Genomic DNA, 72,089 nt, shown 5'->3' on the forward strand with positions numbered 1-72,089 from the left:
CCTCGGCAACTCCAAGGACCGACAGAGTACCGACCAACCCACGACAGACCACGCCCAGGGTGGACCCGGTCGACAGGCCGGAGATACAGAACCTGCACTACCGGACGGCCAGCGGGAAACGCCGCAAGTACAACCCGCGGCGGCATCTTGAACTGGACGACCTGGTGGGTGCGGGTGATGAATCCGGGGAGGGGTCCGATTACGATCTACCAGGACCCCCCATCGACCGGGTTAGGCAGACCACCGCCAAAATGCCATCCTGGGGCAGCCTGCCTCGTCGAACAGGGGCAGGCTTCGGACATCTGACGGAGATTCCGACGGACCCCACAGTTGACCCACCATTCCGTGCCTGCTTCAACTGATGGCAACTGGACCACAATTTTGGGAACTGCCCAAAGCCTAAAGATGGGCAGTTCTGCGGAAACTGTGGTCGCAGGGGTGTGGATGTGTTCAACTGCCCGAGGTGTGCCAAGGCTTATGAGCGGAGGCACACACCTTCGGGTAGGAACAATCCGGTGGACCCACCAGCTACCCCACCGAGGCATCCACACCCGCCTAGCGGCCGGAGGGGATGGGCGGACGAGGGCATAATACCATCCACCTCGTCCGGGTCCGGATGGGATAGACGACCACCGGACCACTATACGGAACAACATGCTAGCCGAGACCCCAACCGAAACACCGACCACGCTGACAATCGACCACTGACCGATCGACCCCGAGACCTGGAAGAATCGCCACCCTCCTACCAGGAAGCCACTCGAGGTCGATCACCGACCAGACGACCGACCTCCAGCACCGGGGCGATACCCCGCACCAGACTCCCTACCTCATCGGCCAGGCCATCGGCGGAGGAACGAGCGAGAGAACTGGTGCGGAGGCCCAGGAACCGGGCGTCAGAAGATGAGGCCGACGCTGACCTGCGCCTGAGGGAGCTACAACAGCTCCAACGCGCCCTCCAGGAACTGGAAGAGAGGGAGTGGCGCGATCGCTCCCGCAGGCGCGGGTATCACTGACTTGAAAAAAAAAAAAAAAAAAAAAAATGGAGACCTGACCAAAATAAATGCCAGGGTTATACCCTGGCTTAACATATCCGACCGGCCATTTATTTAAAGACCTGACCTTTCTGACCAACCAATAGCTCGTAAAAATCCAGTGACATCAACGAAAGGATGCAGCCAAGCAGACCAATTCGACCAGGCGTCCAATGATAGCAGACCATGGTACCAGGGGGGGAAACCCTAACAGGTAAGATCCAGACATACGGGGTAAGCTGAGAACGTGGCGGCGAGAACAAGGGAAACGGCAAACGGACGGTACACCTGGTAGTGTACCGGCTTAGGGGGGGGTTCTGTAATGCGGTGCATTACAAGGCCTTTTCAGAGAGCGTTGCGCTATTTGCAACACCTCAGAAAAGGCCATTCCTGTCCCTTGCCGCCCCGTAGCCAGCTGAAAATACGTAATTAAAACGCGCCTAATGCGAAAATCATATTTTCCCTTACATGCCAACCACGACTAAGTAAACAATGAAAACAGGCGAGCTGTCGCGATCCGACGGATGAAAAAAAAAAGAGAGCGCACGAGAGAGAGAACACATGCACACACTCCTGACCACGTGTTGCCGGCGGGCAAGAAAAACAAGAAAACTTGACAGAAAAGTGCAGCGGAGATGCACGTAACGACACGTACCGACCCGTTACACTCCCAGACACTGACACTGACACCCGGAGCACGCTGACATTCATGGGGCGAACAGAAAATCGCCGATGAAGCGGCAGCCGGCAATCAGCTGAGTCAGGCTGCTGCGCACCATCGACGACACCCTGAACGCCACACACACACTTGATATGAACTACTGCCGACACTCACACACAACACTCCGAAACCGCACACGACCGAAAAACGGAGCGCTCCAGGAGGCGCTACGATTACCGGCACCGAGACACGAGGTGCACGCGTTAAAGAGTAGGCGGCCATTTTGGAGCGCTAAGCTAGGTAGAACGGCAGCGCGGTAGACTAAGCGGGAGTGCGAGCGAGATAGACTAATTAAGGGGAAGAGAGAGCGAGATAGATAGATTACTAAAGGCGCGCCTATAGTTGACTCAAAATTACGATATTTATTTGTACGCGTATGCGAATTAATTGTAAATAAATGTAAAGCGATTTAAAACTTGTTTTAAATTTAGAACTGACTTAAATTAAATGTATTAATTATAATTGAACCGTATCGTACGGATTAAATAATGTATGTAATTTCGCACGCTCTTATATATACTTGAAAGCGATAAGCCGCGCATTTATTGAAATTAATAGCTAGCCGATGAAATTTGAAACTCTGACGAAATTTGTTGATGACGTCACGACCAATAGGCAAATCGTTAGGATATTTGATTTCCGTCCTCATCAAAATTCCGACAAGAGTAGGGATGAATCTCTCTCTTAGATTAAATGCTGACCGACCTAGTGGGGGGTGAGAGAGGGTAAAAATTGATGCGTAATAGATAAGACGAGGGGCGCTGTTACCTTCTTAATTTATATATTGACCAATAACGACACACTCGGAGGGCGCTACCGATATCCGAATTTACATATCGGCCAATAATAGTGTTTCTTCTCGGAAAGAGGAGAGAATGAGAGATCTTTGACCGCGGAGAACCGTTTCTCTTCCATTTTGCCACTGGATCTCGCCAAGGACAGTTCCGAGCGTAGATAGCAAATCGAGCATATTTCTTTGTGAAGGATTTATCGCCGCATTATTCCCAAGTAAGTAGTTGAAGTGTGACTGACCTTCGCGAATAGTTAGGGCACTAGGATACGGGTAGGCCGTAATTCGCCGAGGCGCGTGGATCCGTTGCGGTCGTGATTGCGAGTTCTGACCGAAGCGCGTTGACCTTCCGCCATTTCAGTGCGCGGTGTATGGCTTTACGAATAAATAAAGTTAACTTGATATTGCGTCCCGATAATTTCACCTAAGTTCCAATTTTCCTCTGCAAATTATATTCAGCCGCGGACGGAATCTTATAAGTAAAATTTGAATTAATTTTCTATTTACGGTAACGAAACGTACGATTCGACGAAACACGACCTGAAACAAAGGAGTGAGAACTAAGCGGCCGGATATCCTCTGTGGTTCTGCTGGAAGCAGGATATTGGATAAAGGATTGATTTGAACGAGAATGTCAGGACAAACATCGTCGGAGCTTTAAGTGATTTTTTTTTAAGTTTCGAACAGTTTTGAAATTTTGAAATTTCATCGCCCGCTCTGCGCAGTCGCACGGCGGGCAATTCTACCGACGAATTCGCCGTTGACTCGATTTTCCAACGATCACTGTAGGTAAGGGCGGTGATCTGACACCCTGCTACCAAAGTTAGGAAAATCACGTCCAACGAAAATTGGTGTTAGCGATTTTAGCTGGTGAGGCCTACGCCCCCCGAAATCCCCTTTCACAGTTTAATTATTTATAATCGTATTAATTTTAAGTATATGTAATTTTTATGCCATAATTTTGAAATAAACTGAAAATATAAGCACACAATAAATAAAATCATTAAGAAGAAATCTTTCCATTTTGGCGTATTTAAAAATATAAATTTTATTCGGAATAAATAATAATCAAAAATAAATTTATTCTTCAACTTCCGCGTATTATACGTAAAATATCATCAAACATCGATCGATATTCAAATTGTGAAATGAAAACTATCATTTACTTGTTATCACTAGAAAATCGATGTTGCAGAAGAATATTTATAACTTTATTCTACATTGACAAAATCACATAGACGAATTTGCGTCGATCATGCAAACTCCAAACACTTATAATAGAAACGTTACTATGCACCAGTCGTCAGAAATAATGTCTTGTTTGCATGAGAGCTGAGAGAAAAATGAAGAAGTATAAGAAACCATACTGGCTATTCCAAAATATTTATTTATCCCCACGCTCACCCTCGTTCGTCTCCTGGTTGCCAAATTTTGTTTTAAGGCCTGTAACCTTGTATAAAATGCATCGGTGCTACTGACGAACTAGAGCTCAGAAACTGCGAGTCATTAGGGAGTCTTAATCCCTCGAACGTGCTCGGGCCTGGATTTTTTTTATGGGCCCTTTGTCACAGCAGTTGTGAAGCGACGTGTCGGCACTAATTTCAATAATCTTAGGCATAATATTTTAAGATTTAGACAATTTCGAGGTGAGAGTAGTTGGCTATAAGCATATTGACTTTTGTACATAACGTACATATACATACACGGCTAAATCACATAAAAATCGCCATTTACTTTGCAAGACAGTTTCTCGCAAATGGGGCACAATGATATTGTGCCGTTCGGTGGACATTAGCTCATAAGGCAACATATTAAAAATTCAAGGAAATTATAGGTGATGTATTGCGGTCCTTCGGCTGGTAGACATTACGAATGAAAACACCTTGAAAATTTGCAATTTTTAGTATTTAAATATATTTTTTTATATTGTCATCAGTCATTGCTCGATTAGATAAAGCTACTTCAAGCTTTTTCTTTTTTTTTAAATCTTTTCCACTTTCATATGGTTTCAGATTATTATTACCTTTACCATGCGGTTTCGAAACAAGTCCTTTACCAATAGCTTCCATAGTTTTATGTGTCTATGACTTATAGAAATCTCTTTCAATTCATTTTGAGCTGTCTTAGCACTATTAATGACTTTTGAGTCAGCTTCTCCAGCTAGAGCTCCAGTGACGCGCAAAGCGACAAATAACGGAATTAAAAAAGGTAGAGCTACACCCACTTTATTTGGAATTGATACAATACAAAGCATATATACGAGGGTGGTCCGATAAGTACTTAGCCTCACCGCCCGATGGCGCCACTCTCGCAAAAGAAATATTCTATCACGTAGTACAACCTTCTCAATGGTTACTGCCAAGATTTCAGCGGGATCGGAGTTGTAGTTTATTTTTGAGAGCGTGTGAAAGCAAGTATGTCCGTTGATTTTTGAAAAATGGAAAAAGAGTAGTATCGCTCGGTGATTCGATTCTTGTTTTTGGAAGGGAAATCGCGCAGCGAAATCAAAAAGCGCTTGGATGCTGTGTACGGTGACTCTTCTCCTTCGATGGCGACCGTCAAAAATTGGTTTAACGAGTTTCAACGTGATCGCACGTCGATTTTTGAAGAGCCACGTCTAGGTGCACCGAAAACGGCTACCACGGAGCCGTGACAACGGATAACGTGACAAAAATTCACGATCTCGTATTGGCAGATCAACGATTGAAGGTGCACGAGATAGCTCAGATCGTAGACATCTCAAAAGACCGCGTGTGTCATGTCCTGCATGAAATTTTGAACATGAGAAAGCTGTCGGCGCGATGGATGCCGCGTTTGCTCACTCCAGACAACAAGCGCAACCGTGAAACAACTTCAGAGCAATGTCTGACGCTGTTTAAGCGCAATCCGAAGGAGTTTCTGCGTCGTTTCGTGACAGTCGACGAAACATGGAACCACTGGTATACACCAGAGACCAAGGAATAGTCGAAACAGTGGACTTTACCCGGCGAAAGTGCTCCGAAGAAGGCGAAGACTGCCCCATCGGCCGGAAAGGTGATGGCCACTGTTTTCTGGGATTCATAAGATGTGATCTACATCGACTACCTGGAGAGGGGCAAAATGGTCACAGGGCTGTACTATGCCGAATTATTGGACCGATTCAATGTCGAATTGCAGAAAAAACGGCCCCATTAGGCGAAGAATAAAGTGCTATTCCACCATGACAACGCACCGGCTCACACCTCCGCTACGCCATGGACAAATTGGTCGAATTAGGCTACGAACTGCTGCCCCATCCACCGTATTCTCCAGATTTAGCCCGAATGTATCGAACTAAAAGGAGACTATGTTGAAAAATATAACGCCACTTTTCCAAAATTTTCGTTTTTCTTTTGTAGGCTAAGTACTTATCGGACCGCCCTCGTATATATATTTTTTTGCCACCAGCTGCCTTCACAACTTTTTTAGCAGTTTTTATAGCCAAATAACAAACAACAAAGAGTGATCTGTTACTAGACACCACATTTCTCGAGGCAGCATTAATAATTTTTAATTTTCACATTTTTCTTTCCTCATGGTTGATAATTTCTCAGTACTGGCCTCGTTTCTTTCCTCGTTTTGCAATTTTAACACCTATACCAAGCTTACTTTTAACTGTCATTACGTTGGCTATAGCAAACAGCAATGTAGCTTTTTCCCCAAAACTACTATTTTTCTCTCGCACTCTATTATTAGCCTGTTAGCCAAAATTTTTTCGGCTTCATTTCTCGCAGTAATGTTCTTGTGAATATGAAACATATTTACAATGATCATATTAACTCAGATATGACTTTTGAGAAGTTTAAAGCAATTTGTTCAAAATGATGGATAGACGATAATCATGGGTTTTATCGATAGAGATAGATCAATCAATCATGGACGGTATAGAAAGGGATTTGATTCTTTCGCTATAAATATAGCGGAGTGAACGAATGAAGATTACTTAACTTTAGAAATTACAAGTGTTAACATGGCTGATTTTAAAAGAGAAAAGAAGGTGCTTGAGCAATTACCTGAGGCTCGTGATGCCATGAGACGTAAGTATCAACTAATAAAACGTGACAAAGGTAATTTAGAACAGACATTGAATAAAACTTTTAAACCTATGATTGAACCATTGACGAAGCTTGTAGAAATAGCTACTGATGAAACAAACGCTACTGCTGAACCGGCAACGAAAAAGGAGAAGAAAATCAGGGTCGACAAAGTTTTGAAGTCAAGAGCAATGGCTGACACTTCCGATAAATCTAGATATTCCAATAGTAATACTAATGAATTAAATTCTACATTGAAGTCGTTTGATTGTGAGTCCGCTATTTCTACTGATGATGAAGATGACGAATTTGATAATGTATAATCATCAGTCGATACAACTGCTATAAATTTAAACCAAACTACCTCAAATGTATCTATAGAACAGCAGCGTCAGCTATTGAATGATTCAATTGTAGGAAACTATGTTCGACATTTGCATGAACCTCAACAGAAAAGTAATTTAGACACGACATTTAGTTTCGGCCTACAAGAAAATACATATATCATAGAAAATTCTTCAATACTCCGGAAACGGTAACGTAATTCTGAATGATAAAACATACAACAAGACATATGGTTTAATGGAAATTCTCTTTTGTAAAGAATCCAATTCTAAATTAATCAGCTCATGAGATATTGAAAATTATATAAAAAATCGTAAGAGATATGAAGCAAATGGTAATAAGCATGTAAACAGATTCAAAAAGTACATTCCTCTAAATTTATCTTTGAGTAGGAGTACTAAGATGCAAAAATTGACTATTAATGGAAGATGTCTTTTAGCTAACTATAAAATAGCAAGAAAAAAAATATTATTTCGCTATGTGTGATGATCCAAACGAGCTCGTTGATCGAATATAATTGCTTATTGCCGAACAAACCGCTGGTAATTCTGTCATCTTAATGAAATTCATTCAAACATTGAAGAATTGCGTGAAGCTGTCTATATATATATTAAGAGAATCCTGAATATTTGTCAGTATTAAAATGAGTATCGATGTGTTTGATCATAAACTGAATAAAAAGGACGGTCATCGAGGTCCTGCTGGCGTAGTGATAAAATCTCAGAAGATAGTCAGTACGATGCAGACAACAAGACGATTTATAATATTGCTTATTCTTATAAAGTAAACGACGCAGTAAACTTAAACTTTGTTAACCCATTAACGACCAAAATGCTCAATTTTTTTGTCGAATTTCAACGCGTTTTTTTCGGTAGTCATAGGTCTAAGAAATTTTGGCAAACACGTATTTGGATGGAAAATTTAAGGCTCTTTCAGAATCTTTTTTCAAAATTGCGATTGATTGCGTTATAAAAAAGTTATAGCCAATTAAACAATAAAAACCTGAAAAATTTTGCGAAAAATAAAGTTTGCGATTTTTTTTAGCAATGTTAACGCTAAAAAATCATCAAACAAATATGATCAAAGGTGATCACGACTATTAAAGTATCTTCAGGAATTTTGATGCAATTTTTGAACCACTTCTTCCAACAAAATGGAGGCAAAATAAAAAAAATCCATAAAAAACATTTCTCATTTTTTATCTCGGAAACCATTCAGTTTAGATGAAAAGTTCATTGAACAAAAAAGTCTTAGAATTAAACGAGAAATACGCCTGAATTTTTTCAGAATTTTCCGAGGTGATTTTTGAATTTTCGGAGAATACGGAAAATCCATTTTTCCAAAATCATCTCCAAAAATTCTGAAAAAATTCATGCGTGTTCCTTGATAAATTCTAAGACTTTTTGTTCCATAAACTTTTTCTCCAAACTCAATAGTTTTCGAGATAAAAAACGTTCTACTCTTAGCATGACCCAGAGATAACGACGAGGACGTAGTAGAATTAGGTCTCCTTTGGGGTGCTTGATTTGAGTGAGTCCTCTTGCCTCTCACTTTTCGAGGTACTAGATTTAAGTGAGTCCCTTTGCCTCTCACTGCAATACGAATTTTTCAGTGTTCTTTTTGAAACATTCAACACAAATCGATAAATCACATTTTTCACAGATAATTCTCGTTCTTACGGGACAATAAGAACAAAGTTTGAGTTTTGTTTGTTTGGACATATTGTGTTTCTCTTTTTTGCATTGTCTCTGCGGCATGTAATTTTTAGTTATTAAAATTGCAAAATCTTTTGCTCCAATCAATCGAAACTCAACATAATACATTATCCAAACATCGAATTTCACGCTATGTACGAATCCGGGGACAAAAAGAGGGGTTTCCATTACAAAAAACACTTCAACCTTGAAATGACCTTCAAGGTGAGGTTAAAGGTCAAAGATTTTTGGTGCATTGGATGGCCTACTCTGTTCTGAACAAATTTTGTAGAGGTCATTTTTCGATATCTTAAAAATTAAAAAAACGTGTTAAGGCAGTTTATTAAACATTTGACCTTAAATCGACCTTCTCAAGGCCATGAAAAAAAAATTTTAAATATCTTTGTGGACGAAAAATTTCCCGCTCTTTTCGAATCCGATGTCAAAAATAGGGTTTGGGTTCCCATTTAAAAAAAACAATTCGACCTTCAAATGACCTTGAAAACGATGTTCAAGGTCAAAACTAATTATACAGATAGATGGCCCCCTTTGTCGTAAACAACTTTCATCTGAAACATTTTTCACAAAAATACGAATTTTCGATTTAAAAATGGCTGTATGGATGGTCTGGAACACCCGGTATATATATATATATATGTTATAGACGCTAATAGCCCTCGGAAAAGGTATTTCAACTTTTTTTCCTTCTTGCTTACTATATCTCTTTGAAAAGAATAATGGAGTTACCCCTGCAGCAGTAGAAATAATCGAAACTGGTTTTGAATCCATCACAGTGATGTAATTTATACCACTGTTCTTATCGTGCTTCACGGCATACTCACCTCTTTGAGTTTTTTTATTTAGAACATTTTTATCTTTGACTATCTTCTCTAATAGTACCTGTACATTTTAGCCCAAGCTTCTTCAAATGCACAGCGAGATCTAAGCTTGTGAAATAATTATCAAAATAAAGATGAAACATAGATATTTTGCCCGGAGGTATAACACGAAAAAATTTTTCTAGTAAATTCATGACACCGCGAGAACCTAATGCACACTAACTAAATTTACTTCCCGTTGTAGAATTTTTTCCGCAGTATAAGTCAATACCTAATACAAAACCATCGGAAGTACAAAGACCCCAGAATTTGAGACCAAATCGTATGGGTTTTTCTCGAATGAATTGTTTTAGAACCGTCCTCCCATAAGACTTAGCCATCATTTCATCGATGGAAAGAGCAGTTCTCCACACACCGAACTTCATAATATTAATTTCAAATAGGTTTAATAGTGACGGACATGCCAAGCATAGTCAGTTGGATTTTTATCTTTCGTTTGTGAATATTTTAATTTTGATTTGATCTCTTCAAACTTATTACGTGACATAGCAGAAGAAACAACGTTACAAGATAAAAAGGGATCACGTGACCAGTAATCCCTCTGAGATTTCCTTTTGTTGAATGAAGTCAAAATGATTATTCCCACGAATGAATTTATTTATTTTTGTCTTTTAACTTTAAATCAAAATTATTTTCTTTGTAAGCATCTATAATATATTGCTTCATTTCAGTTGAGAAAAATATTTCAAACAGTTCTACTGGCTCCATTTCTTGTATTTTATTTTTTACCGAGTCTTTCAATAAAATTTTGTCTTTCAAATTATCATTATACTTTTTTTCTCCTTCCATCCACTGGAGTTCATGCGGTCTTTCTAATTTAGTTTGAGTTTCAGTATATGTTTTAGAAGCTTCTGTGTATATTAGAAATATTATACTATATATATTAGAAATTACATCATCCAAACCAGTATCGAAATCTGATCCATCAGAACCAGAATTATCAGGATTTGGCAGGGTAACTATATCATCGTAAGTGTTCTTTGAAGTATCAATTTCGTACATTTCATGGGAGCGAGTGGAGCGTCTTTTACGTTTTTGCGACCTGTTATATAAAATAATAAAAATACCTAATGAAAATAATTACTACAGTTTTCAATGCTTCTTGTCAAACCTAGACAAGAAAAAAATAATCTAAAAAATAATCTTTTCGATTCTATTTAATGTATGGTCTCAAAATAACAAGAGACTAGTAAGTAATAAAAATGAGCTCACATACAATTTTCTGAATTGCTTTTTTGATATGTGTAGTATATTAGTATACGCTATAGAAACTGCACTTGTATACACATAAAAAGGCAAAACATTATTATATTATTGTTGAATGGCTGTGCTTCTTCTGTATCAAAAATATTAACGCTGCTAGGATTATATCCTAACTCACTTTTGATCTCGAAAATTATTGAGTTTAGAGGAAAAGTTTATAGAACAAAAAGTCTTAGAATTCATCAAGGAACATGCCTGAATTTTTTCAGAATTTTTGGAAATGATTTTCGAAAAATGGAGTTTCCGTATTCTCGAAAATTCAAAAATCGCCTCGGAAAATTCTGAAAAAATTCTGGCATATTTCTCGTTTAATCCTAAGACTTTTTTGTTCAATGAACTTTTTATCTAAAATTAATAGTTTTCGAGTAAAAAATGAGAAATGTTTTTTATGGATTTTTTTTATTTTGCCACTATTTTGTTGGAAGAAGTGGTTAAAAAATTCCACCAAAATTCCTGGAGATACTTTGATAGTCGTGATCACCTCTGATTATTTTTTTTATGATTTTTTAGCGGTAACATTGCTAAAAAAAATCGCAAACTTGATTTTTCGTAAAATTTTTCAGGTTTTTATTGTATCTTTCTATAACTTTTTTATAACGCAATCAATCGCAATTTTGAAAAAAGATTCTGAAAGAGCGTTAAATTTTCCATCCAAATACGTGTTTGCAAAAATTTCTTAGGCCTATGACTACCGAAAAAAACGCGTTGAAAATCGACAAAAAAATTGAGCATTTTGGTCGTTAATGGATTAATCAGTTGATTGAAACTGAAATAAATAGTTTCAAGAGTATGACAACTCAATTGCAGAAAAATTTTAGTGACTGAAAGCAACAGAATGATGAGTTTTTGCAATACATAAAAAGAGATTAACAGTATTTTAAGCAACAGTATCATCAGGAGCGTTGATGTATTTGGACGAGAATTAAAGGGCTCTTATAGCTATAAATCCACTGAAAATGATCAATACGATATTGATAACAAAAGTATTTATAAATTTGCTGATCCTCAGAAGAATAACATTGCAGTTATTATTTTTACAAAGGCTGTGTAAAACTAGCGAAGCTAAGATTACTGCGGTCATGAATGTAACAGGTAATCTTCAAAAATCTATAAATAAAATACATCAAGAAGCGAATGGAAAAATAGAAGACGATAAAGAAATTTTCCAATTTCTTCCTTTGCTTAATCTTCTTCAACATCCGTAATAAATATGGAACATAAAAGAGTAGTTCATGAGCTGCATAAACTAACACGTCGAACTATCTACGTGGAAAAGTCGAGATACGTGCAATAGATGAGATATGGCAAGCTGACCTTATCGAGATGCAACGTTATTCGAGAGAAAAAAAGGGCTTTCGTGTATTAACAGGAACAAGCGTCGGCGCTGCTATCAAACTTACCGACTTATGTCGCATCTAACGATCGCTCGATGAATTTTAAAACGGATTCTTAAAGATAAAATGTCAAGGAATACAAAAAAAAAAGAATTTTTAAAATAAAATAAAACTTTTTGAGATATGAGCAATCGTTTAAAAAAATGTTAATAACTTTTGGAAAAATTAATATTAAAGTATTGTTGGCATAATATCATTAAAGTACACCCTTTTATGCGTAATATAAAAAAAATTCGTTTCGATATTTTAATGGTTGCGGAGATATAAATTTTTGAAAATTTTTAGTCAAAAATTTTCAATTGTTTATACCTCTTAATATAATTATATATATATATATATATATATATATATATATATTTATTTATTTATTTATTTATTTATTTACAACATATGTTACATTTGGATGTTCTATATCTTACATTACTATTTGTGTCTCGTATCCAGTTTGTGTAGCTGATGATGTATGTGTTTTGTGTGTGTTTGTATGTATGTGTGTGTATGTATGTAGGTGTGTCTGCAACTCTTGTGTCTCCGTCTTCTGCGCCTGTTTGTTCCTGTTTTCTTCCTATTTTTCTGTTGATTACTCTTCTCTTCCTCTCTCTCTCCAAGATCTGCTTTTTCCACTCTTCTGTTTTTCTCTTTCTTGAATATTTTCTTTTCAACTTTTTACTTTGTTACTTTCTTTTGCTTTTTTTTTACCTTTCCCTTTCCTTTGCTTTTGCTCTCATTCTGCTATCATTTCATCTATCTTTCTCCTTGTTAGAGCTTTGACACCTTTTTCTTATTTCCTATTGCTCCCTCTGGCTTTCCTTTCCTCAACCTCACTTATTTTTCCTTAGTATCTTCTAATTTAACTTTTTCTTTCTCTTCTTCGATTCTTCTTCTTTTCCATTTTGGTCCATCCTCCAATACCTCCTTCCTCTCGCTTGTGTAGTTGATAGTACTTGTGTTTTGTGTGTGTGTGTGCATGTGTATGTTTATGTTTGCGTGTGTGTGCGTGTTTTGTGTGTATGTGTGTGTATGTGTGTGTATGTATGTGCCTGCGAGTCTTGCTTCTCTGTCTTCTGTTTCCGTCTCTTCTTAGGGTCTTGCAGTTTCGTCTTCTTGTTTTTCTTTTTCTTTCTTCTCTTCGTTTCTTCTTCTTTTCCATTTTATCTCCATCATCCACGCTATCTTTTCTTTGCTTCCTATTATTATTTCTTCCTATCCATCCCCTTCCTTTCTGCTTTTTTCATATTTTTCTACTATGTGCTTCCAATTTTCTTCCTCTTTCATGCACATTCTGCATCTCTTATTTTCTTTTTTTTTCCAATACCTGCTTCTTCTCGTTTCATTATCTAACTTAAACCTTTCCCTTATTTGTAGACCTTTTATTCTTCCCTCTCCTTGAATTTCCTTTAACCTATACCTTTTCATTTCTTCTTTCAGTTCTTTCCACTCGTTTATGTATCTTGATTTTTCTAGTTTTTCTTCTAGTTCATTTTCTTCTTTTTTCTTTAGCTCATCTCCTATTTCTTCCCGAAACTCTTCCCTCATTTCATCTCCCTCTTCCCTCTCTCTGTATATTTTACTTTTTTCTAGCCTTTCCTCTCTCTCCTCCTTCTTACCCTTTTTATCTTTTTCATTTCTTTTCCTTTTCTTTAGTTCTCTCCATGCTTCTTTTTTTATTGAGCCATCTCTTTCCTCTCTTACTTTGTTTTCATACCTCATTGTTCTTTCTAATTCTGTTTCTTTCATTCTTTGTCTTCCTGTTTCCCATCGTATTAAGTAACTTGGCTTGTTTCTATCTAATCCCAATACCCACTTTATTTAGTATTTTAGTTGTAGTCTCTCTATTTCTTCATATCTCTTGCATCCCCAGATTTCTGCTCCATACATAATCACGCTTTTCACCAGTGCATAGAATAGGTTCATCCTTAGCTCCCAATTTTCTCTAAGTCTTCCGAGTCCCATATTTATTTTCCCTTCTACCTTCTTTATCTGCTTTTTATTTCCTTTATTTCTGATTATCAGATATCCTAAGTAGTTGTACTCTTTAACCATCTCTATCTTCTCACCTTCCCATTCGATATCTTCTTCCGTCCCCCTTCCTCCACCGCTTCTGCATTTCATCATCTTTGATTTTCCTACATTTAACTCTAATCCCCTTTCTTCCAGGTATCTTTTTAATTTTTTCAGCATTGCTTTCATTCCATTTTCACTCTTTGCCATCATCATTATATCATCTGCATATCCTAATTTCCATATTTTCTTCCTTCCTATCACTACCCCTCCTTCCTGCACCTGCTTGATCTTCTGTTCCTGGTCGGCGAAGGTAAGATTAAATAGCGTGGTGGTCAAAGGGCACCCTTGCCTTACGCCTTTGTAAGTCTCAAACTCTCCAATTATTTCTTCTCCAACTTTTACCTTACTCCCTGTTTTCTTGTATATTTCTTCTATTCTTTCCCTAATTTTTCTAATTATCCCTTTCTCTTTCATTGTTTCCCATATTTTCTTCCTCTTTATCTTATCAAAAGCGGCTTTCATGTCGGCAAAGAATACAAACAGTTTTCCTCCTTTTTCCCTTATTTCCTTCCCTATTATTGTTTTTAATATATATATATTGCGTCCATTGTTCCTCTTTTCTTCCTAAATCCCATCTGCGTATCGCTTGGCGTTTCTTTAGCTTCTAGTTCTCTTTCCAGCTTTTTCCTCAGTATTTCCGCACATATTTGATATCCCGTGTCCATCAGCGTTATTTCGCTATAATTTCCTACTTCTTCTTTTCTCCCTTTCTTTTTAATATATATTGGTATATTATTCCCTTCCTCAATTCTTCCGGATATCCTTCTCCGCTCCATATTCAGTTTAAGCATTTTGTCATATCTTTTATCAAGCCTTCCGTGCCTTCCACCCACGCTTCATTTGCTATACCATCTTCTGTCACCTTTTTCTTTTTCATTTTTCTTATTACCTCTTTTACTTCTCTTTCTTTGATTTCTTCACCTTCCTCTTCTTCGCTGTCTTCGGTTTCTTCCTCTTTGCTTTCTTCCTTTTCTTTCTCTCACAGTTGTTCCTTGAAGTACTTTAACCATTCTTCTTTTCCTATATTTTCATCTAACCCAATTCTTTTCTTCCTATTGCCATTCACTTTATCCCAGAATTTTCTTCTCGTCTTATCTTTTTTATTTCTTCTGCCACTCTTTTCCCCTCATCTTCTTTTGCTTTTCTTATTTCCTCTCTCTATTCTCTCTTTGCTTCTAGGTATTTGCCTCGGTCTCCTTCCCCTTTTCTTACCTTATTTAACTCTGCCATCACCCTATCCCTTTTTATCTTACATTCTTTTCTCCACCAGCTTTTTTTCGATCCTTTTTTTTTTCCTTATCTTTTTTCTGCAACTGCGTTCTTCACTCTATTTTTTATCTCTTTCCATTTTTCTGTTCCCTCTATTGCGTCTATCCATCTCTGATACTCCCTTATACTTTCTTCGCTCCAGTCGTCTATCATTCTTTCTTCCTCTTCTTTTCTTTCTTCCGCTATTTTGTCTCCCCATCCCACCTCTATTGGTAAGTGGTCCGACTTTACCCTCTCTTTTTTGTTTTTTTATTTTTTTTTATTTTTTATTTTATGGACGGACCCTTTTATTACCATTCAAACACTACATAAAGTCGGCCCGCGCGTTTGTTTACATTGACGCTCGCTCGTCGGCAACACGTATTGCCGGGACGCTCGCTGCTCTTTGTTATTAGAGCCGCTACATGCACGTTTCGAATATCGGAAATTAATTATTAATCATGCAACCGCGATCGCGAAATTAAGCTGGCCAGCTTACCTTATTATTGCAGGCGATCGAAGGAAACACGGATAAATCACACGGAGCGGAACAGTTTTTGAATGTTTGTCGCCGGTCGCGAACGCGCGCACACGGTTATGGTTTCGCCCTCGATGGCAAAACCTCCCACACACTTTCTTGACCTGGCTCCGAACTGGCAGTCGTATGGCACCTTGGTGGCAACGATCGTAGATGGCTGATACTGGTCCGGATATTCTTCTCCCAATCTAACTCAAGCGGCACTCGAATTGACAGCGGCGAAATAGAAAAGGCGAACGGGCGTGTTGACGGTTGACGCTTCACTTTTTCGGTTTCAATCGCGCGCGTTCCGTCTGCTCGCGTGCCGAATTCCTTCGTTACGAATTTCGTCCCCCTAGGCAGGTGCTGCCCTCACAGGCAACAATTAAGTTATATTATCAGCGCTAATTTGACGTTTACCGTCACAATATCTATATATATACATTTAACTATTTATTTAATTATTGCGAACTGTTTAATACAATTATTAATTATAATTTGTAATATAACATTTGTAATTTAATATATTGTTAATAATTCTTAGTAATGATTTTATTATAGAAAACCAATTTCCTCTCTGCATTCATAAGAGCTTGAGACCTTCATGTGAATAATATTTTGGTTTATATTAACATGGCTGCATTAGAATCGGTTTATTTACTTCAGTTTTTTCACTGTTTTATTTTATTTCATTGTAGAACAAAATGCGGATTGTTTAAAATATAAATCTATAAATAATCAATCAATTCTTTATTTTCATGATTAATATTTTCAATAATTATAATATTCAATAAATGTTAAAAGCAATCATTTAAAATAACTGAAATTTCTAGATTTATATCAATCTTAGTCCAACGACTTACTGTTTTTACAACTTTTAATTTTCAGATAGAAATCTGATTTTGTAGCTGAAACTGAATAGACCATGAGTTTGATGATTATATAAGTACTTTGGAAGTTTTATTTGATTTTAAAATATTTCCTACAAAGTTTACAAATAGATAATTCGTTTTCTCCTGGTTCATTTTCAATTTTTCTTTTTTTAAACCGCCTGTTAACTGCAACATTCTCTTCTTCATCTGTATCAATACTTGTGTACTGCAAACATCTTTTTTCACATTTCCGTCTGCAATATTTGCATTGGATTGAATCCGATTTTATATTAGAAAAGCAACACATACATACGAGGGTGGTCCGATAAGTACTTAGCCTCACCGCCCGATGGCGCCACTCTCGCAAAAGAAATATTCTATCACGAAGTACAACCTTCTCGATGGTTACTGTCAAGATTTCAGCCAGATCGGAGTTGTAGTTTATTTTTGAGAGCGTGTGAAAGCAAGTATGTCCGTTGATTTTTGAAAAATGGAAAAAGAGCAGTATCGGTCGGTGATTCTTCTCCTTCGATGGCGACTGTCAAAAATTGGTTTAACGAGTTTCAACGTGGTCGCAAGTCGAGTTTTGAAGAGCCACGTCCAGGTGCTCCGAAAACGGCGACTACGGAGGATAACGTAACAAAAATTCACGATCTCGTATTGGCAGATCGACGATTGAAGGTACGCGAGATAGCTAAGATCGTAGGCATCTCAAAAGACGGCGTGGGTCATGTTCTGCATGAAATTTTGGGTATGAGAAAGCTGTCGACTCGATGGGTGCCGCGTTTGCTCACTCCGGACAACAAGCGCAACCGTGAGACAACTTCAGAGCAATGTCTGACACTGTTTAAGCGCAATCCGAAGAAGTTTCTGCGTCGTTTCGTGATAGTCGACGAAACATGGATCCACTGGTATACACCAGAGACCAAGGAACAGTCGAAACAGTGGACTTTACTCGGCGAAAGTGCTCCGAAGAAGGCGAAGACTGCCCCATCGGCCCGAAAGGTGATGGCCACCGTTTTCTGGGATTCACAAGGTGTGATCTACATCGACTACCTGGAGAGGGGCAAAACGGTCACAGGGCTGTACTATGCCGAATAAGTGGACCGATTCGACGTCGAATTGCAGAAAAAATGACTCCATTTGGCGAAGAAAAAAGTGCTCTTCCACCATGACTACGCACCGGCTCGCACCTCCGCCGTCGCTATGGCCAAATTGGTCGAATTAGGCTACGAACTGCTGCCCCATCCACCGTATTCTCCAGATTTAGCCCCGTGCGACTTCTTTTTGTTTCCAAACTTGAAAAAGTCACTCGCCGGGCAGAAATTTGAGTCCAATGAGGAGGTAATCGCTGCCACGGAAGCCTACTTTTCAGACATCGAGGAAACGTATTTTTCAGATGGGTTAAAGAAGTTGGGGCATCGCTGGGCCAAGTGTAATATTAACGATGTATTATCTGTAGATGTATAAGTTACACCTTTTCATTCATCTATACAGCTACATAAGAATTTATAACCATACCATTTATCCATATTATATTTTTTAGTGCATGAAATTCTTGAGCTCTTAATTTGTTCATTATTACTAATTTCTGACTTTTATATTTAGTTACAGCAACATTATAAGAACGAGAATTAAAGTAATAATTTGCATCTTTGACAACTTTATTTGGATACTTTTCTACAACTCTTTTTTCATTATTTTCATCGTGTTCCACGTATTCAGTACTATTTTTTTGTATATCTTCTTTCATCTGTTCTTCTGAATGATTATCAATATTCATATTATTAATTTTTACATCCTGTGTTGGAATTGTCTCACGCGTCATTTCTTTGTCTTTGTTAGTAAGATCTATTATGTCAAGATTTTGACAATCATCTCCTTCGAATTTTCTTCTGTTCGTTGATTTATCTAATTTCTTCTTTTTATCGGTCGCCGTCAGAGCACGCATTTGCAAATAATTTTCTGATGTTTTCTGTGCCATCAACTCTATTTTCGCCGCAGTTATACTACTTTTACTTATTTTTCTTTCATTAATCTGCACTTTCTGTAACTCTTTTGTTTCCAAATCATTCTTTAAGTTTTCTTCTACTTTACGTAATTTTTTTGCTTCATGAATAAAAATGATGATGATTCATTAAGATGGTTCTTTTTAGCATGCTTTTTGATATTTATATTAGTATCTGCTGATGACTTTCTATCCCACGTCTCTTGTAAGTACGGATTAGCAACATTTGCTGGATATTTAACTTTCTTATTCGATAATCTGGTTCCTTTTATATATGGGTTGAGTTTAATGAAAGCTGCCATTTCTTGTCTGCTTTTATCTAGTATGCGTATTACATCACCAATACAAGACCTAGTATTTCCATTCAGAACTTTATTTTTCATAACTTTTGTGGAACTTTCGATGTAAACATTGCTTACTTTTGAGATAGTGTTATCTACTAAATCCAAATCTAATCCACTCCACATTACTATATACGGAATCCATTTTTTTATAGCGTATTCAACAAATTCTGGAGCAAAGTATTTATTCGATACTGTTTTTGGAATTTCCTCTTCGCATTGTATTTTACTACCGTAGATTGCAATATATTTCTGGTAATAACGTTCATAAAATGGTGATTGTTTGTAGGTGGCACGGTTAAATAAATCTTCACTAGCCACTATCTCAAAATCTTCATTTGTGTTGACAACATCCCGTTCACTTTCTTTATAGTTGTCATCTTCAAGTTTCGGGATTAAATCTGATTTTTTAATCAATAATGACTGCAATGCATTGATACTATCATTCGCATTTTTTTCTTCTGTAGTCAGTAAAACGTTACAAATCTGTTGAAATATTTCGTCATTTTCAACAAGATTTCTGCACAAGATTAATAAACAAATGCAATCTAACAAGAAGCTATGTACGTTCCTTTTTTCTTTTTGGTCGTACATTTTATTATGTACAAAACGTGAAAAATTGACTTTCAAGGATCGTGAAACTGCGTGTGCGAAGTGAGCGCAGCATATTTTTACAATAAGAAATCCTTTAGGTCGTAATACACCTTCTGCACAGAAAGTATACAAAATGGCTATATACTTCGGTAATAGAATATTGTTCCATTCTAACAGCAATGAGTGAATGAAACCCATCACCAATCAGTAACTATACATCGTAAAATTGGCCATCTTTTTAATTTTTCCATTACAAAATTTCTGTATTCTTTTAGCTATTTACTAATTGATGAAACACCATGTTCAGATATGATCATATACGTTATTTTGACTATTGCTGCATCATGTCTTATTAATATATTATAGTAATAGATCTTCTTACAATTCAGGTCCTGTGGATTACGTATTACAGATCCCGTCGCATCTATATGAAGTATTGCATTTTTTATTTCTGCTAATACATTCAACTCTTGTTCTGCATGCGTGATAGCAGTTAATGGCAGTTGTACTATTCGCAAAAAAGGATCTTTTAGTTTTGCATGTTCCATCCACAATTGAAAAAGATCGGATAAATCCATTGACTCCGATTTACACCGATTTTTTGTTTTTAATTCAGATACGGCCTTATAGACTGTTGACGTTTAGACTCAGACAATTCAAAGTCGCTGTCTATACTTTCTGACTTACGAAAGAAATTTTTACGTGAAACTGGTTTTATTTCTCTCTTCCATTATTTTTACCTTCATTTCACCAGTCGGGAATTTCACAACACTTTCTATATTAATCTTATTATTTTTATATACAAAGGAATAAGGATCATCAATTTCCTTTTCACTTGTATATTTTTCTATTTGTATATCTTCTAAAATTGCTGCAGGATCATCTCTATTGTCTCAATAGTAAGGGGTGTCTTTCAATATTTTATCCAAGACAACCCAATGACTTTCCACCAGATTCCCAAGCAATAAAATATAGAAGCAAAGTTGATCTTCAGAGTCAGCTGTATTTTCATCTACTTTAGTTATATTCAAGTCACTTGGTTTTTTAATAAAAACTTTCATATTAACTCCATATAACTTGATGAAAACTCCTATTTCATACAAAGTCCCGTATTCTCCTAATTTTCCCATTACGTTGTTATAATGAGTAGCATCACTATATTTAACGATACTAGGATTAGAATAAATCACCGAGGATAATTCTGATTCCCAGATTTTCGTTGTGTAATCAACTATACATTGTCTCACTTTTTCATGATAAGATTGATCAACATACAAAAAGTCAGATAAATATCTAAATAAACAATTTCCAATACCAATAATATTTTTTTGTCTCTAATGGTGCAAGCCATCAGACTCAACGATATCTTCTAATTTATTTTCTATTTCTTCACTTGAAACTTCACTATTTTTTATAACTTCACTTGTATCTTCAGAAAGTTTTTGCTCCTTATTAATATTATTAAATGAGTTAAGCTCATTGTTAGATGAATACTGTAATTTACAGTTATCATTAAACTCTTTTTTTTGATCTTCAGTTACTATCCGTCTTTACTTTTTATTAAACAAACCGATTCTTTATTATTAACTGTACTACATTTACCTACCATAAGATGTTCGACCTCAGCGTAGTTCTGAGTTTGGTTTTGTCCATAGATACTTAATTTTTTTCACAAACCCGCTGTCATCTTTCTTCTTTGTACTCTTACAAATCTACAGAGAAACGAAATTAAATTAACATAAAAAATTTTTATGGACATCTACATTTAGTCGGATGTCTATCTACATAAAATTGTTTAATAAAAGAATTTCTAGTTATAATATAAAATTAATCACATATTGACTGGCTGTCGAGTATCTATAATTATATAGTAAGAATGTAGGAAGAGATAATTAATGAAAATAATTTGGACAATTTTGTATCTATTAACGAGAACCTGAAGAAACAGAAATATGAAACAAGCTTTTACTTCGTGGAAGGAAAATATATTAAGTAACGTTCAACATTCTATCTAAAAACATATTTGAAATCTCAAATGATTTTAATTTGTGGATTGAGGGATCACGTGATGTGACGACGTAGAATTAGCGAGATATTTGAAGTTTTTCATTAAATTTTTCAATTCCAATTTAAAGTAAATTACATGACAATGAAGATTGTCTAAATATACCATTACGTTGTTTGCTTACAGTTTCAGCAATTATTATTAAAAATATTTTAGCACACTTATTCGTGAAAAAAAACATAATAACGTCTGTTAATGTGCGGTATTGTCAACTAAAAATATTGATTGATTAAGACATGAATTGATATAGGCGACATGAAAATAAAAAATACCAGTTTGTAAATATGACAAATGAGTGTTTATAAAGTACAGTTGATGCTATATTAAATATAATGATGATGAAAAATATGAACTTTGAATATTATTCCAGAATCCAAATTCGGGATAAAAAACAGGGGTTTCCATTTAAAAAAAACAAAGTTGACATTCAAATAACCTTGAAACTAAAGATTAAAGTCAAGTTGGAGGTCACCATCGGCAGTCCCCCTCCGAATCCTAAAACTTTTATCCGAACTTTTTTTCGCTATCATGCTTCCGAAATGAAATAATTGGCCACCTCAATTAAAATAATTCACCCTGTATAACAATAATATCTACTTGCACGGCAAGTTTCGTTTGTCGCACTCCCTAAGAACCACTCCTCTAGCTACTTCAAACGGCGAATTCCAAAGTATTATTTATAGCATTACCTAGCAACACAATTTTTTTTTCTAAAGATGGTTTTTCCAATAGATATTGGTTAGATCTATATGCATGCCAAGATTCGTTTGTCGCACGTCCTAATACTTACCCCTACAGCCTTTAGGAATGTTCAGCTTCGTCTTCTTGCTTTTCTTTTTCTTTCTTCTCTTCGTTTCTTCTTCTTTTCCATTTTATCTCCATCATCCACGCTATCTTTTCTTTGCTTCCTATTATTATTTCTTCCCATTCTTCCCCTTCCTTTCTGCTTTTTTCATATTTTTCTACTATGTGCTTCCAATTTTCTTCCTCTTTCATGCACATTCTGCATCTCTTATTTTCTTTTTTTTTCCAATACCTGCTTCTTCTCGTTTCATTATCTAACTTAAACCTTTCCCTTATTTGTAGACCTTTTATTCTTCCCTCTCCTTGAATTTCCTTTAACCTATACCTTTTCATTTCTTCTTTCAGTTCTTTACACTCGTTTATGTATCTTGATTTTTCTAGTTTTTCTTCTAGTTCTTTTTCTTCTTTTTTCTTTAGCTCATCTCCTATTTCTTCCCAAAACTCTTCGCTCATTTCATCTCCCTCTTCCCTCTCTCTGTATATTTTATTTTTTTCTAGCCTTTCCTCTCTCTCCTCCTTCTTACCCTTTTTATCTTTTTCATTTCTTTCCCTTTTCTTTAGTTCTCTCCATGCTTCTTTTTTTATTGAGCCATCTCTTTCCTCTCTTACTTTGTTTTCATACCTCATTGTTCTTTCTAATTCTGTTTCTTTCATTCTTTGTCTTCCTGTTTCCCATCGTATTAAGTAACTTGGCTTGTTTCTATCTAATCCCAATACCCACTTTATTTAGTATTTTAGTTGTAGTCTCTCTATTTCTTCATATCTCTTCCATCCCCAGATTTCTGCTCCATACATAATCACGCTTTTCACCAGTGCATAGAATAGGTTCATCCTTAGCTCCCAATTTTCTCTAAGTCTTCCGAGTCCCATATTTATTTTCCCTTCTACCTTCTTTATCTGCTTTCTATTTCCTTTATTTCTGATTATCAGATATCCCAGGTAGTTGTACTCTAACCATCTCTATCTTTTCACCCTCCCATTCGAATTCTTCTTCCTCCCTCCTTCCTCCTCCTCTCCTGCATTACATCATCTTTGATTTTCCTAAATTTAACTCTAATCCCCTTTCTTCCAGGTACTTTTTTAATTTTTTCAGCATTGCTTTAATTCCACTTTCACTCTTTGCCATCATCACTATATCATCTGCATATCCTAATGTCCATATTTTCTTCCTTTCTATCACTACCCCTCCTTCTTGCACTTGTTTGATCTTGACTTCCAGGTCGGCAAAGGTAAGATTAAATAGCGTAGTGCTCAAAGGGCACCCTTGCCTTATGCCTTTGTAAGTCTCAAACTCCCCAATTATTTCTCCACCAACTTTTACCTTACTCCCTGTTTTCTTGTATATTTCTTCTATTCTTTTCCTATTTTTTCTATTTATCCCTTTCTGTTTCATTGTTTCCCATATTTTCTTCCTCATTATCTTGTCAAAAGCGATCTTCATGTCGGCAAAGAATACAAACAGTTTTCCTCCTTTTACCCTTATTTCCTTCCCTATTATTGTTTTTAATATATATTGTGACGGTAAACGTCAAATTAGCGCTGATTATTTAGCTTAGTTGCTGCCTGTGAGGGCAGCACCTGCCGGGGGGACGAAATTCGTAACTAAGGAATTCGGCACGCGAGGAGACGGAACGCGTGCGATTGAATTCGAACCAGTGAAGCTTAGACCATCGTTGTGTCCGCCCGCTTTCGCTATCGTTATCGCCGATTCACGAGCCATCAACGTCAACGCATCAAAACAGCAGCAGCCAATTAACCGAGATTGCAGCCGCCAAGGTGCCATTCAGCTACCAGTTCGAGGCCAGGACGAGTGTGTGTGTGAGGTTTAACTATAAAATTAACTATACTTCAGATTATCTACAACCCAAGAAAAATGTAAGAATATGCCAAATTTGTGAAGAACACGGACATGAAGCTTTAAACTGCAACACGTTCGTGAACAAACAAAAATTATGTAATTTTTGTAATAAAACAGGTCACGATACAAATAGTTGCTTTGCTAAAATTAGGTTAGATAACCTAACTTGTCAAATATGCGGAAAAAAAGGACATAATGCACGCGAATGTAAATCGAGATTACAATGCCAAATTTGTAATAAGATGGGACACGCTGCTAAAGAGTGTAGGAATAGAATTAGGACACAGGCTAAACATGAAATAAAATGCCAATTATGCAATAATTTGGGACACAGTGCTCAAAGTTGTCGAGATATAGAAAGGATACAAGTAAATAGCGAAATCGTATGACAACTTTGCAATAACAGAGGACATACTGCAAAAGATTGTAAAACTAAAACTCCTAATTTTAACAATAATCAATTTCTAGCTAGTCAACCTCCTTTTAATAGATTTGATAAATCTAAAATAGAATGCCTTTTCTGTAAAAATGTGGGCACATAATGGCTGATTGCTATAAGAAGAAATGGGTAGATGGTCAGAACCAGGGAAACGACAAGCCGTCCTCTGTAATTCCGACACAGAGGACGAATATGACTCGGATAGACAACAACGAAGAATCAGAGGATGTTCGACTATTCCCATAGAAAGTCAACCTCGATTTGCCGCCAAAGTACCCATAATAAGTGTCAGTTTTTTTGGAACTATATATGATACCATGTTAGACAGCGGATCAGAAGTTAATATTATGAAGATTGAAGTATTACAACAATATTTAGAATACGTGGACATGACTAAGCGACACACATTGAAAGGTATTGGTCTAGAAAGTTTTCAAACCGTAGGAATAATTACTCTCTATGTGTATGGAAGGGAAACTGAATTTTTAATAGTTAAGAATGATTTCCTAATTCTCTGTGATATAGTAATAGGAGCAAGTTATCTTTCATCCAACAAAATAATTCTTTATTTCGAAACCAGACAGTTCATCCTACCAGATAGAACAATAAATTTCAAAAAAGTCAAAGATTTAGTTTATACTGGTATCTGCTGCATGTATAATGTCAAAGATGAATCAAAAATAGACCGAGTTATTCCAAGAATCGAGGTAAAGAATCCACCCACTGGCTCGAAGGAATATTTTCTAATAGACACAGGATCAGAATGTAATTTGATTAAAAAGGGTAATAGTATTAACCTGGTAATAGTATTGACGATTCACTCATCATTAACCTAAAAGGAATAGGTAGAAATATGTAACTAACTCTGGGAATAACAGAAATTAAACTTTTCGATACGGATACAATTTTCCATGTAGTCGAAGATAGTTTTGAAATGATTCATCCTGGAATATTAAGTGCCGTATTTTTTGAAGACAGTAAAGCAAGAATAAACTTCAAAGATAATACTTTTGAAGTTAAAAATTTCCTAGTACCTTTAATCATAGAAACATTGGACAAGAAACTTACACAGGAAGAATTCGATAAACTATTACAGGAATTAATCCCTATGGAAGTACCTAGTTTCACAGTACGCCATGTATTTAATATATCTCAGAGTGAAATCTTTCAAGACCTTAACATTGAGGAATTTTACGATGTCGATTTTAACATAGCCGAGTTATACATCGAAGAAGAAACAAACGATGTTGAGAAAAAAATAGAAGATCATCTGGAATTGGGTCATTTAGATAACACAGAAAAAGAATATGTAATAGACTTGGTCAATAAAGTCGCCGATGTTTTTTACTTGCCTGGAGACAAACTACCAGGTACTGAATTAGTAATGCATGAAATACATACTGTTGATGACATACCCGTGAATTGTAAACAATACCAGTTCCCACATGCAATGAAAGATAAGCTTAATTATCATATTGACAAATTATTGAAAGCTGGTATCATTAAAGAATCTAATTCACCGTATAATATACCTGTGTGGATAGTTCCAAAAGCTACAGATCCGAACGGCAGAATGGTGCTCGACATGAGAGGGCTTAACGAAAAAACCGTAGCAGATTCTTATCCTATTCCAAATATCACACAGATATTTAACCAAGTAGAAGGAGCTAAGTTTTATTCCGTGCTCGATCTCGCAATAGGATTCTATCAAATTAAGATGCACCCAAAAGACGTTCATAAAACAGCGTTTAGTACCCCCTTCGGTCATTACGAATTTGTCCGCATGCCATTTGGTTTAAAGAATGCACCTACAACCTTCCAACGGCTTATGGATACTTTATTACGCGGACTACAAGGTCTCGATTTGTTTGTTTACCTAGATGACATAGTCATTTATGCTAACAATATTGAAGAACACGATCGGAAATTTAAGTTACTAGTCGAACGGTTAATAGAAGCAAGACTGAAATTACAAATTAATAAATGTAAATTCCTCATGCGAAAAGTCAGCTACTTAGGGCACCTTATAAGTGAAGATGGTCTAGAAGTAGATCCCAAAAAGGTTGAATCCGTACAAAAATTCCAAAGACCAAAAACCGTTAAAAACGTCCGCCAATTCTTAGGACTAGCTGGGTACTATAGACGCTTCATCAAAGAATTTGCCAAGATAGCTAAACCATTAACTAAATTATTACAAAAAGATATGAAGTTCGAATGGAATGAGAAAGCCGAAAAAGCATTTATTGAATTGAAAGAGATGTTAAGTAATGCACCTCTTTTACAATTCCCTGATTTGTCCAAAGGGTATAACATACGTACCGATGCCTCTGGCACTGCTATCGCTGGAATATTATCACAAGGCCCGATCGGATCCGGCCGTCCTATTGCATATTTTTCTAGAGTTCTGCGTGGATCAGAGCTAAACTATGAAGTATATGAAAAGGAAGCCTTAGCGATCATACAGAGTGTCAAAGCTTTCAAATCCTATGTATATGACCGGCCTATCCAAATTATTACCGACCATTAGCCATTAGTTTGGTTTGAAACAGCAGATTTAAATACGCGAGTACAAAAATGGCGATTTTGGTTATCACAATTTAAGTACAAAATAATTTACACCAAAGGAAAATTTAATGCCGCAGCAGATGCACTCTCAATAAATCCAGCAGATGTAAATATTATTGAAAAAGCGCCCCCTTTTCAAGAGATTTTACCCGAAATCGAATTAGGAAATCTAGTAGTGAACATCACCAATAGTTTGATCGAAAAAGAATTCGAATTTCTTATCGATACAATCTCCAGTGTAAATATAATCAAAATCAGTTCTATACCCAATGGATTATTAATTAAGCTGAATAAAGAAATATTACTACAAGGACTTTTTTCAGATAATATCGTAGTAACACACTATACAGAATTGGCCATATTAGGACGCACTTTTGAATTTTATGCAGTAGAAGATAAATATGATTTGCCGTATCATGGAATCCTTGGCTCCAAATTTTTATATGAAATACGAAGTAGAATAGATTTTGATAAATTATAGTTAACACACTCAGGAATAGTCACACCGCTTAAGTCAGTATATAGCAAAAACAATGAAACAGAATTCAGGGCAATGCGTAATATCAATTTACACATTGTCAAAGATGATTTGATGTTAGTGGATTCATACATTCGTAATCTCGAATGTCGGATACAACTCTCAATTAATACAATATGTGAACAAAGTATAATTAAGAAACAATATGTAACTGAAACGGAGAAGATAGATGAAAGCGACCGAATTATCTTACAAGATATTAGTGGGAAAACCTATCAAACACTTGGTACCATACAAATAGAAATCTTTTCCATAATAAATAAATTTTGCATAGTACCCAATGACTTTCCTATAAATTCCGAAGGATTACTAGGAATTGATTATCTCATCAGGAGTAAAGCGGCACTAAATTTCAACACCAGAACAATGCGCCTTGGAAGTATGATTATCCCATTTCGTATACGGAATATTATAAATGACAATCAAGACTCTTGTAAAAACTTACTCCCACAAACAAGCCGTGAAATCACGGAAATAAATATAATGACACGAGGACAAAAACAAAGATTAGAAAATTTACCATCTTTTATACCTACCCCACCGACTGTTAACGAAATGATGAGTCCTGAGATACGACCCCGAGGAAGGCCTCGCAAAAATCCACTCCAAATTCCCGAAAACACAGAACCAGCGCCAATCGAATCATCTCAGCCACCGGAAAGCCATTCTAAAAAACCTCGAGGCAGACCAAAGAAGATACAATCATCTTCGACAAGTGAAGAAGAACGGGATCATGCCAATGCTTCTACCAATCTGACAATGAATCGATTCTTAGTGACTTCGATGAATCCTCAACTGGGCACACTAAACTGGTTAAGATCAAGGATTCAATCCATATGCGTACCGACAACGTAGTTTATTTTATTGATAGTAATGGCGCACCATGCGACGAAGGCGCCAAAATGATGATCGAAAACAATCAGATAGAAGGTAAACAGATTATTAACGTAGGAGAAGTTGTGAAAGAAAGAAAAGGAAAAAAATACTATCGTTTCGGACTCTGTATATGCGGAGAACGCCCGGAGTCATTGAGTCATTTAAGAGACAATATGCTTACAACTTTGAATATATTGAGAGATATGTTGATTAACCTAAAGCTAACGGAAATTTGTATCGCCAAAAGTAAAGAGATAAGAAATCTAGAATGGGAAGAAGTAGTAAATTTATTGGATACTGTCTTCAGAAATACAGGAATAACGATCTTAATATGTATGAATTGCCTTGAGTATGTGCCTTTAGAGAGACGTAATATAGTATTTTACGAATGTCATCAATCTCCGATCGGAGGACATCGTGGTGTTTCTAAAACATTTTATCGAATACGACAGAATTTATATTGGGAGAATTTGAAGGAAGATATTCAAAGACGAATACAACAATGCCTTGAGTGTCAGTTAAAGAAATTAAATCGCCTACAGACCAAACAACCTATGGTAATCACCGATACCTGTGCCGCTACTTTTGATAAAATAGCAATGGATATTGTAGGACCCTTGAAGAAAACCCCGAAGAACAATGAATACATTTTAACTATGCAAGACCAATTAAGTAAGTTTTGCCTAGCCGTACCTCTAGTCGACACTTCATCCACAACGATCGCCGATGCATTCATAAAGAAATTCATTTGTATATTTGGTTGTCCAAAATCCATTTTAACTGATCAAGGAAGAAATTTCTTGAGTAATTTGATGAGCCGTATAGCTAAACGTTTCAAGATTAAGAAATTAAAGACCACAGCTTTTCATCCACAATCTAATGGTTCGCTTGAACGCTCCCATCATGTTTTGGCAGAATTTCTGAAACAATATACCAACAGCGATAACAATTGGGACGAATGGTTAGACTTAGCCATACTGAATTATAATACTTGTGTTCAAGAGAGTACCAAACACACTCCTTATGAAGTCGTTTTTGGCAGATTAGCTAGACTGCCCTCAAGTTATCCGTTACAAGAAGGAGATTTATTGCCTACTTATAAAGGGTACATTACAGAGTTAGTCACCCGAATAACAGGAATTCAAAAGTTGGCATACGACAATTTAATAGCATCAAAAGAAAAATCAAAGAAATATTATGACAGACACCTTAATCCAAAAAATTTTAAGCTTGGGGATTTTGTATTTTTGAAAAGTGGTCCAAAACCCGGTAAATTAAATCATTATTCAGGCCCTTTTAAAATAATAGGAATTTTACCGAAAAACAATGTCAAAATACAAATGAAAAAAGGAACCAAAGTAGTTCACGCGAATAGGCTTAGAATATCGTATATTAATAATAATAATAACAATAATAATAACAATTCATAAAAAGGAGGAAAGGTATAAAACTAGAAAAAAAAATTTATAAATAAATCATATAGATATAATGAACAATATCATTTCCAGTAAAATAATAATAGTAAAATAATAGTAATAAAATAATAGTAAGAATAAATAGAAATAAATATACCGAATTAATCATTGGTTTTCCGTTCCAGCAATTAATAGTTAACATAAGAATTAACATTATTTATTTTTCAGAAAATGGATATGAATAAATTTGGATTTTACATATTAATCTTATCTACCATTCCATATCAAGGCCAAGCCATCATAGGATACGATTGCGGAGCGAGATCATTAAATATTACCACTGTTTCTTTGCTTGGCGTAGAAGAATGCGATATACCTCCCGGAAAAATTAATAGCACTCAGATCCATGTAGTTATTACAGTTGAACCAATTCGAGGAAGTACACGTGATACAATGCAAGATACAACTACAACGTCACATTTATCATTGTGGAATGCACTTTCATAGTTCGGCTGTCAAAGATGGAATACACGAATATATGATCGAGATCAGCCAAAAACGTTGTTCAGACTTGTATAATACCGGCACATTATATTTCGATGAAATACGTGTACTACGCGATATTAAAATTAACCAAACCACAATCTGACCCTTAACACTAGCTGGTAGTTTAAAAATCGATGGTAGTTGCAACGGTGGTGTGTATTCTGATGCATATGGTACTTGGGAGAATGTTGTAGTTCAAGGTTTAGTAAAAATAACCGTGCAAGATTATACTGCACCAGTTGACTTAAATAACGATCAAGTTAGACTACGCTCAGCTATCAAATGCACATGAACTGAAGAAACCTGTATAGACCCGGAAGGACGTAATACTTTCTGGAAAACGATACCACGAGACATATGTAAATTCAATCATTACGGGATATTATATGAAGGAATAGCTAACAAAATAATAGACGAGCACCAAAACCGTATAACAAAAGATAACAAAAGATCTTGATAACAAAAGATATTACCTTCGCCTTAATGGCCAAAGGGAAAAGACAAATGGATATGACTGTGGATATGAAATAGTTCAAACAGAACAATCCAAAATTATTCATTTTTGAATCCACTAAAGGAGTCTCAACCTTTGCCGTAGCAAAGAAATTATCATTAAGTAATTTAGACATATTTGCGTACGTTAATTCTAAATTTGTATTCGTCGAGCGTTATATCAAAAATCAAATAGATAGTTTGTATAGAGATGTAGTTGTACAGCGTTGTAGACAAGAACGCGAAATTTTAAAAAATGCTTTAGCAATAGCCACGTATTCACCTGATCAATTCGCGTATAATTTGATGAAAGGACCTGGATATATGGCGGTAACGGCTGGCGAAGTAGTTCACGTCGTCAAATGTATCCCGGTAGACGTAAAGATTTCGCCGGGGACCGAATGTTATGAAGAATTAAATGTAGTCCATAACAATATCACCAAATTTATGACACCTAAAACACATATTCTCAAGACTCAAGGAACAATAGTGGATTGTAACGCTTTACTGTCCACTCACTTTTATGTCAACGAAAATTGGTATAAGTTCATGCCACGTCCTGTAGACGCCAGAACACCAGAGATTTTGAAGCCTTTTGCCCAAATGACATGGAAATATCAAGATATTCCAACTCTCGCTACAAGTGGTGAACTGAAATACTGAAATACTGAACAAGATCTGCAGGATCTTCTAAATCGAATCATGTATCCTCTCGAACAATCAGCTGTCATCAATGATGTTGCTCGAGAAATCAAAGGGCATGAGATGAAAGATCAAGAAGGAGTAATTCATAAATTGCTCAATGAGAACACTTTAGAACGCTTAGTTCATACCACTTGGAACCGAATGTGGGGTAAATTCATGACGTTTGGAACGTTCAGTGCAGGAGTGATAGCTATCCTTTTTATTATACAAATAATTAAAAAGGTGATAGAAATCTTTATCAACGGCATGGCTCTGCATAGTATTTATGGGTGGTTCTACCAACTTTTTGGAGCCATATGGAATAGCCTCACAACTTTCCTTATCCACTTAGGCCATTCAATGCAGAAGGAAAATGAAAAATCCCAGGAAGAAGCAAATAGAGTTCCTATGCCAATACAGATACCCCATTACATACCAGTTAAGGCTCAAGAAACAGATGCCAACGTACCAAAAGAATCTCCAGTGTCATCAATCCAAACTAACAATAGTTTCTTTTCTCGACAATAAATGTTAATAAATCTTGGTTGCCATGCTCTACAATTACATCTTAATTAGCGATTACTTTGCCTCGCTGCGCTCCTTAAGTAACCGTTTAAGTGGGGGGGTGTAACGTCGGGCCGTTTATTATCAATAAATTATTTTTCCCTCATGTACTTTTGCGTAGCTTAAATTTTAACTCCGTAAATGAGCAAAGGGAGAGCATTCAGCTGAAGCGGCTGGAGGACACGTGTAAATAGCCGTCCCTTTGTCGCGCGCTTTCCAAATTTTACCTCGAAAGATCGTAAAGTTTTTTTGAGTAGGTTTAGATATAGAGTAAAGGAGCCGCGGAATTCCGCCTGCATCCTGTTATTCGATTTCTCCCAAAAGTTTCCCACTTTTAGAAGATAAAACTTTTGCTATATAAAAAAAAATCTTAATAATTAATTTTACACAAATGAATCGGGAAAATAACAGCATGATAGGAAAATTTCGCAGCTTCTTGAAACCTCCCATACTCTTTTTGATTAGAAACATAGTTACCGCGCAATCATCGAAAATATCTCAAAGTTTTGAAATTATAAATTAGAAAATGAGATAAATAAACGAAAAACAGTTACTTGAATGAATTTTAGCAAATCAGTTATACAGTCCACAATTAAATAATGCCCCTTTTGTCTTAATAACTAAACTAGCCGTGCCGGCCTGTGAGAGCCTGGCACAGCGTACAAGCCGCGAGTAGCCGTAAGATGAGAATTCAAGAGAGAGAGATTAGAGAATGACCTGACGATTGTGGATTTCCTTCGATGCAGTGCCTTGCCGATGACGGAGATATGGCCCTGCAGGCTAATCTGTGGTTGGAAGGGCTAGCTGAAGTGATAGGCTGGATCCGGGCAGATTACTAATGCCGTCACGGTCTCCTCGCCTTATCTTGCTGACTGCAGGGGGGGTCTATGCACCTCTCTCTGCTGTGGGCAACTTTTTACTGGCCAGTATAATTCCGAGTGCGTGAGAGACTGCTCCTCACGCTCTCCCCACTCACTTGCCTAATCGGCGGCACGCGGCACCGTCGAGCGCGGGCAGTGTCACGCGCCTGCCTGCACTATAGCCGCATTCTTTTCATTCTGTCTTTTCTCTCTCTTTTTCTCTCTCTCCTTTTCTCTCTTACAAGAGCGCATATTACTGCGCGCTCTTGTTGACCAATGCTGCTGCCTCTCCATATCTTTCCTCTTCTTTCTTGTTGCGGCAGCAATGCTGAAAATACAAAGGCTGGCATCAGGCACGTAAACTATGCGCCAGAGGTCTGCCACGAGTCCTTGCCGATGGTAGAGAGATAAGCGACGCACGGTGCAGGTCAAATGAACCAGCACCGTTACAGCCCCTCCGAAGGCCGAAGTTCTGCTCAAGACAACAAGGCCTTACTCCAACCTCAAGACTCTCCCTATCATCCTTTCGGCACAGACTCACGACTTGGCCCGGCGCAACAGTAGCTTAGCTTATAGTAATTTGATAAACATAAGACTAGCTTAATTCTAGGTCAACATAAGAACAAACTAAGGTTTAGTTTAATAACAACGACTAAATTTACAAGGGTTAATCACAAGGGCAAACGCGGAGTCCACATAGTTTTAAAGAAAATAAATTAAATCATCGGGTCGACAACGCGCCAAGGCGAACCGTGCACGTGTTCCCCTCCTAAGAATACTATACCTTAAAGCTCGACGACTATTTCTTAACCTCCAGGTACTTAAGCCTGAGGGCCCTAAGCTCCTCGGCTACAGGTGCGAGAGCGCCAACACCGCTGAGCCGATGACCAACCGCAGCAGTCTCCGTCACCGGGGGCGCCTCCGACGTATCCACCGGAGCAGTCTTCGATATATCCATCGGGGCGACCCCCAACGAAAACGGATCGGAATCATCCCGCGACCGCGGCTCCGCGTCGTTCGTTTGTTGACGAGCGCTTTTGCGTGCCAGCCTTCCGATAAGCTTTTCCCGATCGATGACGCGGTTTTCGCGGGACCTCAGGAGTAGTGACCGAGGAGGCCGCTCGTCCCGTCGTTACAGGCTCCTGACCTTGAGGAACCTGCTGTAGCGCCGGTCTGTCTTGTGGGACAGACGGCTCACTCAAAGCCGGAGCCAGGGCATCCCGGTTAGAGCTAATCTTTGCCTGCTCCGGCGAATATGCTAGGCGACACCGCGGGCAATCACTGACGATTGTGTCCAACCGCCCGCAGTTGCGGCAGTAATCGCGCCTGAGCGGCGGCTGCACGCAGTCGGCCCTGCGATGGGAGCACGTCCGGCAATTGAAGCACCTGAACGGTGGGAGATCTAAACGATCATCCCACGGCACAGGCGCCAGCCCCCGGAGGAAGGATCCCCTCGCAAACCCGAACCCCACACCTGGAACGCCAGCCCTATCCGGCACTCTCGCCGGGGCCGACTCGACTGGGCGCCTTTCCCCGCGCCTTACAGGCTGGGCAGCCTCGGATGATGTTGAGGCATGCTTAGTTGTCGGCACGGGGAGGATGGGTAACGAGGCCGGAGAAGACGACGGCTGACTTGCCAACCGACTCGCACCGGCTACAGAAAGTTGGCCGATTTCCAATGACGCAACGTCTGCAGCCAAGGGAGCCAATAGCGGGGGCACCGGGTTTCCCGAGTGCAACGGCGACTCGATGTTGCAAGAAGACATGTCGAACCGCGCTCGTCGTCGCCTCCTCCCCGCGTTCACGCGTTCCTCGTGTTCACGTCTCCGCTCATCAGCTGAGTAACCAGCAGGCGCAAAACCACCCAGTCTACCAGTTCTTACGAACTGATAGGCCGGATCTAGTCTCTGGAGCGCAAGAGGCTTCCATGGCAAGGGTTCATGCACGTGCCTTTGAGGTGCCAATCGAGGCACCTCAGAGGCCCGCGGAATCTCCCTTGTCGAATCACCATCCTCGTCCAATATCTCTAGTACCCCGTTGGTGCCTAAGGAACCCAACAAAGGGCTAAGGTGTCCGACTCGTCCCCGCGAATTCGCGCGCGTCCTGATGACCCTCCCGAAAGTCGGTCTTGGGGCGTGACCGATCGAAACATGTCGTCGATCCGGTGACGGTCCCAAACGGGCATCAGCAACGACCGGTGGCTGATACAGGCCTTCTGCGGCGGAGGCCACGCGCGATCTCTCCGCTGCTTCACGTATCGCGAGAGACGTGAGGCGATAAGACGCGCACTTGCGTACGGCCTCTCCTCAGTACCGTACTAGAGCGGCCAAACGCAACGTCGTAGAAGTGGCCTTGCCCTTTTTAAGGCTCACCAAGCCTGACGCCTCGTAGGGAAGTGGACTCACTGGTAACGGTGGCGGAGTCGGCACTCCTCGCGACCCGAGGCTGGCACTAACAACCGTTTCACTCAAGACGCCAGGAAGCTGTGGCGGAGCCTCGACCAGAGCGGCCGCCTGCTCTTCCTGTGAAGGAAAAGCGGCTAGCCCCTCGGTCTGGCTCAACTCCTCAGCTTCCCACTCTGTCGACTGCCGCGACACGTCATGGGTGTTCATCCCGATCGCGGTAGATGACTGTGCGGCTCAGTCAGGCTCAAAGGGTGCTGTGGCTGCTAGATCCATCGTCCTTTTTGTGCAACGTCGTTACCGACACCTTCAAATGAAACAACGGACATTTAAGTTATTACATCTCTAAACTACATACCTCATTATTTTCAGCGTGAACGTTATGCCTAATCTCCTTTAACCTTTCGAGGTGTAAGGTATCGCTTTAATTCGGATACATGCACTCGCGCACTACGATGTTTGCTATCCGTTTGCAAATCGTATACTTTCGGTGATAGCACTCTAACGATTTCATACGGACCGTCATACTTAGCGTTTTTACCCGCGGCAGCGTTAGAGAGCGAATGGACTTTCCGCCAGACTAAGTCTCCGACTTGGAAAAGTACTTGCTTTCTACCTCTATCATATTGACGCTTTTGCTTTTCTTGAGCTTCTTCAATATGTTTCGCCACTAGGTCTCGAAGCGCGTTCAATCGCGTTAGCCTATCCGTCCACTCTTGCGTATCAATTTTCGTAATAGGCAACTTCTTTTCTAACTCCCTTTTAAGACTTTTAACCGGCCAAAGATCTCTACCAAAGTTTAAGAACGCCGGCGATACCTTAGTCGACGACTGCGTCGCGGTATTTAAAGCGTGCCTAAACTCGTGCAATTAACGGTCCCAGCTTCTGTGGTCTTTATCAACGAACATAGCAATCATAGTTTTCAGCGTCTTATTGACGCGTTCAACCGGATTGCTCTGCTGATGATATGCGGGGCACAACACGTGCTCGATGCCATGCTCCCGCAATATACCCTGGAAGATCACGCTCTTATATGCTTTCGCATTGTCGCGTTTCCCATCTAAATAGAATTAATTCTTCCAAGGCAGCGGCGAGAGCAGGCCCGTCTGCCGACCTAAGCGGTTTCAATTCTATCCACTTAGTGAATAGATCTTGAAACACGACCATATATACCGAAACCTGTTTTTGCTGCGCGGTAGCTCGACTACGTCCGTGGCTACTACGGCCCAGGGGCGTTCTACTGCACGTTTTCCCATTAGACCGAGCGGTGCCTGTTGTACAGTCTTGTACTCCTGGCACTTTTTACACTCGGAAATGAAGGTACTAACGTCGTACCAAACGCCCGGCCAGTAATACTCACGTGCTATCCTATCGTAAGTCTTTTCCCGGCCTAAATGTCCAGAGGAAGGCTCGAGCTGAAACTCGAGTACCCACCTCTCTAACCGACCCGTAAGTTCTCTTTTATTCAAAATTTTCGTGAGCGCGCTATGATCAGTAACTACAATAAAGTGTGACCCTTATAGAATATAACCCGTATACAGATACGGTCTAAACTTCTTTACCGCGAATAGGACGGCTAAAAACTCTATCTCACTAACCGTGTAGTTACGCTCATGAGTGTTAAGCATTCGGCTGGCATAGCATATCGGATGCTCGCCATCGTCGAATATTTGGACTAAACACGCGCCAACCGCAAAAGATGAACCATCGCAACGTAAAGTCTGGGCGCGCAAGAACAGGCGCCTCAGTCAATGCGCGCTTCAATCTTTCAAATGCAACTTGCTGGGCTTCACCCCAATCTTACGGTTGATCTTTACGAATTAATTTTGTTATAGGAACTTTGATATCACTTTCGTGTTCAATAAACCTAGCGTACCAGCCCTCCATTCCGAGAAAGCGACGCAACTGAGCTACGTTGTTCGGGGCCGGATAGTCTACAATCGGTTGCACCTTATTATCGTCCGGACGTAAACCCTCACTGTCTAAGCGATAGCCCAAGTATGTCACTTCTGTACAAAAGAATTCCGACTTCTCGAGATTAATTTCCAAACCTACACTTACTAGTCTTTTCAGCACCTTTTCTAACCAGAACACATGACTTTGAAAATCAGCGCTAACTATCAATAAATCATCGAGGTACCAGAAAACATGCGGTTCGTATTCAGGTCCGAAAAGTGCATCCATGACTCTCATGAATGTTGCCGGCGCGTTTACCAAACCGAACGGCATCCTTTCAAACTCCCAGAGACCTAATCCCGGTACTGCAAAAGCTGTATACTGCTTGCTCGATTGCGAGAGCGGAATTTGCCAGAATGCTAACTTTAGATCGATTTTCGAAAGATGAACCGCGCCAACACGACCTATCCAAAATTGAGTTCATGCCCGGCATTAGATACGCATCAATCTTCGTTACTTTATTGACCGGCCTAAAGTCTAAACAAAGTCTGTAACCTCCGTCTTGTTTCCGTACAACTACTGGCGCACTACTTCATTGGCTGTTCGACGGCCTAATTATCTTTGCTTTCCACAAGCGCATCGTTTCCTCCTGTGTAAAAGCCAAGATTTTCGGTGACATTCGACGCATTGGGGTTTTAATCGGGCGCACATCACCTACATCGATAATATGCTCGATAACATTTGTGACAGCCGGCGAGTCTCCGGGCTCAGGGACGATCCGGCGAACGAGCGCCATGATCGTCTCGCGCTGAGTTTCCTCGTACCTATTTAAACCTGCCCATTCAGCGTACACGTCAACTGCCTCGCTATTCGTATCGGCTAGTTGACACCAATCGTTTTGATCGCCTGACCGCCAGGCACGATTTCCGAAATTAATGTTAATATCCCATTTATTTCAAAAATCCGCGCCTAATATAAGATCGTGTTTTAGAGTTGACACGGCCGTTGCGGTAAGCCAAGCGAATCTACCACCGATTTCAAAACACAGTCTAAGGTCGCCCAATATTCGTGGCTTTTCACCTGAAATACCTTGAATAAATATCGTAGGTGGCTTTAAACGTTCCTCATACCTTTGTGCAAGCCTCGGTCCTATAACTGATACTTGAGCATCCGAGTCTAACAGCGCGGTATAGACTTCGTTGCCTATTTCTACCTTCAAGAAAAACCTATTCTCGACCACGGCTACTAGTGCTTCATCCGACTCTCCCGTTTTTAGTAAAAGTACTGAGCTATCCTCAGTCTCCCCCCTCACCGAAACGGACGGTGCGTCTGTACAGACAACCGGACGCTTACCCAAAACTGTAGTGTTAGCGGGTTCGTTAAATATCTGTGTATTTTCTATACGCGAATTTATTGAGTCCGCTACGTCATTAGATGTGTAGGAGTCCACATTCAGCTGAGTTTTGTTCTTTCCGACCGCATCCCACGCGTCGTACTTGAACAAAGTTCCGCTTGTCGTCTCGTCCCGCTGTTCATGACCGGCCCTAGCACTAACACGTTGAACCGAGGCTTTTCCGCCGTGTGAAATGCTCGATTCTTGGTTCTCTGGCTTTAGGGGCCCGTCCAACGCGGAGGAAATGAACTCTCCACTAATCGCGAGGTTCGGTCTCTCCAGCTTCTCGTCAGCTTCATCGTAAACGACTCCACTACCCGGCCTACAAACGACATGCTTACTTTCGTTTGCATCCGACTTCTCACCTAATACACTACTTTCAACGCGATCGAAATTCCTTATTTTCGACGCGCCAACCCAGCTACCTTGTTTTTTTAACTGCTCCTCTATGCATACCGCCCGTTCGATTTGCTTTAAGCAGGAGTCGCTGAGCGGTCGGCGGCTCCCGCACCCGAGTTTTCCTGTTTTACTTGACTACAAGTCGGACAATTTCGGAAGACAAACCCAACGGTCCCACAAACCTGACACTCCGGCTTGGCCTCCGTCGGTCTCAGCGGGCAATTGTTTGCATAGTGCCCTGGTTGTCGGCACTTATAGCAAACAATCGGCTGCGAATTCTACGCAGCCGGGCACTGAGACCTCTGATGGCCAACCAGGCCACACGAGAAACACGCGCCTGCAAAAAGACGTTGTCCTCTCGCAGCACCTGTTTGAGCGCCATTAGCTTGTCCACGCTGTTGTGGAATCAAACTCGGCGCAGAAAACATCGGCAGTAGGGCGGCCGGCGGCTGCGCTGCAACGTTCGGTTGCGCAGCCTGCTGCGAAGAGCGGTTCGTCGCCTACGGCTTCGTGTTTTGGGCATTAGCCGCGGCAACCTCGCTCTTCGGCCCTTTGCCCTTGGCCTTTGCCTTTTTTTTGTTAGCGCGCGTTTCTTTAGCCGGTTCTACTGTTAAAACCTCATCTAATTCGCTCGCGACCTGTTGTACCGCAACGACTGCTTTTTTTCCGGCCAGTTTCTTAGGCTCGGTATAAGCAGACTCCGGCACGAGCGTAACGTCTGCACCTGGTGGACGCTGCCACCTTTTCCAGCCCGCCATACGGTCTTCTAGAGCTAATCCTGCCTCTTTAAATTGACTTAAATTTTTAAAGCTTTTTGTCTCTAGAAAGCGCTTGTACTGAGGGTATAGCCCTTCCACAATGATAGATACTTGTCTTTTATCGGATACCGGAGGATCGAAGCGTCTTAAAATCAATTGGAAAGCAGCTACATAATCCTAAATACGTTCGCGCTCTCCTTGCGACCTCTGTCTCAGCTCTCTGTACAGCTGTTCGCGAGTAAGCCGACGACAAAAGTTAGCCGAAAAACACTTTCTAAATTCGATGAAATTTGCCTACTGTTTACGATTAAGTTCATACCATGAACGCGCCTTGCCCCGAAAGGTAGTGCCAATAGCGTTTAGCATTTCTTCGTCCGAAATACTATAGTAGCGCTGACAGTCTTATAGCCCTGATAAATAGCTCATCGCGTTCATGTCGTCATCGCCCGAGAAACGAAGCGACCATGCTGTCAGCGCACTAACACCATCGGCCGGCACGCCATTTATATACTTAACGCGTTTCCGGCTTTTTTCTCTTCTTTTAGTTTTGATCGGCCTGTCGCCATGATGCAACACGCTTTCCTTGCGATCCCCATCTCTGACTCGAGGGAGCTCGAGAGGTCAACCGTGCTGCCATGGTCCGGCAAAATTTTTGTTTTCGCCTTGACCGGCCTGCTCTTTGACACTCTCGTGGAAGCTCTAGACTCCGAGCTCGAGCCTACTTTGTCTAATTCTGATGCGCGTGCGCGTTCACTACAGGGTGCGCGTACAGCCCTTTCCCATTCACGAACCCAGGTCTCTGTGTCAGGTTGCGGGGGCGATCTATAAATAGTTTCGAGAAGAGCTGTTTGGGAATAATATCTGATTCGTCGGCCTTTCTCCTCGCGGAAGAACGCCTGGGTGAATCTGATAGACGGGGCCGGCGGCCGGTGGCACATTCAGCGCCGCGCGGCCGGCCGACGGTTCGGCCTGGAACGGCCGTTGAGCCTGTTGCACAGCCTGATTCGCTCCTCCATGCACTGCTTCTCTCTCTACCCTATATAATGCCTTAGTACCGTTAGTGATACCTTGTTGCACCTCCCGCCGGTAAATCCATCGTGGGACTGCTGTTATTGCGTCCGAAACCTGACTAAAAGTACCATTGCTGCGTCTTTCTAACTCGGGCGCAGTCGCAACGCGTCCGCCTACCTCTGGTGTTATCGCACTAGCGGTAGCGGTGGCGGGTAGAATTTCTTCCTCTGGGATGGGAGTGATAGCCCTTTCACCCGGCGGCCGAATTGGCTCAGGCAGAACGGCAACGCGTTCAGGTGATCGCGTCGCCTGTCCTGCTGATCGCCATTCTGCCGCCTTTGGCGGCGCAATCCTAACCGATTCGACCGTCCTATTCTCGCTCTCTTCGCTATTAATTGCCTTATGCATCGGCTCGTCGCGCGTTATATCAGGCACGCGACCCGACGCAAAATCGCTCAGCTGTAAAGGTGACCCAAGTTCTGTCCTCTCCGACGCGATCGTGAAGAGCAAGTACCTCTCCCTAAGTTCGTCCATGTCGCCGTGTAACGCTAACACACGGTAACGCATTAACTCAAGTAGGGAAACCGGCTCCGTCGAATCGATGCGGCGATTGACTTCCTTAACGCGGAAATCGCGAAGCAACCTACGCATCGCAAGCCAGTCGAGCGCGGCCAGTGTCACGCGTCTGCCTGCACTATAGCCGCATTCTTTGCTTTCTCTCTTTTCTCTCTCTTTTTCTCTCTCTCCTTTTCTCTCTTACAAGAGCGCATATTACTGCGCGCTCTTGTTGAACAATGCTACTGCCTCTCTCTATATTTCCTCTTCTTTCTTGTTACGGCAGCGATGCTGAAAATACAAAGGCTGGCATCAGGCACGTAAACTATGCGCCAGAGGTCTGCCACGAGTCCTTGCCGATGGTAGAGAGAGATAAGGGACGCACGGTGCAGGTCAAATCAACCGGCACCGTTACAATTAGCCACTCCTTATTTTAATTTTTTTGCATAACATTATTGAATATCATATAAAGAACTGGTATACAAAGTTTCAGCGAGCGGAACGATACACAATTACCACTAAGTTAATTTAACAACAACTAATCAAATATAGGGAAAAGCAAGTTTTTAGGTTACCAATTGTTATTAGCCACACCTTTTTCTAGTTTTTTTGCATAACATTATTGAATGTCATAAAGAACTGGTGTACAGAGTTTGAGCGAGCGGAACGATACAAATTTCCCCTAAGTTAATTTAACAACTAATCAAATATAGGGAATGCGCAGGTTTTAGACTGCCAATTGTTATTAGCCACTCCTTTTTTAACTGTTTTTGAATAACATTATTGAATGTCACATAAAAGAACTGGTGTACAATATTTGATGGCGCGGATCGATACACAACTATCCTTAAGTTAATTTAACAACTAATCAAATATAGGGAATGCTCAGGTTTTAGGCTGCCAATTGTTATTAGCCATTCCTTTTTCTAGTTTTTTTGCATAACATTATTTAATTATTGAATGTTATTGAATGTCACATAAAGAACTGGTGTACAAAATTTGATGGCGCGGAACAATACACAATTATCCCTAAGTTAATTTAGCAACTAATCAAATATAGGGAATACGCAGGTTCTAGGCTACCAATGGTTATCAGCCACTCCTTTTTCTAGTTTTTCTGCATAACATTATTGAATGTTACATAAAGAACTGGTGTACAAGGTTTGAGCCAGCGGAACGATACACATTTACCCTTAAGTTAATGTAACAACTAATCAAATATAGGGAATGCGCAGGTTTCAGGCTGCCAATTGTTATTAGCCTTTCCTTTTTTTAATTTTTTTGTATAACATTATTGAATGTCACATAAAGAACTGGTGTACAAAATTTGATGGCGCGGAACGATACACAATTACCCCAAAGTTAATTTAGCAACTAATCAAATATAGGGAATGCTCAGGTTTTAGGCTGCCAATTGTTATTAGCCACTCCTTTTTCTAGTTTTTTTGCATAACATTATTTAATTATTGAATGTTATTGAATGTCACATAAAGAACTGGTGTACAAAATTTGATGGCGCGGAACAATATGCAACTATCCTTAAGTTAATTTAGCAACTAATCAAATATAGGGAATGCGCAGGTTTTAGGTTACCAATTGTTATTAGCCACACCTTTTTCTAGTTTTTTGCATAACATTATTGAATGTCATAAAGAACTGGTGTACAGAGTTTGAGCGAGCGGAACGATACACAATTTCCCCTAAGTTAATTTAGCAACTAATCAAATATAGGGAATGCGCAGGTTTTAGGCTACCAATGGTTATCAGCAACTCCTTTTTCTAGTTTTTCTGCATAACATTATTGATTGTTACATAAAGAACTGGTGTACAGAGTTAGAGAGAGCGGAACAATATGCAACTATCCTTAAGTTAATTTAACAACTAATCAAATATAGGGAATGCGCAGGTTTTAGGCTGCGAATTGTTATTAGCCACTCCTTTTTTTAATTTTTTGCATAACTTTATTTAATTATTGAATATTATTGAATGTCATATAAAGAACTGGTGTACAGAGTTAGAGAGAGCGGAACAATATGCAACTATCCTTGGGTTAATTTAGCAACTAATCAAATATAGGGAATGCGCAGGTTTTAGGTTACCAATTGTTATTAGCCACACCTTTTTCTAGTTTTTTTGCATAACATTATTGAATGTCATAAAGAACTGGTGTACAGAGTTTGAGCGAGCGGAACAATACACAATTTCCCCTAAGTTAATTTAACAACTAATCAAATATAGGGAATGCGCAGGTTTTAGACTGCCAATTGTTATTAGCCATTCCTTTTTCTAGTTTTTTTGCATAAAATTATTTAATTATTGAATGTTATTGAATGTCACATAAAGAACTGGTGTACAAAATTTGATGGCGGGGAACAATAAACAATTACCCCTAAGTTAATTTAGCAACTAATCAAATATAGGGAATACGCAGGTTCTAGGCTACCAGTGGTTATCAGCCACTCCTTTTTTTAATTTTTTTGCATAACATTATTTAATTATTGAATGTTATTGAATGTCATATAAAGAACTGGTGTACAGAGTTAGAGAGAGCGGAACAATATGCAACTATCCTTAAGTTAATTTAGCAACTAATCAAATATAGGGAATGCGCAGGTTTTAGGTTACCAATTGTTATTAGCCACACCTTTTTCTAGTTTTTTTGCATAACATTATTGAATGTCATAAAGAACTGGTGTACAGAGTTTGAGCGAGCGGAACAATACACAATTTCCCCTAAGTTAATTTAACAACTAATCAAATATAGGGAATGCGCAGGTTTTAGACTGCCAATTGTTATTAGCCATTCCTTTTTCTAGTTTTTTTGCATAAAATTATTTAATTATTGAATGTTATTGAATGTCACATAAAGAACTTGTGTACAAAATTTGATGGCGCGGAACAATACACAATTACCCCTAAGTTAATTTAGCAACTAATCAAATATAGGGAATGCGCAGGTTTTAGGCTGCCAGTTGTTATCAGCCACTCCTTTTTCTAGTTTTTTTGCATAAAATTATTTAATTATTGAATGTTATTGAATGTTACATAAAGAACTGGTGTACAAAATTTGATGGCGGGGAACGATACACATTTACCCTTAAGTTAATGTAACAACTAATCAAATATAGGGAATGCGCAGGTTTTAAGCTGCCAATTGTTATCAGCCACTCCTTTATCTAGTTTTTTTGCATATCATTATTGATAGTCATATAGAGGACTGATGTAGAAAGTTTGAACTAGCGGAACGATACACAATAACCCGTAAGTTAATTTAACAACTAATAAAATATAGGGAATAGCAAGTTTTTAGGTTACCAATTGTTATTAGCCAATACTTTTTCTAGTTTTTTTGCATAACATTATAGAAAGTCATATATAGGACTGGTGTAGAAAATTTGAGGTAGCGGAACGATACACAATTACCCTTAAGTTAATTTAACAACAACTCATCAAATATAGCGAATAGCAAGTTTTTAGATTACCAATTGTTATTAGCCAATCTTTTTTCTAGTTTTTTTGCAAAACATTTTTGAAAGTCATATAGAGGAGTGGTGTAGAAAGTTTGAGCTAGCGGTACGATACACTATTAATTCTAATCTTTAACAACTAATCAAATATAGAGCATAGCAAGTTTTTATGTTACCAATTGTTATTAGCCACTCCTTTTTTTAATTTTTTGCATAACATTATTGAATATCATATAAAGAACTGGTATACAAAGTTTCAGCGAGCGGAACGATACACAATTACCACTAAGTTAATTTAACAACAACTAATCAAATATAGGGAAAAGCAAGTTTTTAGGTTACCAATTGTTATTAGCCACACCTTTTTCTAGTTTTTTTGCATAACATTATTGAATGTCATAAAGAACTGGTGTACAGAGTTTGAGCGAGCGGAACGATACAAATTTCCCCTAAGTTAATTTAACAACTAATCAAATATAGGGAATGCGCAGGTTTTAGACTGCCAATTGTTATTAGCCACTCCTTTTTTAACTGTTTTTGAATAACATTATTGAATGTCACATAAAAGAACTGGTGTACAATATTTGATGGCGCGGATCGATACACAACTATCCTTAAGTTAATTTAACAACTAATCAAATATAGGGAATGCTCAGGTTTTAGGCTGCCAATTGTTATTAGCCATTCCTTTTTCTAGTTTTTTTGCATAACATTATTTAATTATTGAATGTTATTGAATGTCACATAAAGAACTGGTGTACAAAATTTGATGGCGCGGAACAATACACAATTATCCCTAAGTTAATTTAGCAACTAATCAAATATAGGGAATACGCAGGTTCTAGGCTACCAATGGTTATCAGCCACTCCTTTTTCTAGTTTTTCTGCATAACATTATTGAATGTTACATAAAGAACTGGTGTACAAGGTTTGAGCCAGCGGAACGATACACATTTACCCTTAAGTTAATGTAACAACTAATCAAATATAGGGAATGCGCAGGTTTCAGGCTGCCAATTGTTATTAGCCTTTCCTTTTTTTAATTTTTTTGTATAACATTATTGAATGTCACATAAAGAACTGGTGTACAAAATTTGATGGCGCGGAACGATACACAATTACCCCAAAGTTAATTTAGCAACTAATCAAATATAGGGAATGCTCAGGTTTTAGGCTGCCAATTGTTATTAGCCACTCCTTTTTCTAGTTTTTTTGCATAACATTATTTAATTATTGAATGTTATTGAATGTCACATAAAGAACTGGTGTACAAAATTTGATGGCGCGGAACAATATGCAACTATCCTTAAGTTAATTTAGCAACTAATCAAATATAGGGAATGCGCAGGTTTTAGGTTACCAATTGTTATTAGCCACACCTTTTTCTAGTTTTTTGCATAACATTATTGAATGTCATAAAGAACTGGTGTACAGAGTTTGAGCGAGCGGAACGATACACAATTTCCCCTAAGTTAATTTAGCAACTAATCAAATATAGGGAATGCGCAGGTTTTAGGCTACCAATGGTTATCAGCAACTCCTTTTTCTAGTTTTTCTGCATAACATTATTGATTGTTACATAAAGAACTGGTGTACAGAGTTAGAGAGAGCGGAACAATATGCAACTATCCTTAAGTTAATTTAACAACTAATCAAATATAGGGAATGCGCAGGTTTTAGGCTGCGAATTGTTATTAGCCACTCCTTTTTTTAATTTTTTGCATAACTTTATTTAATTATTGAATATTATTGAATGTCATATAAAGAACTGGTGTACAGAGTTAGAGAGAGCGGAACAATATGCAACTATCCTTAAGTTAATTTAGCAACTAATCAAATATAGGGAATGCGCAGGTTTTAGGTTACCAATTGTTATTAGCCACACCTTTTTCTAGTTTTTTTGCATAACATTATTGAATGTCATAAAGAACTGGTGTACAGAGTTTGAGCGAGCGGAACAATACACAATTTCCCCTAAGTTAATTTAACAACTAATCAAATATAGGGAATGCGCAGGTTTTAGACTGCCAATTGTTATTAGCCATTCCTTTTTCTAGTTTTTTTGCATAAAATTATTTAATTATTGAATGTTATTGAATGTCACATAAAGAACTGGTGTACAAAATTTGATGGCGGGGAACAATAAACAATTACCCCTAAGTTAATTTAGCAACTAATCAAATATAGGGAATACGCAGGTTCTAGGCTACCAGTGGTTATCAGCCACTCCTTTTTTTAATTTTTTTGCATAACATTATTTAATTATTGAATGTTATTGAATGTCATATAAAGAACTGGTGTACAGAGTTAGAGAGAGCGGAACAATATGCAACTATCCTTAAGTTAATTTAGCAACTAATCAAATATAGGGAATGCGCAGGTTTTAGGTTACCAATTGTTATTAGCCACACCTTTTTCTAGTTTTTTTGCATAACATTATTGAATGTCATAAAGAACTGGTGTACAGAGTTTGAGCGAGCGGAACAATACACAATTTCCCCTAAGTTAATTTAACAACTAATCAAATATAGGGAATGCGCAGGTTTTAGACTGCCAATTGTTATTAGCCATTCCTTTTTCTAGTTTTTTTGCATAAAATTATTTAATTATTGAATGTTATTGAATGTCACATAAAGAACTTGTGTACAAAATTTGATGGCGCGGAACAATACACAATTACCCCTAAGTTAATTTAGCAACTAATCAAATATAGGGAATGCGCAGGTTTTAGGCTGCCAGTTGTTATCAGCCACTCCTTTTTCTAGTTTTTTTGCATAAAATTATTTAATTATTGAATGTTATTGAATGTTACATAAAGAACTGGTGTACAAAATTTGATGGCGGGGAACGATACACATTTACCCTTAAGTTAATGTAACAACTAATCAAATATAGGGAATGCGCAGGTTTTAAGCTGCCAATTGTTATCAGCCACTCCTTTATCTAGTTTTTTTGCATATCATTATTGATAGTCATATAGAGGACTGATGTAGAAAGTTTGAACTAGCGGAACGATACACAATAACCCGTAAGTTAATTTAACAACTAATAAAATATAGGGAATAGCAAGTTTTTAGGTTACCAATTGTTATTAGCCAATACTTTTTCTAGTTTTTTTGCATAACATTATAGAAAGTCATATATAGGACTGGTGTAGAAAATTTGAGGTAGCGGAACGATACACAATTACCCTTAAGTTAATTTAACAACAACTCATCAAATATAGCGAATAGCAAGTTTTTAGATTACCAATTGTTATTAGCCAATCTTTTTTCTAGTTTTTTTGCAAAACATTTTTGAAAGTCATATAGAGGAGTGGTGTAGAAAGTTTGAGCTAGCGGTACGATACACTATTAATTCTAATCTTTAACAACTAATCAAATATAGAGCATAGCAAGTTTTTATGTTACCAATTGTTATTAGCCACTCCTTTTTTTAATTTTTTGCATAACATTATTGAATATCATATAAAGAACTGGTATACAAAGTTTCAGCGAGCGGAACGATACACAATTACCACTAAGTTAATTTAACAACAACTAATCAAATATAGGGAAAAGCAAGTTTTTAGGTTACCAATTGTTATTAGCCACACCTTTTTCTAGTTTTTTTGCATAACATTATTGAATGTCATAAAGAACTGGTGTACAGAGTTTGAGCGAGCGGAACGATACAAATTTCCCCTAAGTTAATTTAACAACTAATCAAATATAGGGAATGCGCAGGTTTTAGACTGCCAATTGTTATTAGCCACTCCTTTTTTAACTGTTTTTGAATAACATTATTGAATGTCACATAAAAGAACTGGTGTACAATATTTGATGGCGCGGATCGATACACAACTATCCTTAAGTTAATTTAACAACTAATCAAATATAGGGAATGCTCAGGTTTTAGGCTGCCAATTGTTATTAGCCATTCCTTTTTCTAGTTTTTTTGCATAACATTATTTAATTATTGAATGTTATTGAATGTCACATAAAGAACTGGTGTACAAAATTTGATGGCGCGGAACAATACACAATTATCCCTAAGTTAATTTAGCAACTAATCAAATATAGGAAATACGCAGGTTCTAGGCTACCAATGGTTATCAGCCACTCCTTTTTCTAGTTTTTCTGCATAACATTATTGAATGTTACATAAAGAACTGGTGTACAAGGTTTGAGCCAGCGGAACGATACACATTTACCCTTAAGTTAATGTAACAACTAATCAAATATAGGGAATGCGCAGGTTTCAGGCTGCCAATTGTTATTAGCCTTTCCTTTTTTTAATTTTTTTGTATAACATTATTGAATGTCACATAAAGAACTGGTGTACAAAATTTGATGGCGCGGAACGATACACAATTACCCCAAAGTTAATTTAGCAACTAATCAAATATAGGGAATGCTCAGGTTTTAGGCTGCCAATTGTTATTAGCCACTCCTTTTTCTAGTTTTTTTGCATAACATTATTTAATTATTGAATGTTATTGAATGTCACATAAAGAACTGGTGTACAAAATTTGATGGCGCGGAACAATATGCAACTATCCTTAAGTTAATTTAGCAACTAATCAAATATAGGGAATGCGCAGGTTTTAGGTTACCAATTGTTATTAGCCACACCTTTTTCTAGTTTTTTGCATAACATTATTGAATGTCATAAAGAACTGGTGTACAGAGTTTGAGCGAGCGGAACGATACACAATTTCCCCTAAGTTAATTTAGCAACTAATCAAATATAGGGAATGCGCAGGTTTTAGGCTACCAATGGTTATCAGCAACTCCTTTTTCTAGTTTTTCTGCATAACATTATTGATTGTTACATAAAGAACTGGTGTACAGAGTTAGAGAGAGCGGAACAATATGCAACTATCCTTAAGTTAATTTAACAACTAATCAAATATAGGGAATGCGCAGGTTTTAGGCTGCGAATTGTTATTAGCCACTCCTTTTTTTAATTTTTTGCATAACTTTATTTAATTATTGAATATTATTGAATGTCATATAAAGAACTGGTGTACAGAGTTAGAGAGAGCGGAACAATATGCAACTATCCTTAAGTTAATTTAGCAACTAATCAAATATAGGGAATGCGCAGGTTTTAGGTTACCAATTGTTATTAGCCACACCTTTTTCTAGTTTTTTTGCATAACATTATTGAATGTCATAAAGAACTGGTGTACAGAGTTTGAGCGAGCGGAACAATACACAATTTCCCCTAAGTTAATTTAACAACTAATCAAATATAGGGAATGCGCAGGTTTTAGACTGCCAATTGTTATTAGCCATTCCTTTTACTAGTTTTTTTGCATAAAATTATTTAATTATTGAATGTTATTGAATGTCACATAAAGAACTGGTGTACAAAATTTGATGGCGGGGAACAATAAACAATTACCCCTAAGTTAATTTAGCAACTAATCAAATATAGGGAATACGCAGGTTCTAGGCTACCAGTGGTTATCAGCCACTCCTTTTTTTAATTTTTTTGCATAACATTATTTAATTATTGAATGTTATTGAATGTCATATAAAGAACTGGTGTACAGAGTTAGAGAGAGCGGAACAATATGCAACTATCCTTAAGTTAATTTAGCAACTAATCAAATATAGGGAATGCGCAGGTTTTAGGTTACCAATTGTTATTAGCCACACCTTTTTCTAGTTTTTTTGCATAACATTATTGAATGTCATAAAGAACTGGTGTACAGAGTTTGAGCGAGCGGAACAATACACAATTTCCCCTAAGTTAATTTAACAACTAATCAAATATAGGGAATGCGCAGGTTTTAGACTGCCAATTGTTATTAGCCATTCCTTTTTCTAGTTTTTTTGCATAAAATTATTTAATTATTGAATGTTATTGAATGTCACATAAAGAACTTGTGTACAAAATTTGATGGCGCGGAACAATACACAATTACCCCTAAGTTAATTTAGCAACTAATCAAATATAGGGAATGCGCAGGTTTTAGGCTGCCAGTTGTTATCAGCCACTCCTTTTTCTAGTTTTTTTGCATAAAATTATTTAATTATTGAATGTTATTGAATGTTACATAAAGAACTGGTGTACAAAATTTGATGGCGGGGAACGATACACATTTACCCTTAAGTTAATGTAACAACTAATCAAATATAGGGAATGCGCAGGTTTTAAGCTGCCAATTGTTATCAGCCACTCCTTTATCTAGTTTTTTTGCATATCATTATTGATAGTCATATAGAGGACTGATGTAGAAAGTTTGAACTAGCGGAACGATACACAATAACCCGTAAGTTAATTTAACAACTAATAAAATATAGGGAATAGCAAGTTTTTAGGTTACCAATTGTTATTAGCCAATACTTTTTCTAGTTTTTTTGCATAACATTATAGAAAGTCATATATAGGACTGGTGTAGAAAATTTGAGGTAGCGGAACGATACACAATTACCCTTAAGTTAATTTAACAACAACTCATCAAATATAGCGAATAGCAAGTTTTTAGATTACCAATTGTTATTAGCCAATCTTTTTTCTAGTTTTTTTGCAAAACATTTTTGAAAGTCATATAGAGGAGTGGTGTAGAAAGTTTGAGCTAGCGGTACGATACACTATTAATTCTAATCTTTAACAACTAATCAAATATAGAGCATAGCAAGTTTTTATGTTACCAATTGTTATTAGCCACTCCTTTTTTTAATTTTTTGCATAACATTATTGAATGTCACATAAAGAACAGGTGTACAGAGTTTGAGCGAGCGGAACAATACACAATTACCCCTAAGTTAATTTAACAACTAATCAAATATAGGGAATGCTCAGGTTTTAGGCTACCAATGGTTATCAGCCACTCCTTTTTCTAGTTTTTCTGCATAACATTATTGAATATTACATAAAGAACTGGTGTACAAGGTTTGAGCTAGCGGAACGATACGCAATTACCCCTAAGTTAATTTAACAACTAATCAAATATAGGGAATGCGCAGGTTTTAGGCTGCGAATTGTTATTAGCCACTCCTTTTTTTAATTTTTTTGCATAACTTTATTTAATTATTGAATATTATTGAATGTCATATAAAGAACTGGTGTACAGAGTTAGAGAGAGCGGAACAATATGCAACTATCCTTAAGTTAATTTAGCAACTAATCAAATATAGGGAATGCGCAGGTTTTAGGCTGCCAGTTGTTATCAGCCACTCCTTTTTCTAGTTTTTTTGCATAACATTATTGATAGTCATATAAAGAACTGGTGTACAAGGTTTGAGCCAGCGTAACGATACACAATTATCCCTATGTTAATTTAACAACTACTCATCAAATATAGCGAATAGCAAGTTTTTAGATTACCAATTGTTATTAGCCACTCCTTTTTCTAGTTTTTCTGCATAACATTATTGAATGTTACATAAAGAACTGGTGTACAAGGTTTGAGCCAGCGGAACGATACACATTTACCCTTAAGTTAATGTAACAACTAATCAAATATAGGGAATGCGCAGGTTTCAGGCTGCCAATTGTTATTAGCCTTTCCTTTTTTTAATTTTTTTGTATAACATTATTGAATGTCACATAAAGAACTGGTGTACAAAATTTGATGGCGCGGAACGATACACAATTTCCCCTAAGTTAATTTAACAACTAATCAAATATAGGGAATGCGCAGGTTTTAGACTGCCAATTGTTATTAGCCATTCCTTTTTCTAGTTTTTTTGCTTAAAATTATTTAATTATTGAATGTTATTGAATGTCACATAAAGAACTTGTGTACAAAATTTGATGGCGCGGAACAATACACAATTACCCCTAAGTTAATTTAGCAACTAATCAAATATAGGGAATGCGCAGGTTTTAGGCTGCCAGTTGTTATCAGCCACTCCTTTTTCTAGTTTTTTTGCATAAAATTATTTAATTATTGAATGTTATTGAATGTTACATAAAGAACTGGTGTACAAAATTTGATGGCGGGGAACGATACACATTTACCCTTAAGTTAATGTGACAACTAATCAAATATAGGGAATGCGCAGGTTTTAAGCTGCCAATTGTTATCAGCCACTCCTTTATCTAGTTTTTTTGCATATCATTATTGATAGTCATATAGAGGACTGATGTAGAAAGTTTGAACTAGCGGAACGATACACAATAACCCGTAAGTTAATTTAACAACTAATAAAATATAGGGAATAGCAAGTTTTTAGGTTACCAATTGTTATTAGCCAATACTTTTTCTAGTTTTTTTGCATAACATTATAGAAAGTCATATATAGGACTGGTGTAGAAAATTTGAGGTAGCGGAACGATACACAATTACCCTTAAGTTAATTTAACAACAACTCATCAAATATAGCGAATAGCAAGTTTTTAGATTACCAATTGTTATTAGCCAATCTTTTTTCTAGTTTTTTTGCAAAACATTTTTGAAAGTCATATAGAGGAGTGGTGTAGAAAGTTTGAGCTAGCGGTACGATACACTATTAATTCTAATCTTTAACAACTAATCAAATATAGAGCATAGCAAGTTTTTATGTTACCAATTGTTATTAGCCACTCCTTTTTTTAATTTTTTGCATAACATTATTGAATGTCACATAAAGAACAGGTGTACAGAGTTTGAGCGAGCGGAACAATACACAATTACCCCTAAGTTAATTTAACAACTAATCAAATATAGGGAATGCTCAGGTTTTAGGCTACCAATGGTTATCAGCCACTCCTTTTTCTAGTTTTTCTGCATAACATTATTGAATATTACATAAAGAACTGGTGTACAAGGTTTGAGCTAGCGGAACGATACGCAATTACCCCTAAGTTAATTTAACAACTAATCAAATATAGGGAATGCGCAGGTTTTAGGCTGCGAATTGTTATTAGCCACTCCTTTTTTTAATTTTTTTGCATAACTTTATTTAATTATTGAATATTATTGAATGTCATATAAAGAACTGGTGTACAGAGTTAGAGAGAGCGGAACAATATGCAACTATCCTTAAGTTAATTTAGCAACTAATCAAATATAGGGAATGCGCAGGTTTTAGGCTGCCAGTTGTTATCAGCCACTCCTTTTTCTAGTTTTTTTGCATAACATTATTGATAGTCATATAAAGAACTGGTGTACAAGGTTTGAGCCAGCGTAACGATACACAATTATCCCTATGTTAATTTAACAACTACTCATCAAATATAGCGAATAGCAAGTTTTTAGATTACCAATTGTTATTAGCCACTCCTTTTTCTAGTTTTTCTGCATAACATTATTGAATGTTACATAAAGAACTGGTGTACAAGGTTTGAGCCAGCGGAACGATACACATTTACCCTTAAGTTAATGTAACAACTAATCAAATATAGGGAATGCGCAGGTTTCAGGCTGTCAATTGTTATTAGCCTTTCCTTTTTTTAATTTTTTTGTATAACATTATTGAATGTCACATAAAGAACTGGTGTACAAAATTTGATGGCGCGGAACGATACACAATTACCCCAAAGTTAATTTAGCAACTAATCAAATATAGGGAATGCTCAGGTTTTAGGCTGCCAATTGTTATTAGCCACTCCTTTTTCTAGTTTTTTTGCATAACATTATTTAATTATTGAATGTTATTGAATGTCACATAAAGAACTGGTGTACAAAATTTGATGGCGCGGAACAATATGCAACTATCCTTAAGTTAATTTAGCAACTAATCAAATATAGGGAATGCGCAGGTTTTAGGTTACCAATTGTTATTAGCCACACCTTTTTCTAGTTTTTTTGCATAACATTATTGAATGTCATAAAGAACTGGTGTACAGAGTTTGAGCGAGCGGAACGATACACAATTTCCCCTAAGTTAATTTAGCAACTAATCAAATATAGGGAATGCGCAGGTTTTAGGCTACCAATGGTTATCAGCCACTCCTTTTTCTAGTTTTTCTGCATAACATTATTGATTGTTACATAAAGAACTGGTGTACAGAGTTAGAGAGAGCGGAACAATATGCAACTATCCTTAAGATAATTTAACAACTAATCAAATATAGGGAATGCGCAGGTTTTAGGCTGCGAATTGTTATTAGCCACTCCTTTTTTTAATTTTTTGCATAACTTTATTTAATTATTGAATATTATTGAATGTCATATAAAGAACTGGTGTACAGAGTTAGAGAGAGCGGAACAATATGCAACTATCCTTAAGTTAATTTAGCAACTAATCAAATATAGGGAATGCGCAGGTTTTAGGTTACCAATTGTTATTAGCCACACCTTTTTCTAGTTTTTTTGCATAACATTATTGAATGTCATAAAGAACTGGTGTACAGAGTTTGAGCGAGCGGAACAATACACAATTTCCCCTAAGTTAATTTAACAACTAATCAAATATAGGGAATGCGCAGGTTTTAGACTGCCAATTGTTATTAGCCATTCCTTTTTCTAGTTTTTTTGCATAAAATTATTTAATTATTGAATGTTATTGAATGTCACATAAAGAACTGGTGTACAAAATTTGATGGCGGGGAACAATACACAATTACCCCTAAGTTAATTTAGCAACTAATCAAATATAGGGAATGCGCAGGTTTTAGGCTGCCAGTTGTTATCAGCCACTCCTTTTTCTAGTTTTTTTGCATAACATTATTGATAGTCATATAAAGAACTGGTGTACAAGGTTTGAGCCAGCGTAACGATACACAATTATCCCTATGTTAATTTAACAACTACTCATCAAATATAGCGAATAGCAAGTTTTTAGATTACCAATTGTTATTAGCCACTCCTTTTTTTAATTTTTTTGCATAACTTTATTTAATTATTGAATATTATTGAATGTCATATAAAGAACTGGTGTACAGAGTTAGAGAGAGCCGATCAATATGCAACTGTCCTTAAGTTAATTTAGCAACTAATCAAATATAGGAAATGCGCAGGTTTTAGGCTGCGAATTGTTATTAGGCACTCCTTTTTTTAATTTTTTTGCAATACATCATTTAATTATTGAATGTTATTGAATGTCACATAAAGAACTGCTGTACAAAATTTGATGGCGCGGACCGATACACAATTACCCCGAAGTTAATTTAGCAACTAATCAAATATCGGGAATGCTCAGGTTTAAGGCTGCCAATTGTTATTAGCCATTCCTTTTTCTAGTTTTTTTGCATAAAATTATTTAATTATTGAATGTTATTGAATGTTACATAAAGAACTGGTGTACAAAATTTGATGGCGGGGAACGATACACATTTACCCTTAAGTTAATGTAACAACTAATCAAATATAGGGAATGCGCAGGTTTTAAGCTGCCAATTGTTATCAGCCACTCCTTTATCTAGTTTTTTTGCATATCATTATTGATAGTCATATAGAGGACTGATGTAGAAAGTTTGAACTAGCGGAACGATACACAATAACCCGTAAGTTAATTTAACAACTAATAAAATATAGGGAATAGCAAGTTTTTAGGTTACCAATTGTTATTAGCCAATACTTTTTCTAGTTTTTTTGCATAACATTATAGAAAGTCATATATAGGACTGGTGTAGAAAATTTGAGGTAGCGGAACGATACACAATTACCCTTAAGTTAATTTAACAACAACTCATCAAATATAGCGAATAGCAAGTTTTTAGATTACCAATTGTTATTAGCCAATCTTTTTTCTAGTTTTTTTGCATAACATTTTTGAAAGTCATATAGAGGAGTGGTGTAGAAAGTTTGAGCTAGCGGTACGATACACTATTAATTCTAATCTTTAACAACTAATCAAATATAGAGCATAGCAAGTTTTTATGTTACCAATTGTTATTAGCCACTCCTTTTTTTAATTTTTTGCATAACATTATTGAATGTCACATAAAGAACAGGTGTACAGAGTTTGAGCGAGCGGAACAATACACAATTACCCCTAAGTTAATTTAACAACTAATCAAATATAGGGAATGCTCAGGTTTTAGGCTACCAATGGTTATCAGCCACTCCTTTTTCTAGTTTTTCTGCATAACATTATTGAATATTACATAAAGAACTGGTGTACAAGGTTTGAGCTAGCGGAACGATACGCAATTACCCCTAAGTTAATTTAACAACTAATCAAATATAGCGAATGCGCAGGTTTTAGGCTGCGAATTGTTATCAGCCACTCCTTTTTTTAATTTTTTTGCATAACTTTATTTAATTATTGAATATTATTGAATGTCATATAAAGAACTGGTGTACAGAGTTAGAGAGAGCGGAACAATATGCAACTATCCTTAAGTTAATTTAGCAACTAATCAAATATAGGGAATGCGCAGGTTTTAGGCTGCCAGTTGTTATCAGCCACTCCTTTTTCTAGTTTTTTTGCATAACATTATTGATAGTCATATAAAGAACTGGTGTACAAGGTTTGAGCCAGCGTAACGATACACAATTATCCCTATGTTAATTTAACAACTACTCATCAAATATAGCGAATAGCAAGTTTTTAGATTACCAATTGTTATTAGCCACTCCTTTTTCTAGTTTTTCTGCATAACATTATTGAATATTACATAAAGAACTGGTGTACAAGGTTTGAGCTAGCGGAACGATACGCAATTACCCCTAAGTTAATTTAGCAACTAATCAAATATAGGGAATGCGCAGGTTTTAGGCTACCAATGGTTATCAGCCACTCCTTTTTCTAGTTTTTCTGCATAACATTATTGATTGTTACATAAAGAACTGGTGTACAGAGTTAGAGAGAGCGGAACAATATGCAACTATCCTTAAGTTAATTTAACAACTAATCAAATATAGGGAATGCGCAGGTTTTAGGCTGCGAATTGTTATTAGCCACTCCTTTTTTTAATTTTTTGCATAACTTTATTTAATTATTGAATATTATTGAATGTCATATAAAGAACTGGTGTACAGAGTTAGAGAGAGCGGAACAATATGCAACTATCCTTAAGTTAATTTAGCAACTAATCAAATATAGGGAATGCGCAGGTTTTAGGTTACCAATTGTTATTAGCCACACCTTTTTCTAGTTTTTTTGCATAACATTATTGAATGTCATAAAGAACTGGTGTACAGAGTTTGAGCGAGCGGAACAATACACAATTTCCCCTAAGTTAATTTAACAACTAATCAAATATAGGGAATGCGCAGGTTTTAGACTGCCAATTGTTATTAGCCATTCCTTTTTCTAGTTTTTTTGCATAAAATTATTTAATTATTGAATGTTATTGAATGTCACATAAAGAACTGGTGTACAAAATTTGATGGCGGGGAACAATACACAATTACCCCTAAGTTAATTTAGCAACTAATCAAATATAGGGAATACGCAGGTTCTAGGCTACCATTGGTTATCAGCCACTCCTTTTTTTAATTTTTTTGCATAACATTATTTAATTATTGAATGTTATTGAATGTCATATAAAGAACTGGTGTACAGAGTTAGAGAGAGCGGAACAATATGCAACTATCCTTAAGTTAATTTAGCAACTAATCAAATATAGGGAATGCGCAGGTTTTAGGTTACCAATTGTTATTAGCCACTCCTTTTTTTAATTTTTTGCATAACATTATTGAATGTCACATAAAGAACAGGTGTACAGAGTTTGAGCGAGCGGAACAATACACAATTACCCCTAAGTTAATTTAACAACTAATCAAATATAGGGAATGCTCAGGTTTTAGGCTACCAATGGTTATCAGCCACTCCTTTTTCTAGTTTTTCTGCATAACATTATTGAATATTACATAAAGAACTGGTGTACAAGGTTTGAGCTAGCGGAACGATACGCAATTACCCCTAAGTTAATTTAACAACTAATCAAATATAGGGAATGCGCAGGTTTTAGGCTGCGAATTGTTATCAGCCACTCCTTTTTCTAGTTTTTTTGCATAACATTATTGATAGTCATATAAAGAACTGGTGTACAAGGTTTGAGCCAGCGTAACGATACACAATTATCCCTATGTTAATTTAACAACTACTCATCAAATATAGCGAATAGCAAGTTTTTAGATTACCAATTGTTATTAGCCACTCCTTTTTTTAATTTTTTTGCATAACATTATTTAATTATTGATCTTTATTGAATGTCATATAAAGAACTGGTGTACAGAGTTTGAGCGAGCGGATCGATACACCATTACCCCTAAGTTAATTTAACAACTAATCAAATATAGGGAATGCGCAGGTTTTAGGCTGCGAATTGTTATTAGGCACTCCTTTTTTTAATTTTTTTGCAATACATCATTTAATTATTGAATGTTATTGAATGTCACATAAAGAACTGCTGTACAAAATTTGATGGCGCGGAACGATACACAATTACCCCTAAGTTAATTTAGCAACTAATCAAATATAGGGAATACGCAGGTTCTAGGCTACCAATGGTTATCAGCCACTCCTTTTTCTAGTTTTTCTGCATAACATTATTGAATGTTACATAAAGAACTGGTGTACAGAGTTAGAGAGAGCGGAACAATATGCAATTACCCCTAAGTTAATTTAACAACTCATCAAATATAGCGAACAGCAAGTTTTTAGATTACCAATTGTTATTAGCCACTCCTTTATCTAGTTTTTTTGCATAACATTATTTAATGTTACATGAAGAACTTGTGTACAAAATTTGATGGCGCGGAACAATACACAATTACCCCTAAGTTAATTTAGCAACTAATCAAATATAGGGAATGCGCAGGTTTTAGGCTGCGAATTGTTATTAGCGACTCCTTTTTTTAATTTTTTTGCATAACTTTATTTAATTATTGAATATTATTGAATGTCACATAAAGAACTGGTGTACAATTTTGATGACGCGAATCGATATGCAACTATCCTTAAGTTAATTTAGCAACTAATCAAATATAGGGAATGCTCAGGTTTTAGGCTACCAATGGTTATCAGCCACTCCTTTTTCTAGTTTTTCTGCATAACATTATTGAATATTACATAAAGAACTGGTGTACAAGGTTTGAGCTAGCGGAACGATACGCAATTACCCCTAAGTTAATTTAACAACTAATCAAATATAGGGAATGCGCAGGTTTTAGGCTGCGAATTGTTATCAGCCACTCCTTTTTCTAGTTTTTTTGCATAACATTATTGATAGTCATATAAAGAACTGGTGTACAAGGTTTGAGCCAGCGTAACGATACACAATTATCCCTATGTTAATTTAACAACTACTCATCAAATATAGCGAATAGCAAGTTTTTAGATTACCAATTGTTATTAGCCACTCCTTTTTTTAATTTTTTTGCATAACATTATTTAATTATTGATCTTTATTGAATGTCATATAAAGAACTGGTGTACAGAGTTTGAGCGAGCGGATTGATACACCATTACCCCTAAGTTAATTTAACAACTAATCAAATATAGGGAATGCGCAGGATTTAGGCTGCGAATTGTTATTAGGCACTCCTTTTTTTAATTTTTTTGCAATACATCATTTAATTATTGAATGTTATTGAATGTCACATAAAGAACTGCTGTACAAAATTTGATGGCGCGGAACGATACACAATTACCCCTAAGTTAATTTAGCAACTAATCAAATCTAGGGAATACGCAGGTTTTAGGCTACCAATGGTTATCAGCCACTCCTTTTTCTAGTTTTTCTGCATAACATTATTGAATGTTACATAAAGAACTGGTGTACAGAGTTAGAGAGAGCGGAACAATATGCAATTACCCCTAAGTTAATTTAACAACTCATCAAATATAGCGAACAGCAAGTTTTTAGATTACCAATTGTTATTAGCCACTCCTTTATCTAGTTTTTTTGCATAACATTATTTAATGTTACATGAAGAACTTGTGTACAAAATTTGATGGCGCGGAACAATACACAATTACCCCTAAGTTAATTTAGCAACTAATCAAATATAGGGAATGCGCAGGTTTTAGGCTGCGAATTGTTATTAGCGACTCCTTTTTTTAATTTTTTTGCATAACTTTATTTAATTATTGAATATTATTGAATGTCACATAAAGAACTGGTGTACAATTTTGATGACGCGAATCGATATGCAACTATCCTTAAGTTAATTTAGCAACTAATCAAATATAGGGAATGCGCAGGTTTTAGGCTGCCAGTTGTTATCAGCCACTCCTTTTTCTAGTTTTTTTGCATAACATTATTGATAGTCATATAAAGAACTGGTGTACAAGGTTTGAGCCAGCGTAACGATACACAATTATCCCTATGTTAATTTAACAACTACTCATCAAATATAGCGAATAGCAAGTTTTTAGATTACCAATTGTTATTAGCCACTCCTTTTTCTAGTTTTTCTGCATAACATTATTGAATGTTACATAAAGAACTGGTGTACAAGGTTTGAGCCAGCGGAACGATACACATTTACCCTTAAGTTAATGTAACAACTAATCAAATATAGGGAATGCGCAGGTTTCAGGCTGTCAATTGTTATTAGCCTTTCCTTTTTTTAATTTTTTTGTATAACATTATTGAATGTCACATAAAGAACTGGTGTACAAAATTTGATGGCGCGGAACGATACACAATTACCCCAAAGTTAATTTAGCAACTAATCAAATATAGGGAATGCTCAGGTTTTAGGCTGCCAATTGTTATTAGCCACTCCTTTTTCTAGTTTTTTTGCATAACATTGTTTAATTATTGAATGTTATTGAATGTCACATAAAGAACTGGTGTACAAAATTTGATGGCGCGGAACAATATGCAACTATCCTTAAGTTAATTTAGCAACTAATCAAATATAGGGAATGCGCAGGTTTTAGGTTACCAATTGTTATTAGCCACACCTTTTTCTAGTTTTTTTGCATAACATTATTGAATGTCATAAAGAACTGGTGTACAGAGTTTGAGCGAGCGGAACGATACACAATTTCCCCTAAGTTAATTTAGCAACTAATCAAATATAGGGAATGCGCAGGTTTTAGGCTACCAATGGTTATCAGCCACTCCTTTTTCTAGTTTTTCTGCATAACATTATTGATTGTTACATAAAGAACTGGTGTACAGAGTTAGAGAGAGCGGAACAATATGCAACTATCCTTAAGTTAATTTAACAACTAATCAAATATAGGGAATGCGCAGGTTTTAGGCTGCGAATTGTTATTAGCCACTCCTTTTTTTAATTTTTTGCATAACTTTATTTAATTATTGAATATTATTGAATGTCATATAAAGAACTGGTGTACAGAGTTAGAGAGAGCGGAACAATATGCAACTATCCTTAAGTTAATTTAGCAACTAATCAAATATAGGGAATGCGCAGGTTTTAGGTTACCAATTGTTATTAGCCACACCTTTTTCTAGTTTTTTTGCATAACATTATTGAATGTCATAAAGAACTGGTGTACAGAGTTTGAGCGAGCGGAACAATACACAATTTCCCCTAAGTTAATTTAACAACTAATCAAATATAGGGAATGCGCAGGTTTTAGACTGCCAATTGTTATTAGCCATTCCTTTTTCACGTTTTTTTGCATAAAATTATTTAATTATTGAATGTTATTGAATGTCACATAAAGAACTGGTGTACAAAATTTGATGGCGGGGAACAATACACAATTACCCCTAAGTTAATTTAGCAACTAATCAAATATAGGGAATGCGCAGGTTTTAGGCTGCCAGTTGTTATCAGCCACTCCTTTTTCTAGTTTTTTTGCATAACATTATTGATAGTCATATAAAGAACTGGTGTACAAGGTTTGAGCCAGCGTAACGATACACAATTATCCCTATGTTAATTTAACAACTACTCATCAAATATAGCGAATAGCAAGTTTTTAGATTACCAATTGTTATTAGCCACTCCTTTTTTTAATTTTTTTGCATAACTTTATTTAATTATTGAATATTATTGAATGTCATATAAAGAACTGGTGTACAGAGTTAGAGAGAGCCGATCAATATGCAACTGTCCTTAAGTTAATTTAGCAACTAATCAAATATAGGAAATGCGCAGGTTTTAGGCTGCGAATTGTTATTAGGCACTCCTTTTTTTAATTTTTTTGCAATACATCATTTAATTATTGAATGTTATTGAATGTCACATAAAGAACTGCTGTACAAAATTTGATGGCGCGGAACGATACACAATTACCCCGAAGTTAATTTAGCAACTAATCAAATATCGGGAATGCTCAGGTTTAAGGCTGCCAATTGTTATTAGCCATTCCTTTTTCTAGTTTTTTTGCATAAAATTATTTAATTATTGAATGTTATTGAATGTTACATAAAGAACTGGTGTACAAAATTTGATGGCGGGGAACGATACACATTTACCCTTAAGTTAATGTAACAACTAATCAAATATAGGGAATGCGCAGGTTTTAAGCTGCCAATTGTTATCAGCCACTCCTTTATCTAGTTTTTTTGCATATCATTATTGATAGTCATATAGAGGACTGATGTAGAAAGTTTGAACTAGCGGAACGATACACAATAACCCGTAAGTTAATTTAACAACTAATAAAATATAGGGAATAGCAAGTTTTTAGGTTACCAATTGTTATTAGCCAATACTTTTTCTAGTTTTTTTGCATAACATTATAGAAAGTCATATATAGGACTGGTGTAGAAAATTTGAGGTAGCGGAACGATACACAATTACCCTTAAGTTAATTTAACAACAACTCATCAAATATAGCGAATAGCAAGTTTTTAGATTACCAATTGTTATTAGCCAATCTTTTTTCTAGTTTTTTTGCATAACATTTTTGAAAGTCATATAGAGGAGTGGTGTAGAAAGTTTGAGCTAGCGGTACGATACACTATTAATTCTAATCTTTAACAACTAATCAAATATAGAGCATAGCAAGTTTTTATGTTACCAATTGTTATTAGCCACTCCTTTTTTTAATTTTTTGCATAACATTATTGAATGTCACATAAAGAACAGGTGTACAGAGTTTGAGCGAGCGGAACAATACACAATTACCCCTAAGTTAATTTAACAACTAATCAAATATAGGGAATGCTCAGGTTTTAGGCTACCAATGGTTATCAGCCACTCCTTTTTCTAGTTTTTCTGCATAACATTATTGAATATTACATAAAGAACTGGTGTACAAGGTTTGAGCTAGCGGAACGATACGCAATTACCCCTAAGTTAATTTAACAACTAATCAAATATAGGGAATGCGCAGGTTTTAGGCTGCGAATTGTTATCAGCCACTCCTTTTTTTAATTTTTTTGCATAACTTTATTTAATTATTGAATATTATTGAATGTCATATAAAGAACTGGTGTACAGAGTTAGAGAGAGCGGAACAATATGCAACTATCCTTAAGTTAATTTAGCAACTAATCAAATATAGGGAATGCGCAGGTTTTAGGCTGCCAGTTGTTATCAGCCACTCCTTTTTCTAGTTTTTTTGCATAACATTATTGATAGTCATATAAAGAACTGGTGTACAAGGTTTGAGCCAGCGTAACGATACACAATTATCCCTATGTTAATTTAACAACTACTCATCAAATATAGCGAATAGCAAGTTTTTAGATTACCAATTGTTATTAGCCACTCCTTTTTCTAGTTTTTCTGCATAACATTATTGAATATTACATAAAGAACTGGTGTACAAGGTTTGAGCTAGCGGAACGATACGCAATTACCCCTAAGTTAATTTAGCAACTAATCAAATATAGGGAATGCGCAGGTTTTAGGCTACCAATGGTTATCAGCCACTCCTTTTTCTAGTTTTTCTGCATAACATTATTGATTGTTACATAAAGAACTGGTGTACAGAGTTAGAGAGAGCGGAACAATATGCAACTATCCTTAAGTTAATTTAACAACTAATCAAATATAGGGAATGCGCAGGTTTTAGGCTGCGAATTGTTATTAGCCACTCCTTTTTTTAATTTTTTGCATAACTTTATTTAATTATTGAATATTATTGAATGTCATATAAAGAACTGGTGTACAGAGTTAGAGAGAGCGGAACGATATGCAACTATCCTTAAGTTAATTTAGCAACTAATCAAATATAGGGAATGCGCAGGTTTTAGGTTACCAATTGTTATTAGCCACACCTTTTTCTAGTTTTTTTGCATAACATTATTGAATGTCATAAAGAACTGGTGTACAGAGTTTGAGCGAGCGGAACAATACACAATTTCCCCTAAGTTAATTTAACAACTAATCAAATATAGGGAATGCGCAGGTTTTAGACTGCCAATTGTTATTAGCCATTCCTTTTTCTAGTTTTTTTGCATAAAATTATTTAATTATTGAATGTTATTGAATGTCACATAAAGAACTGGTGTACAAAATTTGATGGCGGGGAACAATACACAATTACCCCTAAGTTAATTTAGCAACTAATCAAATATAGGGAATACGCAGGTTCTAGGCTACCATTGGTTATCAGCCACTCCTTTTTTTAATTTTTTTGCATAACATTATTTAATTATTGAATGTTATTGAATGTCATATAAAGAACTGGTGTACAGAGTTAGAGAGAGCGGAACAATATGCAACTATCCTTAAGTTAATTTAGCAACTAATCAAATATAGGGAATGCGCAGGTTTTAGGTTACCAATTGTTATTAGCCACTCCTTTTTTTAATTTTTTGCATAACATTATTGAATGTCACATAAAGAACAGGTGTACAGAGTTTGAGCGAGCGGAACAATACACAATTACCCCTAAGTTAATTTAACAACTAATCAAATATAGGGAATGCTCAGGTTTTAGGCTACCAATGGTTATCAGCCACTCCTTTTTCTAGTTTTTCTGCATAACATTATTGAATATTACATAAAGAACTGGTGTACAAGGTTTGAGCTAGCGGAACGATACGCAATTACCCCTAAGTTAATTTAACAACTAATCAAATATAGGGAATGCGCAGGTTTTAGGCTGCGAATTGTTATCAGCCACTCCTTTTTCTAGTTTTTTTGCATAACATTATTGATAGTCATATAAAGAACTGGTGTACAAGGTTTGAGCCAGCGTAACGATACACAATTATCCCTATGTTAATTTAACAACTACTCATCAAATATAGCGAATAGCAAGTTTTTAGATTACCAATTGTTATTAGCCACTCCTTTTTTTAATTTTTTTGCATAACATTATTTAATTATTGATCTTTATTGAATGTCATATAAAGAACTGGTGTACAGAGTTTGAGCGAGCGGATTGATACACCATTACCCCTAAGTTAATTTAACAACTAATCAAATATAGGGAATGCGCAGGATTTAGGCTGCGAATTGTTATTAGGCACTCCTTTTTTTAATTTTTTTGCAATACATCATTTAATTATTGAATGTTATTGAATGTCACATAAAGAACTGCTGTACAAAATTTGATGGCGCGGAACGATACACAATTACCCCTAAGTTAATTTAGCAACTAATCAAATCTAGGGAATACGCAGGTTTTAGGCTACCAATGGTTATCAGCCACTCCTTTTTCTAGTTTTTCTGCATAACATTATTGAATGTTACATAAAGAACTGGTGTACAGAGTTAGAGAGAGCGGAACAATATGCAATTACCCCTAAGTTAATTTAACAACTCATCAAATATAGCGAACAGCAAGTTTTTAGATTACCAATTGTTATTAGCCACTCCTTTATCTAGTTTTTTTGCATAACATTATTTAATGTTACATGAAGAACTAGTGTACAAAATTTGATGGCGCGGAACAATACACAATTACCCCTAAGTTAATTTAGCAACTAATCAAATATAGGGAATGCGCAGGTTTTAGGCTGCGAATTGTTATTAGCGACTCCTTTTTTTAATTTTTTTGCATAACTTTATTTAATTATTGAATATTATTGAATGTCACATAAAGAACTGGTGTACAATTTTGATGACGCGAATCGATATGCAACTATCCTTAAGTTAATTTAGCAACTAATCAAATATAGGGAATGCGCAGGTTTTAGGCTGCCAGTTGTTATCAGCCACTCCTTTTTCTAGTTTTTTTGCATAACATTATTGATAGTCATATAAAGAACTGGTGTACAAGGTTTGAGCCAGCGTAACGATACACAATTATCCCTATGTTAATTTAACAACTACTCATCAAATATAGCGAATAGCAAGTTTTTAGATTACCAATTGTTATTAGCCACTCCTTTTTCTAGTTTTTCTGCATAACATTATTGAATGTTACATAAAGAACTGGTGTACAAGGTTTGAGCCAGCGGAACGATACACATTTACCCTTAAGTTAATGTAACAACTAATCAAATATAGGGAATGCGCAGGTTTCAGGCTGTCAATTGTTATTAGCCTTTCCTTTTTTTAATTTTTTTGTATAACATTATTGAATGTCACATAAAGAACTGGTGTACAAAATTTGATGGCGCGGAACGATACACAATTACCCCAAAGTTAATTTAGCAACTAATCAAATATAGGGAATGCTCAGGTTTTAGGCTGCCAATTGTTATTAGCCACTCCTTTTTCTAGTTTTTTTGCATAACATTGTTTAATTATTGAATGTTATTGAATGTCACATAAAGAACTGGTGTACAAAATTTGATGGCGCGGAACAATATGCAACTATCCTTAAGTTAATTTAGCAACTAATCAAATATAGGGAATGCGCAGGTTTTAGGTTACCAATTGTTATTAGCCACACCTTTTTCTAGTTTTTTTGCATAACATTATTGAATGTCATAAAGAACTGGTGTACAGAGTTTGAGCGAGCGGAACGATACACAATTTCCCCTAAGTTAATTTAGCAACTAATCAAATATAGGGAATGCGCAGGTTTTAGGCTACCAATGGTTATCAGCCACTCCTTTTTCTAGTTTTTCTGCATAACATTATTGATTGTTACATAAAGAACTGGTGTACAGAGTTAGAGAGAGCGGAACAATATGCAACTATCCTTAAGTTAATTTAACAACTAATCAAATATAGGGAATGCGCAGGTTTTAGGCTGCGAATTGTTATTAGCCACTCCTTTTTTTAATTTTTTGCATAACTTTATTTAATTATTGAATATTATTGAATGTCATATAAAGAACTGGTGTACAGAGTTAGAGAGAGCGGAACAATATGCAACTATCCTTAAGTTAATTTAGCAACTAATCAAATATAGGGAATGCGCAGGTTTTAGGTTACCAATTGTTATTAGCCACACCTTTTTCTAGTTTTTTTGCATAACATTATTGAATGTCATAAAGAACTGGTGTACAGAGTTTGAGCGAGCGGAACAATACACAATTTCCCCTAAGTTAATTTAACAACTAATCAAATATAGGGAATGCGCAGGTTTTAGACTGCCAATTGTTATTAGCCATTCCTTTTTCACGTTTTTTTGCATAAAATTATTTAATTATTGAATGTTATTGAATGTCACATAAAGAACTGGTGTACAAAATTTGATGGCGGGGAACAATACACAATTACCCCTAAGTTAATTTAGCAACTAATCAAATATAGGGAATGCGCAGGTTTTAGGCTGCCAGTTGTTATCAGCCACTCCTTTTTCTAGTTTTTTTGCATAACATTATTGATAGTCATATAAAGAACTGGTGTACAAGGTTTGAGCCAGCGTAACGATACACAATTATCCCTATGTTAATTTAACAACTACTCATCAAATATAGCGAATAGCAAGTTTTTAGATTACCAATTGTTATTAGCCACTCCTTTTTTTAATTTTTTTGCATAACTTTATTTAATTATTGAATATTATTGAATGTCATATAAAGAACTGGTGTACAGAGTTAGAGAGAGCCGATCAATATGCAACTGTCCTTAAGTTAATTTAGCAACTAATCAAATATAGGAAATGCGCAGGTTTTAGGCTGCGAATTGTTATTAGGCACTCCTTTTTTTAATTTTTTTGCAATACATCATTTAATTATTGAATGTTATTGAATGTCACATAAAGAACTGCTGTACAAAATTTGATGGCGCGGACCGATACACAATTACCCCGAAGTTAATTTAGCAACTAATCAAATATCGGGAATGCTCAGGTTTAAGGCTGCCAATTGTTATTAGCCATTCCTTTTTCTAGTTTTTTTGCATAAAATTATTTAATTATTGAATGTTATTGAATGTTACATAAAGAACTGGTGTACAAAATTTGATGGCGGGGAACGATACACATTTACCCTTAAGTTAATGTAACAACTAATCAAATATAGGGAATGCGCAGGTTTTAAGCTGCCAATTGTTATCAGCCACTCCTTTATCTAGTTTTTTTGCATATCATTATTGATAGTCATATAGAGGACTGATGTAGAAAGTTTGAACTAGCGGAACGATACACAATAACCCGTAAGTTAATTTAACAACTAATAAAATATAGGGAATAGCAAGTTTTTAGGTTACCAATTGTTATTAGCCAATACTTTTTCTAGTTTTTTTGCATAACATTATAGAAAGTCATATATAGGACTGGTGTAGAAAATTTGAGGTAGCGGAACGATACACAATTACCCTTAAGTTAATTTAACAACAACTCATCAAATATAGCGAATAGCAAGTTTTTAGATTACCAATTGTTATTAGCCAATCTTTTTTCTAGTTTTTTTGCATAACATTTTTGAAAGTCATATAGAGGAGTGGTGTAGAAAGTTTGAGCTAGCGGTACGATACACTATTAATTCTAATCTTTAACAACTAATCAAATATAGAGCATAGCAAGTTTTTATGTTACCAATTGTTATTAGCCACTCCTTTTTTTAATTTTTTGCATAACATTATTGAATGTCACATAAAGAACAGGTGTACAGAGTTTGAGCGAGCGGAACAATACACAATTACCCCTAAGTTAATTTAACAACTAATCAAATATAGGGAATGCTCAGGTTTTAGGCTACCAATGGTTATCAGCCACTCCTTTTTCTAGTTTTTCTGCATAACATTATTGAATATTACATAAAGAACTGGTGTACAAGGTTTGAGCTAGCGGAACGATACGCAATTACCCCTAAGTTAATTTAACAACTAATCAAATATAGGGAATGCGCAGGTTTTAGGCTGCGAATTGTTATCAGCCACTCCTTTTTTTAATTTTTTTGCATAACTTTATTTAATTATTGAATATTATTGAATGTCATATAAAGAACTGGTGTACAGAGTTAGAGAGAGCGGAACAATATGCAACTATCCTTAAGTTAATTTAGCAACTAATCAAATATAGGGAATGCGCAGGTTTTAGGCTGCCAGTTGTTATCAGCCACTCCTTTTTCTAGTTTTTTTGCATAACATTATTGATAGTCATATAAAGAACTGGTGTACAAGGTTTGAGCCAGCGTAACGATACACAATTATCCCTATGTTAATTTAACAACTACTCATCAAATATAGCGAATAGCAAGTTTTTAGATTACCAATTGTTATTAGCCACTCCTTTTTCTAGTTTTTCTGCATAACATTATTGAATATTACATAAAGAACTGGTGTACAAGGTTTGAGCTAGCGGAACGATACGCAATTACCCCTAAGTTAATTTAGCAACTAATCAAATATAGGGAATGCGCAGGTTTTAGGCTACCAATGGTTATCAGCCACTCCTTTTTCTAGTTTTTCTGCATAACATTATTGATTGTTACATAAAGAACTGGTGTACAGAGTTAGAGAGAGCGGAACAATATGCAACTATCCTTAAGTTAATTTAACAACTAATCAAATATAGGGAATGCGCAGGTTTTAGGCTGCGAATTGTTATTAGCCACTCCTTTTTTTAATTTTTTGCATAACTTTATTTAATTATTGAATATTATTGAATGTCATATAAAGAACTGGTGTACAGAGTTAGAGAGAGCGGAACGATATGCAACTATCCTTAAGTTAATTTAGCAACTAATCAAATATAGGGAATGCGCAGGTTTTAGGTTACCAATTGTTATTAGCCACACCTTTTTCTAGTTTTTTTGCATAACATTATTGAATGTCATAAAGAACTGGTGTACAGAGTTTGAGCGAGCGGAACAATACACAATTTCCCCTAAGTTAATTTAACAACTAATCAAATATAGGGAATGCGCAGGTTTTAGACTGCCAATTGTTATTAGCCATTCCTTTTTCTAGTTTTTTTGCATAAAATTATTTAATTATTGAATGTTATTGAATGTCACATAAAGAACTGGTGTACAAAATTTGATGGCGGGGAACAATACACAATTACCCCTAAGTTAATTTAGCAACTAATCAAATATAGGGAATACGCAGGTTCTAGGCTACCATTGGTTATCAGCCACTCCTTTTTTTAATTTTTTTGCATAACATTATTTAATTATTGAATGTTATTGAATGTCATATAAAGAACTGGTGTACAGAGTTAGAGAGAGCGGAACAATATGCAACTATCCTTAAGTTAATTTAGCAACTAATCAAATATAGGGAATGCGCAGGTTTTAGGTTACCAATTGTTATTAGCCACTCCTTTTTTTAATTTTTTGCATAACATTATTGAATGTCACATAAAGAACAGGTGTACAGAGTTTGAGCGAGCGGAACAATACACAATTACCCCTAAGTTAATTTAACAACTAATCAAATATAGGGAATGCTCAGGTTTTAGGCTACCAATGGTTATCAGCCACTCCTTTTTCTAGTTTTTCTGCATAACATTATTGAATATTACATAAAGAACTGGTGTACAAGGTTTGAGCTAGCGGAACGATACGCAATTACCCCTAAGTTAATTTAACAACTAATCAAATATAGGGAATGCGCAGGTTTTAGGCTGCGAATTGTTATCAGCCACTCCTTTTTCTAGTTTTTTTGCATAACATTATTGATAGTC

This window comes from Phymastichus coffea, unplaced genomic scaffold (assembly GCF_024137745.1).
Source record: "Phymastichus coffea isolate CEN01 unplaced genomic scaffold, Cenicafe_Pcof_1.1 PCOF00006, whole genome shotgun sequence".
In the NCBI taxonomy this organism is placed as follows: domain Eukaryota; kingdom Metazoa; phylum Arthropoda; class Insecta; order Hymenoptera; family Eulophidae; genus Phymastichus; species Phymastichus coffea.